The 60,948-nt window shown below is 41.3% G+C and overlaps 1 protein-coding gene and 1 long non-coding RNA gene across 3 annotated transcripts; one reads left to right on the forward strand and one right to left on the reverse strand.

Moving 5' to 3' along the window:
• Positions 1-26,531: 26,531 nt before the first annotated feature.
• LOC131323270 (omega-3 fatty acid desaturase, endoplasmic reticulum-like) lies at positions 26,532-50,335 on the forward strand. Its single transcript, XM_058354976.1, has 9 exons — positions 26,532-26,774; positions 26,876-27,173; positions 27,595-27,684; positions 27,789-27,855; positions 27,977-28,069; positions 28,146-28,331; positions 28,473-28,553; positions 49,715-49,852; positions 49,949-50,335. Exons 1-9 carry the CDS (start codon positions 26,765-26,767, stop codon positions 50,141-50,143), a joined length of 1,158 nt encoding a protein of 385 aa, XP_058210959.1. The 5' UTR covers positions 26,532-26,764; the 3' UTR covers positions 50,144-50,335.
• Positions 39,004-41,506, reverse strand: LOC131323271 (uncharacterized). Of its 2 annotated transcripts, XR_009199139.1 has the most exons (3): positions 41,362-41,506; positions 39,654-40,653; positions 39,004-39,534 (listed from the first exon to the last, which is right to left on the reverse strand). It is a non-coding gene; the product is annotated as an uncharacterized LOC131323271 (long non-coding RNA). The 2 variants fall into 2 exon arrangements; XR_009199138.1 differs by having other exon boundaries at positions 39,004-40,653.
• Positions 50,336-60,948: the final 10,613 nt, after the last annotated feature.

Below are 60,948 nucleotides of genomic sequence, written 5' to 3' on the forward strand. Positions count from 1 at the left end.
CTCATTTGACCATTTTTTAGCCAGTTAGGGCGGGGGAACAATTAATGGGGATAAAAGCTGTAACAAGTTGCATTTATATGACAAAATGTTTATGGATGACTTGATTGCAATGCTAAGCATAGATTGGGAACAAGCACTGAGCAAACTGGATAAATTGAAGTACGCTGCACTGCAGGGACGTGAGCAGATTCTGTATCAGCATGCACTGGCCGAGCCACTGCATGCTGATAAGACCTGCGCACGCCACCACACAACTGGCATACTCCACTTGTCTGATTCCTCGGCCTTTGTTCGCAATCCTCTGGGCTCTGGAAAGGGACCAGCGCACACCCAGGACAAACCACGCAGTTAATAAAGCAGAAATGAATATATTTACAGACAGATGAAATGGCTTCAAGCCACGAAAAACAGAAGAAATACCCCAAAACAGTGGGGGACAGGAAATAGGCCGAGATTAAGCTAAGATACAAGGGCCAGCTACTGGATCTTGGGATCAATTGCCGTACGCCAGTCAAAGACAGTCGTACGCCACTTTGAGCTTGATCCCGTACTTGGCTTTTGCATCGTCTGGGTTCTGGAACATGACCAGAAGGATCCCAGAGGCCTTTTGGACAGATAAAGAGAGAACACAAACAACAAAATCTAAGCAACTCTAAATGTACAGAAAGCAGTAAGCTGGTTGTTAGCATGCTAAGGTGATTGACTGCAATGTAAAGTAACAGAAATGACGATCCATAAACCCCACGCCAGTAGTGCACGTACTTCCATGACTGGCGTACGGCATGCTTATACTGGCGTGCGCCATGTCTCATCTCATGCGATCGTTGTATTTTACCAGTCTAAGGCCAGGACTAGTATTGATTACAAGCCTGTGCCTTACTGATCTCCCTTAGGAGTTGAAAACAGAAAGGGACATAAAGGTGGTATACCTTTTGTGTTGAAGTTTGGAGATGGTGTTTAGCTTAAAGGTTGAAGATGGAGGTCTATGTTGTGACTGGATTTCAGGAGGGTATGTGGAAGTGTGTTGCCTTCTTTTCTCTTTCAACGGAAGAAGAGAGAAGAAGAGCAATGTAACGCCCCTCAATTTTGGTCAGTAAAAATTTCGTTAAATATTTGAATTTTATTTGAATTACTTATTTTCTCTTTGAGTGGCTATATGATTCTTGTTAATTTCCGTTATAGTTAGATTTTGGTCAGTGGCTGACTCTCGACTAGAAACCCTACGTGACCAATTTAGTTAATTTCCAACCGATTACTTGGAGGAACCGAGCAACCGAATTACCTAGTTACTAGATGAACCTTTTGGACCTTTTGAAACTTTTGAACCTTTGCCTTTACCCATTGGTCCATAATGGTTAGGGTAATCTTTGTCCATTGGACAATAAGCTTTTCATTATTATATTCGATTAAAAGTACATGTAGTCTTTTCAAATTCTTATTTAAAATAAAAAGTACTTGTACTTCTTTTATCCATTGGTCTTTACCCGCTAGGAAAATTATTATCCATTGGGTAATAGCCCAAATCTTTCTACCAAGTACAAGGTTGCATTTTAATAATCAAGAATTGGATTCCCATGTACTTTTATGCATTAAACTTTTGGGGTACATTTAAACCCTAGATTTTCTTGTAGTTGTACTCTTTTATAAACTAATGGGAAGAATCCTAGCCTTTTTATTTAATTGGGGTACTTGGTACCACACCTATATTTAATATAGGGCTTTTGTCACATGCTTTAAAAGGACAACCTTGATTATCTTAACATAAAAGTTTCTTTTTAACCTTTGTCCATTGGACGATAAAAGTTAGGGGATTTATTGTCCATTAGGTAATAGAGTTATTCTTTCAACAAGTACATGGGTTCATTAAAATAATATTTTCTTAAACCCCATGTGATAAAGTACACATTATTTTATTATTAAAGTACTTAGTAGCCTTAATAGCCTTTAAGGCCTAATATTCTCCTAAGTACCTTTTTATTATTTTGTATTGGGATTTTGTACCCAATTGGATTAATTTATTGGGGAGTTGATCTTCCTAGAGTACATTAGTACACTAGTTTATTAGTTTACTCCAAACATGTGCCTTATTGAATTTCTTTAATAGGATTTTGATTTGGAAAATCTTGTACTTGGTACCTTGTATTTATTCTTTCTTGTTATTATGCATGCATATATATATATATATATATATATATATATATATATATATAAGTGTACTAGGGAGAGAGAGATTGCCGAGAGAGAGAGGATAGAGAGGCCGAGAGAGAGAGAGATGGGCCGAGAGAGAGAGATAGGAGAGAGAGAGGGAGAGATTTTGTTTGTACCTTCCTTGATCTTTCTCATCTTTTCAATCCTTGGTGATATCTTCCTTCCTAGCTAAGAAACTTCCTCCATTGTACTTCTATGCCTTGTTTAAAACCAAATCTTGTACCATTGTCTCCAAATCTTCCAACAAATCTCCCATAGTCCAATCCAAGGACTAATCTTAGCCATGCAAGCCTACCATTTAGCCAAACTTAGCCATGCAAGCCTAGGGTTAGGCTTTGATCTTTCAAAGATTGCATGCCATGTGTCAAAATTTGAGGTAGAGAGAGAGATGGGGGCCGGCCTTGAGAGGGAGGAGAGGGCCAAGGTTTTGCCTATAAATAGAGCCATTCCCATGCCATTTGAACTCACACCTTCACCTAACAACTTCTCTCTCTAGAAAAATCTTGTTCTTTCTTTGTTCTTTCTTTTGTTCTTCATGTTCTTGAGTTGTTCTTGAGTTCTTCAAGAAACGCATCCAAAGCCGCCACTAAACCGCCACTCGACCACCCTTCGATCCATAAAGTAGAGTAGTGTTAGTCAAGTAGAAGTTTCGAGAGAAACCTTTCTCTTTCGAAGCTACCGGAGACCACCGTAGGAAGTTACTCCGTCCGACCACCGACTAACTTTCCGTAGCCGACTACCGCCAAGAAGTAAGGTAGGATTCCTTGTCCCCTAACTCTATGTATATGTAGTTATCTTTATTTACTTACTCAAGTATAAAGTAGGTTATCTTTATTTACGTACTTATCGTTTGTTTAGAAGTATTGTATTTTGATCTTTAAGATGATTATGAGTATGCATATATGAATTGCTTGTATTACTTGTGGTGTGATAAAGCATAAGTGATTTCACTCCAAAGGCGTCCGTATATGTGGCGTTGTGCTTTGAATAAAGCATAAGTGATACACTCCAAAGGTGTCCGTACATGTGGCGTTATGCTATAAGTGATGATTTAGCGTGATAAAGTAGTATAGAATTGGATGATCTTGTTAGTATGTTTCATGCTTACCGCGGAGTTTTTGCATGTAACGAGACACGAGAATCGAGAAAGTAGAAATATGACACCTAGGGTGTGAGTAATGAAAGGAAATGTTTTTCGAGGAAGGAAATATTTTGAAACAACATAATGACCGATTTCGGGTGGCATTATGTGAGTTGTGTGTGTGCGTGTGTAAAAGACGTGTTTTGAAAAGGTTTTGAATTTTCGAAAACCGCAATGTGGCCGGACGTGGTAGCCCATTGTGTGGTGTGCGTTGAAAAACCCAATGGGAACCCAGAGGGGCGGAACCATTGTGGGATACTCGGGAACCCGGAGTGGCGGAACCGAGGGTTTTGAAATGTGTGTATTCCCATGGGAACCCGGAGCGGCGGAACCATGGTGAAGTATAGCTTGGTTATCCGCGGTACGGAACCAATGCAAATATTTTTGTGTGCCAATGGGAACCCGGCGCGGCGGAACCAGTGTGAGGATACTCGGGAACCCGGCGCAGCGGAACCGAGGTTGGGTGTGTAGCTTGGTTATCTGCGGTACGGAGCCAATGCAAATATTTTTGTGTGCCAATGGGAACCCGGCGCGACGGAACCATTGTGAGGATACTCGGGAACCCGGCGCGGCGGAACCGAGGTTGGGTGTGTAGCTTGGTTATCCGCGGTACGGAGCCAATGCAAATATTTTTGTGTGCCAATGGGAACCCGGCGCGGCAGAACCATTGTGAGGATACTCGGGAACCCGGCGCGGCGGAACCGAGGTTGGGTGTGTAGCTTGGTTATCCGCGGTACGGAGCCAATGCAATGATTTTGAAAGGTTGGGTGTGTAGCTTGGTTATCCGCGGTACAGAGCCAATGCAAATGATTTTTAAAAGGTTGGGTGTGTTAAACAAATGATTTTGAAAGGTTGTTTTGTAAATGAAAATGTTGACACGGTCTACGATGAGTCGCGTAGGAGAAACTCTGAAATCTTGGACACCAACGATAGATATATAGCGATTGTGGATGTGTCATTGATTAACTGTGTATATACTTATCATGTGGAAATTGATGTTGTATTATAGCTTTGTTTGTAAGTTATGGGTTAGCGGGTATGGGATTACTCTGCTGAGCTTTGTAGCTCACGGTGTTGCCTTTTTGGTGACCCTGACATATTATATCGGTGGTGACGCTGGTATAATGTGTCAGATTTTGTAGATAATCAGGGTAAGCAGATCACCTTGGAGGCTTTTGAAGCTGAGGAGCTGGCAAGAATGGATGAGCAGGAGGAGCTGTAGTTAGGAACCCTAGAACCCCCCCTCCATTTGTGTAAATATTAAACACTTGTGGGAGTTTTGTTGTAATAAGAGCCAGACTCTATTTTGAGGTTTTTAATGAAAATGTCCTTTTAACGTACCCAAAATTCGGGGCGTTACAAGCAAGGAGAGAGGAGAAGGGAGCTTCTTTTCCTCTTAATATGGCTAACCCCTTGCAAATGAATGCAAGGGGGGTATTTATAGAGGAGAGAGAGAGACTGAGATCAGTTGGGCTAAGGCCATGTTTGGTTGGTTGGAAGAGGAAGGGAGCCTCCCATGCATTAAATGCATAGGACTTGCCTTGATGGAGGGTGTAAGAGAGAGAGGGAACGGGCCTAGACGATATAATCATCAGGGGCTACTGTGGCCGACGTCAGGGTGGCACAAAAGTCTCGTCCATGTGGCTGAATAAAGTTGATTTGACTGGGATTGACTGGCGTGCGCCATATATGGACCGGCGTGCGCCAGTAAAAACTAGGTCAACTGTCGATGACCGACACGTGGCAGCTAACTGGCGTACGTCGCCAATGTACTGGCGTAAGCCAGTTGGGTTTTGCTAGGGCCATTTGGCTCTGGTTAGAAGGGCTCGAAATGGGTTTGAAAGAGGTTCGGGACACTCAAAGCTCAAACACACCATCGTCCTCATACTGTTCTCGACTATATTCATCATTGGGGAAATAAAAGATCGACAAATAATGTTATCTGGACAGTCCAGAATGGGGTGTCTACATATACCAGCTGTAGTAGTTGTAACAGAATATCTTTCTCTTGTATAAGTACTCGTGATGTAATCTTGAATGAATTGAGAGAGACAATACATTACTAAATCTCTTCAGGACCGACCCCGAGGTACCGACCGTCGAGCGGGCCAGGGTTGGTCCTAACGCTCGCGGAAGCACCGCACCGGATAGTGCCTGAGCGTACCCTAATTGATTTGAACATCTCTCATCAATTGGAGACTAAAATTTTGGTGTGATATGGGGCACACGAGTCCTCATAGATTTCACTTTGTTTGTGCCTTTATGATTTTTTTTTTTTTTTTAGTATTAGCATTTTACTTATTTTGGACACATACATGTTTAGTAGGGCTGTAAATGAATTGAGCCATTCGCGAACTATTCGAGACTCAGTTCAGTAAGAGCTCGTTCGAGTTCGATTCGTGTGCTAAACGAACTGAAACTGAACCTAAACTCTAGGCTCGTTTCGTAAATGAGCCGAATCTGAGCCTAACGGTATTCGGCTCGGTTAGGTTCGCGAATCTATACTTAAATTTAATTAATAATTAAATAGGGGTCTATTTGTAAATGTAAAAAATTTTAAGGTTGTATATATAATTCAATACTTATTTTTCTCCCAAATTCTATACGATCAATGAGAGAGTTTGGGTTCGCTTAAGTTTAATGAGCTGAGCCGAATCAAACATGAGTTTTGACGAGCTCAATTCGAGCTTAGATTCGGCTCGGCTCGATTCATTTGAGTTTAACGAGCCAAACTTGAGCCAAGATGTTCAAGTTCGAATCGAACCCGAGCCGAATCCGAGCCGAACTCGAGCTAGACTAATATCTTAACGAACCCAACCGAGCCGAACCCGAGCCTTGAAAAATTTTAATGAGCCGAACTCGAGCCAAGTTGTTTAGGCTCGAATCGAACTCGAGCCGAACCCGAGCCGAACTCATACCTTAACGAACCCGAGCCGAACTTAACAGGGTTCGGCTCGATTCGGTTCGTTTACAGCCCTAATGTTTAGTGACTTATGTAAAATATTTCATGAAATTAGTGCAAAAAAATTTTAACATACAAAATCGCTAGCTTGATTGGATGAGGAAACTTGACGGCATAATGGGAATTTGTGTGGCCCGTGATCCTCGATCCTCGTTCCTTCACTGGTGGTTCGGTGGTTATTGAGCCTTCTTCCCCTAGCCTGCATAGGAAGCGCACGACTAAGACCTGGCCGGGGATTGCCCGGCAAGGCCCTCCGGCGAGAGGATAAGTATATGTGTAGGAAGAGTAGGAAGAGTTTAGGGTTTTGAGTGAGTAATCGCGTGTATGAGTGCGTACCTCTTTAGGGTTGCCATCCTCCAATATTTATAGAGTCCCCTTAGCTTGCTCTCCAAGTACAGGCATGCGCCTCGCACGGGTTAGGCGACGTCACTGTGGCATCGCAGCATAGATCTGGTAACCGTTTTGGCATGAGCTGGCACACCTCATATGCATCTGTCGTTATCTTTTGGCATAACTGTTTTGATTGCATGGGAGCATGTGACCCAACGAGTGGCCGAACCCATCGTCATGCCGAGCCCGGTATTGTGCCAAATCCAACCGGCCGAACCGTGCCCGATGTACGTTGGCGGATCTTTACTGCTAATGGCAGCCGAGCCTGACCAACCTATGATGCCGAACCTAAACAACTCGTCCCCGAGCCTCGCTTAGTAAGTCGCCGAGTCTTCACCCAAGTAAGGTTTTGAAGGCAAGTCGCGAACGATTACATTCGGCCCACTACAATAGCCCCTCAATTTCTAACTTCGCCGAGTGCGTGATAGAAATTGAAGTGAAGCCACAGTCGACCTGACGTTTGCCGAAAGTGACTTTGTGAATTTTATGGCCGAGCTTCATCTATTTTCAGCGACCGTCATCGATTGAGCTTTAATGGAAAGGTGCCAGGTGTCGGTCTTCGATTGAGTATTGCAGACGAAAGGACGGCTGGCAGGCGTGGGTTTCTGTAGGACTACTCTACCACTGCCACGTGTCAAATTTTTGTTGGTAGTTAGTTCGGCGGTGCAATGATGGGCGGGAGATTTAAATCTCCAACCCTACCCCTATATAAGAGGCGATGAGGAGAGAGAGAGAGAGGTTACAGACCCCTTCTCTCTCTAAAACTCCATGGCCAAAGTTTCTCTTCGCCTCCCTTCGTCTTCCAACTTCGATCCTTAGCATTTTCGTCGCCAGATCTCGTAATAGATCCCAGGTTCGAGCTCGCTTTTCATCCCTCTTTCAGTTTGTGCAATCTTTCATGCCTTTCTTTTCTTTTTTCCTGGGTTTCTGGGGCTTTTTTGTTCGCAGTGAACAGTACCTGATTGGAGATGGACAGACTGTTCATCTCTATCTTCAACTCGTTCTTCCGAGCCCCAGGTTGATACTGGAGGCTCTGATTGGTTTGGCTGACGTTAAGGCTGGCCGAACCTCAGTATTGGTCTCTGCCGACGCTGGTATTGGCCGAGCTTAAACATTGATGTAAGCGGTTTCGATCGATGAAGGGGTTTTCCGAGCCCCTTCACTCTTAATGTTAGGGATACCCGAGCTTGAGTCCTTTGGGTGAGAGGGTGGGCCAGTAGCGTTACCAATCGTAGCGAGATCCTTGCCTTCTGGCCGACGACGAGGTTCCTCATTATTTTTTTCCTTGTTTTGTTAGGTCTGGCTCACCCAGTCATAGACGTCTCTTCCGACTCTGAGAGCTCTGGGGTCTTGATAATCCAAGAGTATTTGGAAAGATATAGACGCCGACGCCCGGCTTCCTCAATTGCTTCAAACATGTCTAACTCTGACGACTCCAACGCCGAGCGTGTTTATGAGTATGGGGGCGATGAGTTCCTTACCGACCCTGAAATTTCTTTCACGAAGTCGACACATTCCGATGCCGAGCCCCATCTTGGGCCCGAGGCCGAATCTAGGTTTCACTCCAGGGCCGAGGCCACCTCTTCGGCACGTTCTGGGCACAGTGAAGCCCCGTCCGAGGATAGAGAGGTCGCCGACCTCTACGAGAGGGGCCAGGTTTGTCCGTACCCACACTACTTCAGCGGGGAGCCAGGAGAATATCAAGATTTTTGCCGAGAATACAACATCCCTGACGACATCGTGGTCAGTCAAGTGGCAAGTAACTGTATTAAGGATAAATTAGAGGACCGGCCCGAACATATCACGGTTCCTCTCATGGCCATCTGCGAGGCAGGGCTTCGGTTCCCTCTCCACCCTTTTTTGAGGGAACTCCTGGCTCGGTTCAGCCTTGTTCCCCATTTCTTTGCAATTAATAGTTATAGGATCGTAATGTCCGTGATAGCACTGAAGGAGCTCCATGGTCTTGAGTTCTCCGTAGCCGACCTTTTCCACACGTATATTATGTCTAGGCATGGCCAAACCGAGTGTCGATACTTGTCGACTCGTAGGAATAAGGAGCCTCTAATTGATGGATTGCCCGATACTGATAAGTGAGCTAATTTCTACGTTGAGGTCAACGGGAACTTTGAGTTCGGGGACCAGTCCATGCGTAGGTACACCATGCCGAAGATGAGAGACTTCCGAGGTAGTTTTATGTATATATTTGCCGACGCCGAGCTTGGTTGTGTTGTTTTGTTATTTTATATATCCCTCGTTTCTTTTGCAGATCACCGAGCCATTACCAAGACTCAGCAGTCGTTGTCCGTTCCGCAACATACTGACGTCATTTTGTCTCAGGCTTGCAGAGATGCTCCCACATTATTAGGTTACGAACCGTCCTACAAAAGGAAGCTTAGAAAGAGAGAGCAGGCGGGGCCGAGCACACAGAGCAAGGGAGTGGGGCAAGCGAAAGATGTAAACAAGCCGAAGCCGAGAGGTAAACGAAAGCAGCCGAGGGTGAAGTTTCCATCATTTAGGAAGTCTGCAGACTTCTGGTTCCAAGAGAGCTCTAAAACAGACTCCCGTAGCCTAGGTAAAAACGCTCCTCTTCAAACCCTTGCTCTTGTGTCCGTAGAAGAAATGGGAAGAAGGAACGTCGTGCGAGTAAATATCAGAGATGGTGCCGCGGTTCGGCAAAAAGATGCTGATGTGGCCGTGCCCGCTGAGAAAAGACAAAAGATATCTCACGATCATCTCTCAACGGGGCAGCCGATGCTATATCAAAAGGGGAAGGACCTAACAGAGTCATCTACTGCCGGCGCATCAACGGACGTAGGGAAGTCGGCGGGCTCGGGTGGCCAAGCGGTGTTGCAAGAATTTACACCGTCGTTTGCAATGTCCGGGGGAAGGGTAGTCTCCATAAATGACAGCGTCAAGTTGGAGCCTGGGTTGGCCCCTACTGTTCTTCAAGGCTTGGCGTTGCCGAATAATATGAAGAAAGTCCCAGAGGAACTCCAACCGAGCCTGGTTCATGCTAGTGCATATCTTGTTCAGGTATTTTTCCGAGCCTGGTCTCTTTGCAAGCTTTTTACTTCTTTCTGACGTTTCCAAGCGTTTTGCTTTTTTACGCTGTGTAGGCTGGGCAAGCATTGCTCCGAGTGTCTAACAAGGCCGAGCTCGTCTCGGCGGAGAGAGCTCGTTATTACGACGATCTAAAAGTTGAACGCGAGAAGTCTAGAAGCTATAAGGGAAGTTTGAAGACGGCCATAATTCAAATTGCCGAGCTTGAGAGGGAGAGAGATGAGGCTTTGGAAAAGTCCAAGAAGGCCGAACGTGAGCTCGGTCAAGTACTGAGAAGAGAGAAGAGAAAGATGAAAGAGGTCGACGAGAAAGCGTATCAAGCCGGCTTTGACTGTGCTGGAGCTGAATGCATTAGGGATGCTCGAAAGATGGTCAATGAAGCGGTTGAGATGAAGGTGCCCATTTCTTAAAGGAAGGGATATAAAGAGGGCGTGGCCGCTGCAGCCAGTGCTCTTCAGCTTGAGTCTGATTCGAATCTGTACAAGTCAATTCTGGCACCTATTATCCCCGAGCTTGTGCTTCTGTATACCGAGGAAGAATGTGTGCCATTGACTCCGGAGGAGTTCCTCGAGAGTGATGATGATGTCGAGGATATCACTAGGGTAGATGCCGAGGGTGGTGATTGTTCTGGTGTTGCCAAATCGGTTGAAGTTGGAAAGAAGGTAGCTGAAGACGCCGAGCGTGAGCCAATGCGTATTGACATGGGTGCTGGGGCCGAGGCTGATGCTATTGCTGATGTTCCTTTGGAGAATGTTTCTCCATTTTAGAGTTGATGTCCTTTTGTATTAACTTTAACTTTTGATTTTTGTTGGACTGGGCGGCTCCGAGCTTGGAGTTTGCCGTACCAGATGTAGTAGTTTATGACTTTTCTGCAGCACTTGTCTTCTTTTGAATGAATGACTTTGAGTTCTGTGTTTGCAATGTATCATCTTTGTTTTGAATTTGTAGTTATCCATAGCCCCCACTTTGGTTTGGGTTCGGTTTAGTGGTAGGAATATTTGTTCAATTGTTGAAGTTGCTAGTTGTAGGTATTGCCGAGCCTGAACCAAAGTAGAGTAATAGAATAAAGAGAGTTTGCTGAGCGTATGTCGTTCTCGGCCAGTTGCTAGTTTAGTGGATGACACTAAGGTTAGTCGCCAAAGTTGTGGAGGGCACGCACCCGTGGTTTGGGGCTCGGTCAACTTGTCAGCCCTTAGCCTGTAAGTAAAGTGTTTAACGTTTGTGGGTGGTTTGCTCACCAAAGCGTGAGTGTAACCGGGCTGTAGCCGACCATAATGTCTTGCTAAGCCGAACCGGAGCCCAAATTCCAGCCATATTGTGTGTCTTTGGGCTCGGTGGACCTGATGTCCGTTTTGCTTCTTTTGGGCAGTAATAATGGCCGAAGCAGGGGCATAGGAGCCGTTTTGTGGGTGTGACCGAGGTCAACGTTTGTGGTTGGCCAATTGAGCCGTGGTTAAACAACAATTAAGCCGAGTTTAAATATAAAATAAGAAAGAGGTTTTTTGGAATTGCAAATGACCACTGCCATATAATTTCTTTGATTCCTCAAACATGAAGTACAAGTTGAAATGTAAAGACTTGGGCCGAAGCCAATAAAGAAAAATAGGATAGTCAGCGGCCGAACATGAGGCACACTGAAAGGGTTTTGTTACATGTATGCCTTCTTGAGGTTCTGTGCATTCCATGGGTTAGTTAGAACTTTCTCATTCATGTCCTCCAGCATGTAGGCACTTTCTCCAGCAATCTTGACGATACGAAAAGGTCCCTCCCAGTTGGGCTTGAATTTCGTTTTCTTGTTGGTTTGCACAACTTTTCGCCAAACCAAATCGTCTGGTTTGAACTTTTTGACTCGCACGCTGCAGTTGTATCCCTTGGCCACCTGCTGCTGGTATTCAGCAAGGTGCAGGCGAGCGTCGTCACGCTTTTCTTCAGCCAAAATCAGCTCTTGTGCCATAGCATTGTCATTTGTTTTGGGGTCAAATGTTTCTGTTCTGAGAGTTGGAAACTTGGACTCCAACGGGATGACAGCTTCTATGCCAAACGCCATTGAAAATGGTGTCTGGCCCGTTGAACGCCTTGGTGTAGACCGGTAGGCCCATAGGAAGCGTGGCAATTCTTCAGCCCATTTTCCTCTTTTGGAGTTCAGCCGACGCTTGATGCCGGCACAGACGGTCTTGTTCGTGGCCTCTGCCTGGCCGTTTCCTTGGGGATAGCTTGGTGTGGAGTTGAAGAAACGTATCCCAAACTCGGCACAAAGGTTGGTGAGGTCCTTGCCGACGAACTGAGTTCCGTTGTCAGATACAATGGCATATGGGACACCGAATCTGGTAACAATGTTTCGCCAGACGAATCTGTGAACGTCAGCTTCTGTGATTGTCACAAGAGGCTCGGCCTCTACCCATTTGGAGAAGTAGTCTGTGTAGGGAGGTATTCCCGACCACATACATTTAGTTGCCGAACACGTGATATTTGGGAGCACGTGGTAAGTACGATAGGACTTACCACCGGGGGGCAGTTCGGTGAACAGCGATATGGACCAATGATATGGGAAGTCATTGATCCATGCAGTCTGTTCGGCTAATTAAAGGCCAATGACAAGAGAAGTTAGTGGTGTAAACTAACTGTTCGGCAGATAGAGACATTCTGATTACGTAAGGACCAGTTACAAGTAAAGTGATTGGTCCAGACAGTCTGTTCGACAATGAGACAGCCAAATAAAGAAAGAAATCCAATCAAATGTTGGAGTAAAAAGAACACTCTGGAAGGATCCAGAAACAGTGGTATTCCGTTAAGGGATGAGATCCCAAGAATATAGGATCTGAGAAAAATACCCAACGAGTATGGGATGTTCGGCCAGTAATGGAAAAGAATCCTAAAATGACTCTTTTCTAATAAACTGATAAAGGAAACGAGAATCCTTGATGTACTGAGTTTCCTATACGAGTTGGGAATCCTATGGAAATAGAGATGCTTGGGCAACAAGCATACGAAAATCTATAAATAAGAGGTAAACCTAGAAGTAAAGGGTACGCAATACGCTGCATTCTTATTGTTTTCCTACTGATAATTAGGGTTTGATTGCTAGTATGTGATACTAACTTTGGCATCGGAGGGCCTTTGCCACGAGAGGCAAAGGTGCGCTCACCCCTGTCTATTTTGCAGATTAGGGTTCCGACGACGGATTAGGGTTCCGGTGAAGAGGCACGAATAAGCCGTTGCAATCCAAGGTGATCCGAAACATCAATTGTTTTCATCCCCCTACAGTCTGTTGCGGTGATCAAGAACTTGAATCCTCCTGGAGTTGTTGATAGTTTTCCGACAATGTCAAGCCCCCATTGTGCAAAGGGCCAAGGGCTGGTAATAGGGGAAAGGTTCTGGGCGGGCTGCTTTGGTATGGGAGAAAAAAGTTGGCATGGTCGGCATTTGCGAACAACTTCTTCGCAGTCTTTCTTCATGTTCTTCCAGAAGTAGCCTTGGCTCATGGCACGTTGACAAAGGGAGCGGCCGCCGGAGTGGCAGCCGCAGCTGCCTAAATGAAGTTGTTTCAAAATTTTAGGCACTTGGGTGGGGTGGATAACGAGGAGATACGGTCCGGAGATGGATTTCCTGTATAGTTGGCCACTTTCAGAAATCCAGTAGTAAGCGGCCTTGTTTCTCACACGGTAAGCTTCCTTCTTGTTTGTGGGTTGGGCGTCGTGCTTTAGGAATGCAACGATCTCATCCATCCCGCTGGGACCGAGCTCGACATTGAGTACCTCTGGAGTTGGCTCAAAAGACGGGCGGTCAATGCTACCGAAGTTGATGGTTCTGAATTCTGAGGCTGTGGATACTGAGGCAAGGCCTGCAAGTGCGTCCGCGTGTGCGTTGTACTCGCGGTTGATCTGTTTGATGCCGAAATTTCGAAACTGATAGATGAGCTTAGCTGTCGTGGCTTGGTATTTCAACATTCGAAGGTCCCGAGCTTCATTGTCACCGAGTACTTGGTTGACGATGAGTTGGGAGTCGCAGTAGACAACGAGGTTGGTGACTTTCATCGCGATGGCTGAACGTAAGCCAGCAAGGAGGGCTTCATATTCAGCTTCGTTGTTGGTGGCTGGGAAGTCGATGGTGATGGAGCTTTCATGAAGTGTTCCACAAGGTGAGACCAAGACTACTCTCGCTCCTGCTCCGTTGCTGTTGTAAGCCCCGTCGACATTAAGTCGCCAAGTCTCGCCTTGAAAAAGGTGCCATGGAATGGTCTCGGAGCTATGTTCAGCAACGTCTGGTGGGGTTGGAGCATTGAGTGCCGCTGTGTCTGCTGGAGTGAGTTCTGCTATGAAGTCGGCCAATACCTGGCCCTTAATTGCCATTCGTGGCTCAAAGCTAATGTCGAAGTTGGCAAGTTCAATGGCCCATTTCGAGACTCGGTTGGAGAGATCTGCTTTCCGAATGAGAGCTTTAAGGGGGTGTTCTGTTAAGATGACGATAGGGTGTGATTGGAAGTAGGGTAGGAGTTTCCTAGCCGCTGAAACAAGAGCAACGGCTAACTTTTCAAGCGGTAGGTAACGAGTTTGAGCTGGGAGGAGTGTCTTGCTTGTGAAAGAGATGGGCTTGTCATCGACGCCTTCCCGCCATACAAGTGCAGAACTAGTTGCGTGGGCGGACACGGCGAGATAGAGATATAGAGTTTCGAACTCTTTAGGTTTTACCAGCAGCGGGGCTGAATTTAAGTAGTCTTTGAGTTCGGCCAAAGCAGAGTCACAATCCGGGGTCCATTCAAAGCTTCGTCGACTTTTTCCCTTCAAGGCATGGAAGAATGCGTGGCACTTGTCTGAGGATTTGCTAATGAATCGGTTTAGAGCTGCTGCCATCCCAGTGAGCCTTTGCACTTCCTTGATTGTCCTTGGTGGGCGCAAATCTTTAACAGCCTTGATTTGGTTAGGGTCGGCCTCAATACCTCTTTGTGTGACCAGGTGTCAGAGGAACTTCCGAGCGCTCACCCCGAACGCGCATTTTTCGGGATTCAGCCGTAGCTTGTGTAGCTTGAGGATTTCAAAAACTTCGGCCAAATCTCGTAGGTGGTTGGATTCCTTCTTGCTTTTGATGACCAGGTCATCAATGTAAGCCTCCACGGTGTGGCCGATTTGTTCTTCTAACATCTTGAATATTGCTCTGTTGAACGTTGCCCCTGAATTCTTGAGTCCAAAGGGCATGACGCGGTAGCAAAAGATGCCATATGGCGTGATGAAAGCAGTTTTCTCCATGTCGTCGGGGTCCATGGCAATTTGGTGGTAGCCACGGTAGGCGTCCAGAAAGCTTAGCCGAGCATGGCCTGCCGTTGCGTCCACAAGTTGATCAATCTTCAGCAGTGGGAACCAATCCTTTGGACAAGCGTCGTTGAGATTGGTATAATCCACGCAAACTCGCCATTTGCCGTTTTTCTTTTTAACGACCACAGTGTTGGATAGCCATGTCAGGTATTATACTTCTTGGATTGCATTGGCCTTTAGCAGACGCTTGACCTCTTCGATGACGGCGTCGACGTGTTCGGCTGCAGAACGCCGTGCCTTCTGTATGACAGGTTTGGCGTCTTTCTTGATGTTGAGGGAGTGACTGATGAAATTGGGATCGACACCCGGCATTTCGTTGGGGGTCCAGGCAAAGACTTCTATATTTTTCTTGAGGTATTGGAACATTTCTTCGCGGTCAGCCTCGCTGATGGAAGAGTTGATGAGGAAGAATCGGGAGCCATCCTCGTTGATTGGCATTTGGACGAGGTCCTCCTCTGCTTTGTCTTCGACTTTCTGGCCGACGTCGTCGATTACGGCCATGTCGGGGACTTCAACCCATTGTACTTGTTTGGCTTTGGCGGAGTTGTGGACGGCAGAGACGTAGCATTTCTTGGATGCTACTTGGTCACCTCGCAAATCTTCTTGTCTTCCTGTGGCGCCGATGAAGCGGATGACCTGGTGGTAGGTAGAAGCAATGGCTTGCATTCCGTGGAGCCAGGTTCGGCCAAGGATGGCGTTGTATGGGCTCGGTACGTTGACGACGATGAATTCGACGGTCAGAGTTTTTGAGCCGACGACGACTGGGAGGAAGATTCGGCCAAGCGGCCAGACAGGTGCACCGTTGAAGCCGATGAGGGGTACTTCGGTGGGTTGTAGGGCTGACTCAGGTAGATCCAACTTTTTGAAAAGGTCGTAATACATGACCTCTGCTGAACTTCCTTGATCGATGAGGACGCGCTTTACGTCGTGGACGCTGATTTGGATGGTGACGACGAGGGCGTCTGAATGTGGAGTTTGAACATGTTCAAGGTCACGCTCGGTAAAGCTTATCGTCCATTTAGGTACGTCCTGTGGTCGTTGACGCTTGGATCCGTAACCAACTGAGAGTATCTGTTTGGATGTTGAGGCGTGGTCGATGTCGGCTTTGAGGGCGGTTTCGGATGCCTTTGAAACAGGACCGTGGATGACGTGTATCAGTGGGCGCTGTTCGTTGGGGTTGGGATTTGTCTGTCGAGCGGGCGTTTTTGATCGGTCAATGTATTGATCGAGATGGCCTTGAGCCACCAAATGTTCCAACAAAGCCTTGTAGGGAGCACATGCCATTGTGTAGTGGCCGAGCTCATTGTGATACGATCACTTCTTTCTTGGGTTCTGATCCGGTTGGCCGTTGTCCGTGCCGAGCTTGCCTTGCGGCCACTCGAACCATGGTTGCCTCATGATTTCCTTTAGGAAGGACCAGATGGGTTCCTTGAAGTGGGTGGTTTCGGCCACGTAGTCGTGCTCTTTTGGCTGGCATTTCTTCCCTTCTTTGATGTTGTGTTCCTGCTTCTTTGGCTGGAATTGTTGAGTTACGACTGGTGTCTGCAGCTGAGGAGCCGTCGTCGGCAGGCAGGTTGTTAAACTGGGGATCCCCTGAGCGGCTCGGTCCGCGTAGAACTCCTCAAGGGCACAAAATCGTTCCACGACACACATCAACTCTCCCATGCCGTGCGGAGGTTGAATAGCCAGCTCGTCGAGTATTTTGCTGCTAGATTCTAACCCATTTTTGAAGGTGCGCGCGGCCCAATACTCGTCGATTCCGGGGATTTCATTGAAAAGTTGCCAATAACGCTCGGCGTAGTGTCTGAGTGTTTCGTTTGGCAGCTTCCTCATCTGGGACAATGACTCAGGCTCTTTGGCTGTCCTGTTACTGGTGATGAAGCGAGTGTTGAAAGCACATTCAAGGTCGGCCAGGTTCCGTATGGATCCAGCGGGCAATTTGTTGAACCACTGGAGTCCAAGGGAGCCGAGGCTGGATGGGAACGCTTTGCATTTGATTTCGTCCCTCGTGGTGCATAGCTCAATGGTTTGACGGAAGTGGATAAGGTGGGTGTAGGCTTCACATGTAGTAGGATCAAACTTCGTAAACTTTGGCAGGTGGAAGTTGGGTTCGGCCATCGTGTTGATTATGTGGTGTGAAAAGGGAGAAACGCTGAGATCCTTCAGCTGCCGCTCAAAACCAGGGTGTGGCGGCCTGCCGTGCTCATCCGTCTTTGTTCTCTTGGACTCTCTATCTGGAGACTTTTCGCGGTTTCGATGCCGGAGTTTGTCTCGTAAATCTGCTGTCACCCGGCGATGTTCGTCAACCGTTCCTCCTCTGTCCTTACGGGATTTGGTCTCGTTGTTTGGCTCGTCAATGCGCACGCCCTTTCCGTTCCGTCGAGCCTGGTTGCTGTTGTCGAACTTTTCTGCAGGGATTTCCCCGAGTCGTTCAGATACATGGCGTCTGGTCTCCACGGAATCTCGGCTACGATGGGAAATCGTTGTGCGAGAGAATTCTGCGCGGCCAGTAGAGTATGTGCTTGTAAACGACTCGGTATCCCTAGTGTTGGTTCGATCGTGGTGTTCTTTTGAGCGGTGTGTTCTAGATGCGGTGGGTTGCTTGTAAAGGATTATTTCTCTAGCGTTGCCCGGTGCCGGGGTGAAGCCTAGGCAATCTTTTACTGATCCGCGTTGGCCTCCCTCGTTCTGACGCCCTTGTGGTGGTGGTGGTGGTGGTGGAGGTGGTGTTCACCTTCTCCTACCCCGTCCTCCACCAGATCTGGAGGCGGCGGGGGTGGTGTCTTGCTGCATACGCTGTTTCATTTGGGCCACCTCCACCCTTAGCGCAGCCAACTCGTTATCGCGTTCATCGTCGTGACGCTGTAGCAAACGGATATAGGCCGCCGTTACGTCGTCCGCGACTGGTGAGAGCCGGATCCTGGGGCGAGGGCGAGGGACATGGACATGTGCCTCTTATGGGGTGTTGTGGGGATGACATTTTCGCTAGCGTTTTTGGTCCCTGAGATGGCTACATCCGTCTGATCTCCGCCCATGGTGAGCGGTTTGGTCGTTGTTTCACGGAGGAGTGAGGGGATTTGGAGGTTGTGAGAGCCGTTTGAATCAGAAGCGATTCACGTCGGGTTCACCAATTGTGTGGCCCGTGATCCTCGATCCTCGTTCCTTCGCTGGTGGTTCGGTGGTTATTGAGCCTTCTTCCCCTAGCCTGCACAGGAAGCGCACGATTAAGACCTGGCCGGGGATTGCCCGGCAAAGCCCTCCGACGAGAGGATAAGTATATGTGTAGGAAGAGTAGGAAGGGTTTAGGGTTTTGAGTGGGTAATCGCGTGTATGAGTGCGTACCTCTTTAGGGTTGCCATCCTCTAATATTTATAGAGTCCCCTTAGCTTGCTCTTCAAGTATAGGCATGCGCCTTGCACGGGTTAGGCGACATCACTGTGGCATCACAGCATAGATCTGGTAACCGTTTTGGCATGAGCTGGCACACCCCATATGCATCTGTCGTTATCTTTTGGCATAACCGTTTTGATCGCATGGGAGCATGTGACCCAACGAGTGGCCGAACCCATCGTCATGCCGAGCCCGGTATTGTGCCGCATCCAACCTGTCGAACCGTGCCCGATGTACGTTGGCGGATCTTTACTGCTAATGGCAGCCGAGCCTGACCAACCTATGATGCCGAACCTAAACAACTCGTCCCCAAGCCTCGCTTAGTAAGTCGCCGAGTCTTCACCCAAGTAAGGTTTCGAAGGCAGGTCGCGGACGATTACATTCGGCCCGCTACAGAATTATATCCAACTCTAATTCAGAAAATGGCCCGTACTTTTATAAGATAGGCTACAAAGTGTAATTTTAAATTCAACTTTTGACATACTTATATTAACATATGCGTAAAACCTAGTTTAGAATTTTGCTTACGCACATTCTGCCTAAAATTTATACTATCGAAGATTCAATAAATTTGTACTAGAATATATATACATATATATATATATATATATATATATATATATATCAAAAATCGTTCATAAACAGAATATAGAGTAGTACGTTGTTTGAAGATAGAGAAGATGATTTGATTGTCAATTAAAAACTAATCAAAATATCATTAATCAATAATTTCCTCACATAATTTTAGTACCTTTTAAGCTTGCGTGCCATTTTTAAACCCCAAGAACATGTACTTCTGGAAATAGTTTCTTTTATTTTTTACTCCATCCAAAAAATCTAATTCTTAGCACTACAATAATAGATATGCGTCACACTAAGGAGATTTACAAAGATCACGGTTTTCAGTGAAAGTGTGATAAAAAGTGGTGCTTAAATTTTTTTATCTCAGTTTAAGTCCAAAGCTGAGATAAAAAGTGGACTTTAGCGCGAAATAAAAGACCTCACTCTTGCAGTGAGATAAAAGAAAAACAACCTCACCCTTGTGGCGTGATAAAAGATTTTAGTGCGAAAAAAATTGAGATAAAAGATCTCGCTTTTGTGGCGAGATAAAAGAGAAAAGACCTCACCCTTGTGGCGTGATAAAAAAGAGAAATGACCTCACCCTTGTGGCGTGATAAAAGATTTTAGGACGGAAAAGAATGAGATAAAAAAATCTCATTTTTGTGGTGAGATAAAAGAGAAATGACCTCACCCTTATACCGTGATAAAAAAAACTTTAGCGCGAAAAAAAGTGAAATAAATGATCTCACTCTTGCAGTGAGATAAAAAGCCTACCTATTTAAGTGCGCGGTCTAAATTTTCACATGGGCGGGCTGGTACCCATTTAGGCAGACTTTAAAAAGTTATGTGAGAAAAACGATGTCATTTAAGAACTTCGAATTTTTTCTTTTCTTTTTTACAAAAGGTAAGAAGATAAGCCCTAATTACACTCATCCCAAAAAATTTTATGTTTCATCTTCTTCTTCACACCCAAAGAGAGAGAGAAAGAGAGAGAAAGAAGACAATTTCCGCAATTGGGTTCCACCAGTGCACAGTTGTTTCTTCGATGACGGGCGAACAGTTCCACTAGTGTCCGATTTTCCCCTAGGCAAGCCGTAATCTTTATGATTTATTTTATAGTGAAATTTAGTTATTTCGGATGTCTTCTAAGTATACGTTTGACACATTAGGTAAACTTTTTTTTTCTCCCCAAAAAATCTTTTGGTGACCAACAACTAATTTTGATTGGCAAAAGATCTGTTATCATATTTTTATATATTTTAATATCATGTTAATTGCATTTCAAAAAATTCAGCAAATTTTAAGGGGAAAAGAAAGTTTTCACACTTTAGGAAGTAAGTATAAATATTTTTGTTTTCCTAATGTAACAGAAGTTCTTAGCTAGCTAGCTTAGTGGTAAGAGCTTGGGAAATCAATTAAGGGTGCGTGGGTTCGAAACTTGACAATGACAAGAAAAGATGGTCTAGTAGATACAAAGAAAAAATCACGCCTAATGGTTTTCCATCTCAGTTTATGGTGGTGTGATCATTTTGAACTTTCAATCACGATTATAAACCGTGATCTAAAGAATCACACCCAGAAAAGAGAAATGATCATGCCTAAGAGAAATCAATCACGGCTTATAACCGTGATAAAAGAGAAACGATCACGCCTTTTGGCCGTGATTGTTTCTCTCTTTCAATCACAGTTTCTCTCGTACAATCACAGTTTATAACAGTGATAAAAGAGAGTGACTTACAATCACACCCAGATCTATCACGGTAGCATGAGCGTGATGGAAAACTTACAATCACGGCCAATTGCTGTGATCTTTATGGTTTATTGTAGTAGTGGCTTTTGAACTGTGAGAAAAAAAATTGAATTACCATGAATACATTATTAATTAGCATTTGCTACGTGCCGTGCATAGCACATGTTGTTGCTAGTTTGAAAATATCCACGAAGAACATTTAACAAAACATTCATTGGAAAAGCTGGCTGAAAGCGACGAATAAGGTACTCTACTTATTTGTTAGAGGGTTGATCACTCGGAGAACCTATAGTAGAAATGTCATATTTGTTCTATACGGACTATATATTACTAGGAGATTTCAGTTCCTAGTAATATATAGTATATTGTAACGCATAGCAATTTCGAAAAAAGAGCTCTTCATGCGTCAAGTGACGGTAATTTATTGACGAATCCATTAAAAAATAACGTCTAAATATGATATGGGCGTGGGGTATGTCCCCAAACCAATCCTACTCTATTGAGTGATCGCACCCCAATCCGTACTTGATCATCTTAATTATTTCAACCTCTAATCTCGCTTCAACACAAAAATCCTAGCCACTGCCATTGACGAGATCATTTCAAACTTCTACATTCATTTTGATGCAAAGATATTATAAACTTTCACAGGTGAGGCACATCTCTCTCTCTATGTTACTCCACCTTCTTTACTTGATATGACAATCTATACTATATAGTATATAGTGTGGGTGTTTGTCAAAAAAATTATTTTGACAGAATTTTAGATTTTAGATTCTAAAAATCAGTTTAGAATGTTTATCAACATTTCTACAAAATTAACTTTTAGAATCTAAAAGCTTATGGGAACTTAAAAAATAAAAGAAATTCTCAAAATTTCAAAGCTAGATTTTGGTAGCTTTTGGGATTCTGCACCACAAGTTTTTAAAAAGGGTGGCGATAATGCCACTAGCCTTTGTTTTAAGGCCACGACATTTTGATGCAGTTTGACAATTCTACCCTGATCTCTTTCACTGTATCTCGCTCCTCAACTACTCGCTGCAAAGTCAATACATTTTGATGCAGTCTCTCTCTCGACCACACCATGCAAACCCAGTTCTCTCAATCTTTTGCTTCCTCTGCTCCATGTTCTTTCTTATTTCCTTTCACTCTAATTCTTCTTCCATTTGGGTGCAATCCCCAGAGAGGGGCCAAAGGGGCGAAACGACTTCGAACTCAAGTTGCATCCACCAGATTTTGATTTCCACCGACACGGCTAATCCTCCAATCGAGAGTTTTTCAATGTGAGTTCTTTCTCCTCTTCTGAATGTTTGTGAGAGTTTTTTCGTTTCCAAATCCTGGACTCTGAACCGATTAATTCATCCAATCATCGGTTGCACAGTTGTTATGGGACAAGAAAGAGTAGCGGACTCTTGCAATTGTCGAGGAAAGAGTTAGATCTGGCAATGGCCTATTGTTTTGGCCTCTGATGGTGGCTTAAATCAAAAGGATTTCCAATTGACGAGAGGTAGAAGAAAGGATTTGGTTGCCAAAGAAATGGAGAGAGAGAGAGTGTGTTTGTTTGTTTGCCAACTGAGGGGTAGAATTGTGAAATAATGTAAGATGTTGTGGCTCTAAAAAAAGTCCTTGTGGCATTATCGCTGCCCGTTAAAAAAGGCAAGAAGTTTTCATAATCTCACAGCTGCAACAAATATGTTTCTCAATTTCTACTAAAATTCAGAATCTAAAATCTGTAGTACAAATTGGGACACGTTCCTGTTCCTGCCATGACTTAAAATGGCTGCAGATTGCTGTATTTCCAAATTCCTTGACTGCTACTGCCTTTACTTAGTACATCAATTGGCCACCCCACTCGATCCAAAACTGGCAACAGCTCGAGGAGTTGTTTCACCAGCAATTCTATAGAATAAAGCCTGAGATCACCATGGCCGACCTCTCACGTCTCTATCAAAAATCGTTCATAAACAGAATATAGAGTAGTACGTTGTTTGAAGATAGAAAAAATGATTTGATTGTCAATTAAAAACTAATCAAAATATCATTAATCAATAATTTTCTCCCATAATTTTAGTACCTTTTAAGCTTGCGCGCCATTTTTAAACCCCAAGAACATGTACTTCTGGAAATAGTTTCTTTTATTTTTTACTCCATTCAAAAAATCTAATTCTTATCTTTTGAACAGTGAAAAAAAATTGAATTACCATGAATACATTATTTTGGTTAGCACAGAATTTCAAAAGAGACTAAAACTACAAAATCAAAGGAGAGATTTACGATAAAAAAAAGAATTCATATTAATTAGCATTTGCTACGTGCTGTGCATAGCACATGTTGCTAGTTTGAAAACCTATAGTAGAAGCGTCATATCTGTTCTATACGGAGTATATATTACTAGGAGATTTCGGTTCCTAGTAATATACAGTATGTCCCCAAACCAATTCTACTCTGTTGAGTGATCGCACCCAATCCGCACTTGATCATCTTAATTATTTCAACCTCTAATCTCGCTTCCGCATGAAAATCCTAGCCACTGCCATTGACGAGATCATTTCAAACTTCTACATTCATTTTGATGCAAAGATATTTATAAACTTTCACAGGTGAGGCAAACCAAGCTTTACAGTAAAAAAGTTATTTCGATTTGCTCCGTTTTCTTTCCATTTTTTTAACACCGGTTAGGAAATATCAAGCCCTTATCCCGCAAAGACAAATAACAAACCACTATACGGCCTCACCCTTTGGGTCGTACACAATCCTTCTAATAGAAGTCAGATCAAGGCACAAAGGCCTTAATACAAAGTTAGACTACAATTGGTACGCCCGCAACAAAACCGTACAACATACGCTCGCAGTTTCTTTCTTGCCTTAGTGTGTTTTTCACTTTGCGGGGAAACATAATGAAACCAAATGTGGTGAAGCAAATTAACCTGTCAAAACCATAAGAAATTCAGTCGCCGCAAACATGAATTTGAAAAAAGCTACGCTTTGAATTTTGAAGGCCACATCTTAGAACTGGGAAGTTTAAAAAGAATGACGTAGCAGAATTCACTAGAGAACAGTTAGCGTACAGCTCCAAACGATTAAGTGTTCTAGTCCCCGAACGAGTTTATTGCGCACAAGAAAAGAGGAGAAATCTCAGAATATTATTGATGAAAAGTTGACTGCTAAAAGAGATTACAATAACCCCTTTTTATAGGGAAACCCTAGCAATCCTACTAAAAATAGAAAGAAAATAAAAGGTTTCCCAACTGGAATCAACACAAACGGAATTACGTACTAAAAGTTATAATGAATATAAATCTTTCCTAAAATGGCAAAAATATCAAATTGTGAGTCTAAACGAATGAATTAGGCCAAAAACCACCATGCGTCACAACCTTATGTTGGTGCCAATTGACCACACCGTGATTTTGAGTCAGCCCGTCAAGTTTGGACCGGAGCCATGCTCATCAAACGGTTCAATTGGGCATAGAATTGGGCCGCAACCTATTCTGCATCAAAGAAGCTCTAAAAGTAACACCAATGGTGTTTTAGGAAAATAATTATTCCCCAAAATTAATAATGTGCACAAAAGTATTTATTTTACATTTAAACTCTAACACTCCCCTCAAGCTTCTTCTTTTTTTAATCGGCAAAAAAATTTTATTAGGGAACTTGATAAGATACACCAAGTAAGGGAAGAGGAAAAAAGAATCTAACCAAAAGTTGAATAAACAGCCAAAAGAGACAAAAAAAATCCCAAACACAAATATTACAGCTCAAAACTCTCAAAATGCCTAAAAAGTCCAAATTTTACAGTTTAACCCAACCCAAAAGAAAACCCCAAACCTAATCATAAACACACAAACAATAGCCGCCCACCGCCGCCCTTCACCGATCAGAACAGCACCAACCCACCATCGAACAGTCACCACCGTATACCACCAAACCACCAATTGGTCAACCGACCGGAGGAAACTTCCCAAAACCCAAACAAAAACAACTGCCGCAGATGCTACACCTTGTCGTTAGGCGATTACCGTGACCGTGACGGCCAACAACAGCCACAGCGGGAACCACGCCACTCAGGCTTTACACAAAAACCGTCACCTCAATGCACTTAGAAAATTATACTCCCTTTTAAATACGGAAAAAGTATTGCTGCAGATACTCTTGGACTATTCAAGCACTTTAAGTCCTATCTGATTTCAATTTCCTACCATTGGTTAAGCCTCAAATCTTCCTCACTCCAGTTTTTGTTCCACACAAATACTATCATGACCAGACTAAGGAATTAGAAATGCATGAGGTATATGTCTAAATTCAAGGTCTACGGCCAATTAAAAAACAATTTAATTTACTCCTTAATCACACCTGAATGCAGATTAATCAAATACTCCTATAAAGAAGGGATTTGTTTCCTCTTAAAATCAAGAATAACAAATTGCATACCAATATTATATATGCAAGCCTGCCAGTGTTTAGATCATCAAAACAAAAGAACAACTAAAAATAATATCACTAATCAACGAATTTATAATAGAACCATGATGACCAATCAGAGCAAACAACGACTACATCACATGATGTACTGCAAAAGTGTAACGAAGTTTCATAGCAAAGGCAAGTTAAACTATGTGCATATATCAATTTTTTAGCACAACAGCACTAATCACAACGACCACCCAAATTAAAATTCTACTATAACGGAAAATCCTAAATATCGTTCCTTAGACTGTTAGAGAAAATATATGCAATATAAGGAATAACAATTCTAAATAATATTCATCGATAAAATTGACAAAATTAAATAAATAGAGAAAGGTATAGAATAGGCTATGGGGTGGTCGAGGCACGTGATAGCGCTCTCCTAAAGAACGATATACCCCTCCTACACTGGGTTGAATAGTACTCCTTTCCCAAGATACATTGACATTCAAGTTTCCTTCTGTGCAGTGAAGCAAACTTACAAACCATGTAGTTTTCGAACACTCAGAAATCAATATAAATTTATGTCACATTATAGTCGTAGAAATTTGTGATAATGAAGGCTGTAATATGAACAGTATGCTTCTGTGAGAGATATATAGGAGTAGAGGAAATTGGAAGAGCAACATATGGTCAGGAAAATAACATTCAAAGATAATGAGTGGAATAAGAACTCAGTGATTTTTCCCTACTTTTGCTGCGTAGGTATATGACAAATATATAGTAGGAATTATAATGTAACAATAGTTTGTTAGGGTTGAGAGAATATTTCTCTAATTCTTAGGAGAAAATTAAGAATCTGAGAAGACCAATCTAAGGGGTATACAACTCATTGCCCCACGTTATCAATCTTTTACTTGGAGAATACTTTCTATAGGAGCCTACCTAAAAACACAAATAGATGACAAATATCATCTCAATGACCAATTAAATAATTTATAAGTGTAAAATATTATATTAGTAACAACAATTGTCTGTACCGAAATTCTCTATATCTCTGTACCCCAAAGAACTGTCAGCTGTTGGATCACATACAATTCTTGAAAAATAAAAAATAAAAAATTAACACAATCTAATGACCCAAAATACACCGATATACTGGTACACCAAAAACTAGTTACAAAGGATCTTTCGTGATTTTCTCTTCCTTTTTTCAACGGCTAGAGTGTCCGGATCAACTTACGCGCACCTCAACTATTCCCATTAGGTTGTCATTGCCCAAGTTTCTCTTCCTGTGAGACAGAAATTACCCTAATCTATATAGAAATTTGGGACTCTCTATATAGACACCACAGACTTGTAGAGTACTGCTATTGAAGAAGCAGCAAAACCCAGGAGCCAGAGGGGGAAGCAAATTGGCTTCTACCTAGTCTGGACCTCATTTGCATGCTCCATACTGGCGTTAAAAACTCTAGCACAACAAAAGGGCTATACGTACATTTATATATACAGAGGTAGATATCAAGGCTGCAATAGGGGAATCTGAAGAATTTGCTGCGGAAGAGACTGCCTCGAGCAACTTTCAGATGGGTAAAGGTATATATGTTCACTATCCATAGAGTAGGTTGAATGCACAGAAATGACCATAGATGATGGTTTTTCCCGCGGTGCTAACGGCTTAATAACTATCTCTGTAGCTTCACCGAATGGCTTGTCTCTTAACGGGGTTGATCACGTTAAGACGGTCAGCAATGAAGGGGAATTTGACCCGAGGGCCCCTCCTCCGTTTAAGATAGCCGAGATTCGAGCTGCCATTCCCAAGCACTGTTGGGTGAAGGACCCATGGAAGTCTCTGAGTTATGTGATTTGGGATGTCCTTGTTGTTTTCGGACTTGCAGTTGTTGCAATTTACTTCAACAATTGGGCTGGTTGGCCACTTTACTGGGCTGCACAGGGGACCATGTTTTGGGCACTATTTGTGCTTGGTCATGATTGGTAACATAATGCTCACCTAGTTTTATTGTTCCAATTTCCCCTTTGCAAATCAATTTGTTAAAAATTGATTTCTAAATTTCTAAAATTTCTAAATCAAATCACTAAATCGATAGTTTTTTCATTTGCTACAACCGGGTGTCGGGCTAGCTTACTCTCACCTTAACTGATCCCGGAAAAGGGGTTTCTCTAACGGTGAGAGTTGAACCAACGAGCTTGGGGAATAAGTCTTTAACTCTTTGTCATGCTCCTACCCGACCAATCGCTTGGGGTTCCTGTTCAAAATGATGGTTTTAACAAGAACACCGCTAGAAAACGACCGCTGTTTTAGTTTTGGAAACAAATTTTTGAGAAGTGTTATAATTTGCAAAATTGATTTGACAAAAAACATGAAATTTTGTATTGAGTTTCCGGGTTTTTACAGCGGCCACGGAAGCTTTTCCGACAGTCCCTTGCTGAACTGTGTCGTTGGGCATCTCCTGCATTCTTCAATTCTCGTACCTTACCATGGATGGTGTGTTCTTGATTACCTTCCTACTTAATAATGCCTCTATTTGTACATCTCTCTTGCCTGATTTTAAGAAAGATGAATGTTATATGCTGTGAGAGATGTTACAGGAGAATTAGCCACAGAAGGCACCATCAGAACCATGGAAATGTTGAACATGATGAAGCATGGGCACCGGTAATCCTACAATTTCGCCTATGCCTAGCCTTTTGTTAACCGACTCCTATTTTCCTCCTTTCTGGTCATAAGATCGTTGATGATCATATTGTTATGGGTCTAACTATTCGTATGGTTCCAGATTACCGAGGGTAGATACAAGTCTTTGGATATTAAAGTCAAAATTCTCAGATTTAAAATGCCTTTCCCCTTGTTTGCACAACCCATATATTTGGTAAGAATCCTTTAATAAATTCATTCATGACACTAATCTTCTGAGAAAACTTAACTACCATTGGGTTGGATTACAGTGGACTGGGACTCCGGGGAAGAAACGTTCTCAATTCAATCCTTATAGTAGTTTATTCCATCCTGATGAGAGGATGTACGTGATCACTTCAACCATTTGTTGGGCCCTGATGGTTGGCCTGATTTACTACCTAACCAAGCTAATAGGGCTTGTTGAAATGCTCAAGATCTACGGTGTTCCACTCATGGTAAGTGTACCATTGTATTCTCAATAAGAGTTGCTCAAATTTCAGCAGATAGGAAAGAACTTACTGGTTCAAAACTAGTAGTTTAGCTCCACTTGGCTTGGACTTAATCAACTCCTCTGAATCGGGTTAATAACTCTGCAGGTTTTTGTTATGTGGTTCGACTTTGTTACTTACTTGCATCACCATGGCCATGAGCAGAAGCTTCCTTGGTACCGCGGCAAGGTACTAACAATGTTTTCTAGTGCCTCTTTTTAGGTTTGTGGGGAAATTATGTGCAAATGTTCTTGTTATCACTTATGATACCGTTGTTGCCTAGACTAGGGGTATCGTGTGTCGATTCATGAAATTTTTGGATTTATCTACATACCTCGGATATGCAAAATGACAAAACGTTCATAATATTACTTAGGCTCCGTTCCCGAAAGAAAAATAAGTACTTATTTTTTAAAAATGTAATTTCAAGCTCAAAAATCATGTACTTATGCAAATAATTTTTCTATCAATATGGATTTTGTTTAATAGATCTCATTGAGATCTTTTATACGATACAAAAAAAATTAAAAAATTATTTTTCATTTACATTATTTTTTAGTTGAAAAATATATGTGAAATAAGTACTTATTTTTTAAGAAAGTGTTCTGGAACAGGGCCTTAAGAGTGAAAGGCTACAATACACACCCCTTATGTAGGTGTGTATTGTGGACACGCTTGCCCCGGAAGATTTTTATTATGAAAAATTCAGGTGCGGCCCTTTTTCGGAAGTGCGCGGCGAAACGCCTCGATTCAGAGTCGCCACTCGGGTTTTAGCGGTGAAAACACCCAAGGAACCGAACTCGAAAACGTTTGCCACGTTTGTTTGATTTTGAAAAAGGCTTGTAGACTGGACCGTCGTCACCTTCGATATCTGAGGTTCGGGAGCCAGGTTACGAGAGGGGAAGGGTTTTATGGCATCCCTCTCACCCAATCCGGAGATCGGTCTCTACTCGGGCATTTTTATAAAACATTTGCATCCTTCTCTCATTTGATCATTTTTTTAGCCAGTTAGAGCGGGGGAACAGATAATGGGGATTAAAGCACTGTAACAAGTTGCATTTATGTGATAAAATGTTTATGAATGATTGCTTGTAATGATAAATATAGATTGAGAACAAGCACTGAGCAACCCGAGTAAGTTGAAGTACGCTGCCCTGGAGGGATGTGAGCAGGCTTCGCACCAGCATGCACTGGCCGAACCAGTGCATGCTGATACGACCTGCGCACGCCACAACACAAATGGCGTACTCCACTTATGTAGTTTCTCAGTCTTTGTTTGCAATCCTCTGGGCTCTGGAAAGGGACCAGCGCACACCCAGGACAAACCACGTAGTTAATAGAGCAAAATAGATATGTTTACAGAGAGGTGGGATGGCTTCAAGCCATGAAAGACAACAGAATGCCCCAAAAACAGTGCGCGGACAGAAAAGAGGCCAAAACTAAGCTAAGATGCAAGGGCCAGCCACTGGATCCTGGGCAACACTGCCGCACGCCAGTCATAGAAGACCGTACGCCAGTCCGTCCTTAATCCAGTGCTTGGCTTTGCATCATCTGGGCTCTGGAACACGACCAGAAGGATCCCAGATGGCCTTTTGAACAAACAAGGAGCAAGCAATAACTACTACAGCTAAGCAGCACTAAATATACAAAAAGTAGTAAACTGATTATTAGCATGCTTTGATGATTGACGGAAACGTAAGCTAACCTAAACGACGATCAATGATCCCCACGCCAGTAGCGCACATACTGCCATGACTGGCGTACGGCATAAGTTTACTGGCGTGCGCCATGTCTTATCTCACGCGACTGTTGTATTTCACAAGTTTAAGGCCAGGACTAGTATTACTTACTAGCCTGGACCTTACTGGTTCCCCTCAGGAAATGAAAACAGAAAGGAACACAAAGGTGGTATACCTTTGCTTGGGATGAAAGGATAGCTTGAGCTTTGATTTGGGGAGATAGAAGGTGGTAATGTGAGCATGTATCAGTGGAATGTGAGACTGAAAGACCCCTTTTTTACTTCCTCTTTCAATGGAGGAGTAGAGAGAGAGAAGAAAAAGAGCCTTGGGTTCTTTATGTGGTTAACCCCTTGCAAATGAATGCAAGGGGGGTATTTATAGACAAGAGAGGGCCTGAGGAAGGGGGCTGATCAGTTGGGTTAAGGGTTTGGTTAGGTTAGGAGAGGGCCTCCCATGCATTAAATGCATGGGACTTGGCTTGATGGAGGGTCTAGGAGAGAGAGGGAATGCCTCTGCCAAGAGTAATCATCAGGGAGACTATAGCCGACGTCAGGGTGGCACAAAAGTCTCGTCCATGTGGCTGGATAAAGTTGATTTGACTAGGATTGACTGGCGTGCGCCACATATGGACCAGTGTGCGCCAGTGAAAACTGAGTCAACGGCCGATGACCAATACGTGGCAGTCAACTGGCGTGCGCCAAGGGAATAATGGCGTAAGCCAGTTTGGGTTTTGCTGGGGCTGTTTGGCTCTGGTTTAAAGGGTTTGGAGCAGGTTTGAAAGAGGTTTGGGACGCTCGAAGCTCAAACACACCATTATCCTTAGGCTGTTTTCGACCGTATTCATCATTGGGGAATCAAAGACCGTAACTAAACTAATCTGGACAGTCCAGAATAGGGTGTCTACAGTAGCCCCCCTATGACGGCACTTGGAGTACCATTTGATCGGGTACAAGTAACGTCAAAGGTTTTCTAGACACCCTCTTCGAGGCTATCCAGAACACGGGAACTTTAAAGAACCTGTTTGATTCGAACTTGGATGGACGAATAGATCGCCGCTTTGTCGCCGTAACTAATCAGGCATAATCATGTGGACTCTCCTGGGGAATGATCCATTGTGCAAAAGCATCGACTCCGTTGGGGAAAGAGAAACATTGGACGGGTGGACCGTCGTTGACTTGAAATTGACCCTTGATGTGCACCAAAACGTCAACCTTGGATCCAATTGATAAAGTATGACCGAGCCTCGAAGAGAGACTGCCTACGTATCCCTTTCTAAGAATCAGGTCAAAACGTAATTCAGGCAAAGGTTCACTCGTGTGTTTTACCTCTCCTTTTATGCTCTATCTTTTGCCTAGTACCGCCCTTTCAGGTCTTCGATCTAGCGAGCTTTCGACTTTTGGCCAATTCATTTTTGCCTAGACCGCCTACATAGGTTTTCGGTCTAGCAGGCTGCTCTAACTTTTGCTTGGAATCGCCCACCCTAGTGGTTTTCGATCCAACGAGCATCTCTCAGGGATAATAACGCTTGAGTTGATCTAGGTTGACCAAAGTATTGAATTTGTTGCCATCGAGGTCGATGATCTTTGATTGTAGCCCCAGATAGAAGGGCTTTGATAGTGAAAGGGTCCTGACTGCTACAATTGGAAATGCCTCGCTCTAGACCTCTTTTACACCCTTTTAATGTGCGCGTGATGGAACACTGCTGTTACTATTTTGAACATGGTACGAGGCCTGGAGCCTTCTGAGCTTCTGCTTTCTGGCTTGGCATTCGGCGGCAGTGGATTTGATACTTCTTTATCCCATGATCAACGCCAAGCGTGTCTTTGTGAGACCATGCCAAGATATTGTTAAATTCTTTGAACAAGTCCGAACGGGCGCAATACTCTTATGGGGACAGCGCTGAACCAATTTGAACCATCCGGGGGTCTGCCCCATCTTTCAAGTTTATTTGAAATTACTTCTTCTTTTTAGAGGCTGAGCATGCCTTTCGTCTTCCCTTCCGGCGAGGGAATACATTTCCTTGGGGATGATCCCATCGAAATCTATCCCTTCGTCGTCGGGGTCGACACGGTTTATTCAAAAGCCAGCAAAGTACTTAAAAGCAGGATAATGTATATCATAAGAACCCTCGGGGTTGCCAAGTACAGCAAAAAGACTCAAATTGAGAATAAAAGTTACGACATGGAGGGCCAAGAGGCACAAACTCCGACTTAGAGCTAGACTTAGACGACTTGACAAACACTGTGTCAGACTCAGACTCGGAAGTGTCAATGCAAAATAGACGCGATTTGAAAATGCAACTTTTATAGTTGCCTTTGACTTCCTCGCAGAAAGGTGGGAGCTAGAGGACAACAGGCTCAAGCAACAGCACTTCGGCTTCTTCAGCTTCGCCGTCCAAACCCACTTGAGAGAACTCTTTGAACAACAGCCCCAAATTCTCATTATTGAAGGATCTCAGCCAGTCCGTTTTCTCCTTTGATTGATTAAATTTCCTCTTGAATTCCTCCTTAATAGGCTCCTCATCACTATCAACCCAGGTATCGGCGGTAAGGACCTCGACTGCACCTATGGTCATCAGGTTAGCCTCGGGTTCGGATGGGAGAGACAAAATTGGCTTGGTTTGATTTTCTGGGATAATGAAAAGGGTTGGGTTGAATATGGTGGAGCTAGGTTTGATTTGAGTGGAGCTTGAGTTGATTTGAGTAGAGTTGATGGATATCTAGCTAACACATGGGTTGGAATCGTGTTGGGGTATGAAGTTGGATATGACATTGGGCTTTGATGGGAGTGGAGCTTGAATGGTGCCATTATCAATGAGATTTTGAATTTCATGTCGAAGACGGAAGCAGGCATCGGTGGGATGGCCAGGCATTTGATGGAAAGCACAATAGGCATTTGGACAGTAGGATGCCGGGAATGTTCGAGGCGAAGGAGTTGGAAGGAGTGGCTTGAGGAAGCCAGCTTCGAGGAGCTTCTCATAAACCGAGGACAAAGGTGTGGAGAAGCGGGAGAAGGTCCTTGGTGGGTTCCGACGACCAGATTGAGGAACATGATGCACTCTCTTGCCTTTGGGATTGATTTCTTTGCCGCGCATATCCTCCTTTTCGGCGTTGGCTTTGAACAAGGATCCAACATTCTCCTTCGGGTGAGTCCTGGCTTCATGAAACTCAATCAGGTCTTTGAATGTCCTTCGAGCACTGCTTGGTTCCGACCGCAGGAGTGTGGCAGGCCTGAAGAGGTTCTTTGACTAGCCCCAGATCCGGCCTTGACATGACGGAGGCGAAAAGGCCAACCAGCCCCTGGACCATAGCCATTTGTTTGTCCATTTTCTGGTTCATTTCTTAAACAACCCTCTTTAGCTCAGCTAGCTCTGTTCGTGCTGCCATTTTGGATTGATGATTGAGGAGGGTAACATGGCTTTGGAAGTGACGGTGAAATAGCCCTGGTAGACGCTCCTAAGTAGGTTTGGCTCTTTCCTTCGGTGAAATGGCCTAGAGCTTTGGACAGCAAAGTAAATGAGAACTTAGTGGTGTTCCTGCAGCAAGCTTTTTGAAAGAATTTGAAGGAATGCAATGTGCACATCATTGTCGTTGGTGTCCTCCTAGACTCTAGAAACGAGTTTGTCTCATGACATTCGGATGCTGCCAGAATCCTCGGATTTCTTTTTTGACGATGTATCCTTGTTTGAATCGACTAACACTAAGAGATGTCAAAATAGTCTAAGTCTTTGACTACTCTGTTCTCAAAATTTCAACTTTAGAGGTTGGAACAACTCGGAGTAGATGACGTGATACTGGAACCGGGGCGGCGTAGGTGGCAACACTCCACTGAGCCAAGATGGTGTAAGTGTTTAGCACTTAATCTAGATGGTGTAAGTATCACGGCATTCTCTCCGTTGTTCATAGTTTTCTGTTTAAAACTTCGATTGGGCGTTAGACAAGGACTTAGAAAGTCTTGATTTCCCAAAACATTGTTGATTCAAAGACTTTGAAAATTTGATAACGTGCACCATCGAGATGCACGACTCGTCATCGGTCCAAGGCAACGTCGAATGGGCGCAAGACAGACTCGACAAAAGACAAACCTAAAAGCCGCCCTAGCATGCTCCTACGCAAACGGTCATGAATGTATGTACAGGCATGCGATAAGGAAAGCAGTAACACGTAGACAGGATATGAGGGTTAGATGCAAATAATCCTACCCTGCGGGTTCCTGTCCTAGGTTGAAAGGTTCTAGTGCTTTGTAAGCGCTGTAGAGGCCGGTTTTGGCTTAAGGGGTTCCTTTGACTAGAGCCGCGATATACCTCCCATTGCAACGCGTAGAGCAAAGCAACGGTCGAACGGTAGTACGACTCATCATCGTCCAAGGTTGTTGGGCGTTCGAGGACCCCGAGCTCCAATAAATTGTGCCAGTTACCTAAAACACCTCAACGGGGCTGACCAACCATCGATGCGAACAGAGAATGCCGAAGAATGATTTGATGAGAGAGAAATGCAACGTTTTGAAAACAAATGCCCTTTGAAGTTTGGCTCACTTTTGTTAATTAATACTTGGAGAAAATTACACAAGTGAACAATAGTAAAAAGCCCCAGTTCGAATTGGTCGGATGCTGAGATCCTGTTACGTTACCATTCCGTTCTTTAGCAGCGCGAAGCATACTGTTTTGACAGGCTTTTGAAAATTGTTCAATTATATATTAATCGCCAAATACCAATCAATGCAATGTGTTCCCCAACGGAGTCGCCACAGTGGGCACGCTTGCCCCCGGAAGATTTTTATTATGAAAAATTCGTGTGCGGCCCTTTTTCGGAAGTGCGCGGCAAAATGCCTCGATTCAGAGTCGCCACTCGGGTTTTAGCAGTGAAAACACCCAAGGAACCGAACTCGAAAACGTTTGCCACATTTGTTTGATTTTGAAAAAGGCTTGTAGACTGGACCGTCGTCACCTTCGATATCTGAGGTTCGGGAGCCAGGTTACGAGAGGGGAAGGATTTTATGGCATCCCTCTTGCCCAATCCGGAGATCGGTCTCTACTCGGGCATTTTTATAAAACATTTGCATCCTTCTCTCATTTGATCATTTTTTTAGCCAGTTAGGGCGGCGGAACAGATAATGGGGATTAAAGCACTGTAACAAGTTGCATTTATGTGATAAAATGTTTATGAATGATTGCTTGTAATGATAAATATAGATTGAGAACAAGCACTGAGCAACCCGAGTAAGTTAAAGTACGCTGCCCTGGAGGGATGTGAGCAGGCTTCGCACCAGCATGCACTGGCCAAACCAGTGCATGCTGATACGACCTGCGCACGCCACAACACAAATGGCGTACTCCACTTATGTAGTTTCTCAGTCTTTGATTGCAATTCTCTAGGCTCTGGAAAGGAACCAGCGCACACCCAGGACAAACCACGTAGTTAATAGAGCAGAATAGATATGTTTACAGACAGGTGGGATGGCTTGAAGCCATGAAAGACAACAGAATGCCCCAAAAATAGTGCGGGGACAGAAAAGAGGCCAAAACTAAGCTAAGATGAAAGGGCCAGCCACTGGATCCTGGGCAACACTGCCGCACGTCAGTCATAGAAGACCGTACGCCAGTCCGTCCTTAATCCAATGCTTGGCTTTGCATCATCTGGGCTCTGGAACACGACCAGAAGGATCCCAGATGGCCTTTTGAACAAACAAGGAGCAAGCAATAACTACTACAGCTAAGCAGCACTAAATATACAGAAAGCAATAAACTGATTATTAGCATGCTTTGATGATTGACAGAAACGTAAGCTAACCTAAATGACGATCAATGATCCCCACGCCAGTAGCGCACGTACTGCCATGACTGGCGTATGGCATAAGTGTACTGGCGTGCGCCATGTCTTATCTCACGCGACTGTTGTATTTCACTAGTTTAAGGCCAGGACTAGTATTACTTACTAGCCTGGACCTTACTGGTTCCCCTCAGGAAATGAAAACAGAAAGGAACACTAAGGTGGTATACCTTTGCTTGGGATGAAAGGATAGCTTGAGCTTTGATTTGGGGAGATAGAAGGTGGTAATGTGAGCATGTATCAGTGGAATGTGAGACTGAAAGACCCCTTTTTTACTTCCTCTTTCAATGGAGGAGTAGAGAAAGAGAGAAGAAAAAGCGCCTTGGGTTCTTTATGTGGTTAACCCCTTGCAAATGAATACAAGGGGGGTATTTATAAAGGAGAGAGGGCCTGAGGAAGGGGGCTGATCAGTTGGGTTAAGGGTTTGGTTAGGTTAGGAGAGGGCCTCCCATGCATTAAATGCATGGGACTTGGCTTGATGGAGGGTGTAGGAGAGAGAGGGAACGCCTCTGCCGAGAGTAATCATTAGGGAGACTGTAGCCGATGTCAGGGTGGCACAAAAGTCTCGTCCATGTGGCTGAATAAAGTTGATTTGACTGGGATTGACTGGCGTGCGCCACATATGGACCAGCGTGCGCCAGTGAAAACTGAGTCAACGGCCGATGACCAACACGTGGCAGTCAACTGGCATGCGCCAAGGGAATAATGGCGTAAGCCAATTTGGGTTTTGCTGGGGCTGTTTGGCTCTGGTTTGAAGGGTTTGGAGCGGGTTCGAAAGAGATTCGGGACGCTCGAAACTCAAACACACCATTATCCTCAGGCTGTTTTCGATCGTATTCATCATTGAGGAATCAAAGACCGTAAGTAAACTAATCTGGACAGTCCAGAATAGGGTGTCTACATGTATCATATGCACCCCCATTGTTTACCATTGGAGGTTTGAAAATTAATCTGGACCCTTTAAAATGTTACGATAGATTACAACAAATTAGCAATTACCTAAGAAAAGTGTAACCCTATTAATTGACCCCAAAAAAAAAAAAAAATTTCCCGGAAGCCTCTCTATTTCTTTCCTTTCGACAAAACAAAAAGATTTATTTTTATTTTTTAAAATTTGAAGTTAGAATTATTTTAAATACAAATAGTTTACTTCTTTTATTGGTTTCATTAATTACTAAAACACAAAAATATAATTGTCAAAATGTAATAAAAAGTCAAGCTGAGACATTTTTTTACTGAATTTTTGAAGTGTTTCAAATATGTAAGGCCAAATTTTTATTTTGGAATGTTTTTAAAATATTATACTATTGAATTTATTGCACAATAAATTTAATTGCGTAGTAAACGTTCACAGAATAGTTTAACTATCATTCCATAATTAGTTCTAAAATAAAAATATATATTTAAGTCAAAGGGTTAATTAGCCGAGTCGACCATCTGAATAAACAATGAGGAAACACTAATAAGGAAGCTAATGGGTGGGCAACTTGGTGATGGTGACCGTAAGTTATTCATTATGGATATCTGCATAATAAGGGAGAACGGTTTTTAAATCTTATCTCTTTATAAATCCTAATTATTGATTTGCTCCATAAATCCTACATTCCTCCATTTAAATGGCTATTTCGATTGCAAAGCTCCCACCATTGTCCAATCTATAACAAAATTGTCTATCTTTGGATCAATATTTGATTTTACAATGAATACCTTCCACCCACAAACAACCCCCCCCCCCCCCCCCCCCCCAAAATAAATAAATAATAATAACCAAACATTCCATATTCTCTCTGTGTGTGTATGCTATTTTGGAATTTTGAATGACCCTTTGGTGTTACATGAACAAGTTGATACTTTGTTCACAGTTACAATGTTGATTTGCATGTGTGCTAATTGTTTGATCCGCGTCTTCGGATATGAGCATGCACTAAAAGAACTATGTTTGAACCTAATTTAAAAAGAATTATTCCCGTATAAATCAGTTTCGTTGGCGGGGGTGGTCAATAATTTCGTAATTCATTTTAATTGTGCTCAAAATGCATTGCGCCGTGCCTTGCCTTCAGGCACGAGCAAACCCTAGTATTTATACACACACACAAATCTTCTTATAAAGGCGCCCTTATAAGGACGCCTCCTTTTCCCGATCGAATTTTGATGATCTGAGCCGCTCAATGTGTTCAAAACATGATTTTAAGGATACTCGCGAGAAATTGAAAAAAAAAAAAAAAAGACCGGGAAGGGCTCGATAGGATCAGTTTTTGATAAAACGTTATCAAAAATTGATCCGATCGAGCCCTTCCTAGTCTTTTTTTTTTTTTTGCCGATTTCTCATAGATACCTTTAAAATCAATTTCTGAACACATTGAGCGACTCAGATCATCAAAATTCGATCGAAAAATGAAAAAATGTGGATGCCCTTATAAGAAGGGGTCTCATATATATATATATATATATATATATATATATATATATATATATATTAGTGCTTGCCCGTGCCTACAGCACTACGCACCCCAATTGGAATTGTCCGTGCCTACGGCACTTGCTAACTAGTGGCTCAAACACTAAATCGATTCATTAGTACGCACCCCAATTGGAATTGTCCGTGCCTACGGCACTTGCTAACTAGTGGCTCAAACACTAAATCGATTCATTAGTGTGTGATCCTCTTCTTAATGGCACGAAAGAGAATTATCCGTGCTTACGGCACTCCCCTAACTATACATTTAAGCTAGCTACAAAGAACTATCAATTTGCTACAAAGAACACTTCGAAATTGACTTTCGAAAAAAAAAACACTTTGAAATTCAATAAGACTTCAAGTGTGATCACAAAAAGGCACGTGAATTAAAACTCTCCAATGTCAATTAAACTCAATAAGTATCCCCCTTCTCAACAAATGAGTATCCCTTTCTCCACAAAAGGAGTCAAACTACTACAAATTTATGAATATGCTTTTCGAATTTTGCAAGGGAAAGAGATGTTGCATTCAGAAATTCTTGCGGCTATATTATGTTGTTGTGAATCCTAGATGGAGAGAGTTTTTGATATCCAAATCAAGAAAAGCCAGAATAATTTCCACCAAATTAAGGAAAGCTTTTCAAATAAATCTCTTCATTAGTCTCTGAGTGATGAATGTCTTTAGCAAATGTGCTTTTGAATACATAAAGAGGGGAAATGCTCAGGTCGCCATATACTACATCAAGGCTTTGATAGGCCAAGAGTAAAATATTCTTCCAAGATTTCTTCTGAAATGCAATTCAGCAAGCAATTTATCAGTTTATCAAAGCTGCTTTAGTCAAGAAAGCACAGTCGAATTCCCAAGATGTGAATGTTGGCAGTGCAATATTGAGAACTAAAACCTGGTTTGGAATCATAATCATGCCAAATTGCAAGAAATTCATCAATGGGTACATTTGGTAGGCTCATAATTATTTGAAAATCCAAATTTCTTAACTTGTGGACAAACCTTGGAAGCGCTCCAACACTTTGAGTAGTTAGGATCCATGCTTCTTATGCTCCAATCTGCACACTGTTATCTTGTTTGTGGGGAAAAGCTAGATGCAGATCCTCATTGCATAAGAACAGAAAATGTTGATGTAGATACTGAGATACAAAAATTAAAAACAGACATGGAAAAGTACCTAATACATATAGTAACCAATTTTTCGTCCTAGATTCTGAGGAAAAGTACCTAACCCATTCCAATTGAGCCTGAGCACAACAATTAGACTCCATTTAAACGGACTTTTATCATTGTCATTCAAATGAAATAGTTTTTCCCGAAAACATGTTCATGCCTAACCTAATACTAAGAAGCTTACTCCACCTAGTAAGATGTCTACACATTAAGAATTATTAGGCTTTACAACTTCATAATACAAAGTAATCCACTCAAATAAGTTGTTAACAGATTTGACTTTTTAATCAAGTAATTAAGAATCAAGTCGTTAAGGATCAAACCCATTAGTTGCAAGTGAAATTTGACTTTTTCCAGGAGGGATGAAAAACATACTAACAAATAAAGCATGTAGACTAAATAGTAAAAGAACACTTGAAATTGAATGTACATTACAACTGGAATCACCGGATACCAATTTAGATGAACTCCAAAAAAAAAAAATACCATTGGCAGGTGGAGGAATTTTGTGTTTCTTATCCAACTTCAGCAGTTCTAATCCAACTTAACATTTTTTCATCAATGTTGTGTTTCTCTCTCTGCCACTAAGGGTCAGCAAAAACAATAAAGCCAAGGCCACAGGCACACCCTGTGCTCTGATCCATCATAATTACTGATACCAAAACTTCCCCGAAATCCCACCAATGAATAATTTTGCAAGATCAGATTGCATTTGCAGTACAAAAGCTAAGATCAGTTTTACTCAAATTAAAATAAAAAACAAACTTTTTCTAGCAAATAATTGCAAGACCCATAAAAATTCACCCTTTACACAATCCATCGTAACAATAAAAGGTCCAAACGACCAAATGCAAATAAAAACCAATTAAACAACAACAACCAAAGCCAGAATGCAACGATAGGGAAGTGCCTGGCATTGCTATTCCAATTTCCAAGATTACCATTCTTCACAATACTGCCAAAATCTTTTCAAAAGGCAACATTTCAAACGTTAAAAAAAAATGAGGCAAAAAGCCTTACCTTAACACGGAGTTCCTTCATTGGGTGGGGGTCAGTAAAGCTCGAATTGTGGTGACAATAGGTCCCTAGCAATATGAAATATAACTAAGATTTTGCTACTTAGTAGATCATTTTTCAGAATGGATGATCGAGATTTAGGTTGATACACTAAAAAATTGGACCAGCAGGATTCATTTCGCGAAAGAAAAGAAAATAAAAAGGCAACCGTTTTGGTTTTGAAATCAAAACATAATTCTCTGCCTACAAACAGCCCCCACTCAACACTAAAAAAGAAGAAAGCTCTCTGTTTTGCTCTCCAACTGAGAACCACTCCCACACTCGCACCCACTCAGTTCCCACAAACAATAGAGTTTCCTTCTTTCAAAACCCATTTTTCTTTTAGAGCATCTTTCCGAGTTAATGGGTTCCTAATCCATTTCTCTTTTAGAATCCCAGTTTCGTTGATTGCCTTTGGTAAGTCAGTGGTGGTATTTGGTGAGCTGAGCAAGAAACCTATTCCTAAATCAAAGACCATCATTCACCACATGGGTCTGTGTGGTATCGGAACCCCTTCTGGTTCTGGATCACTCGAAAGGCAGAATGGAAAGCACAAAAAAAAACAAAAAAGCATGTTGCAGGCATAAATTTCGAACTGAAGAAAACCCAATTGAAATAGAACCATAAAAGCACCCCAAAAAAAAACACCAACAGACAAAGTCCGGCGGTATGTGTATGTGGAGGAGAGAGGGGGGTTGATTTTGATCAAATAATAACAAGCCCAATTGGGCACTAACCTGAGATTGAGCAACAGCGGTGCTTAAAGGACAACGGTGTTTGATGGAGCTGGCGGTGGACGGCGGTAGGAGTAATGATCGTGGGCTGTGAACTGATGGTTAGGGTTTCAAATTTTGAACTGATGGCAATTTTGATCGTGGGAGTAATTTCACATTGATGGCAGTTTGTAATTAAATTAAGGGCGCTGCTATTCTCAGCCCTCTATTTACTCCCATAGCCCGTTAAAAATTTTCAATTATACTCGACAGTTAGTTACCGAAATTGAGATATATTTTCAGCATCCAATTACCGAAATATAATATTTTTTTCAACAGATGTTTACCGAAAATGCATGTTCGGCAGTTGTTTACCGAAAGTTGAACATATTTTCGACATGTAGTTACCGAAATATAATCTTGTTTTCAACAGCAATTTACTGAAATGTTATTTATGATTTTCAACAATCATTTACCGAAATTTAGTGGGCTACGGGAGTAAATAGAGGGCTGCGAATAGCGGCACCCTAAATTAAAGAGCCTGGACAGTTTAATAAAAGGGAAATCTCACCTCAACCTTTAGATCAATTCAATCTCAACCCTTATACTCAATTTGTCTTGTGTGGAGGCCCACACCATTGTGTTTTATTAAGGTATTAAGGATATATATATATATATATACATATACATACACAGTCCCCATCAGGTAAGGGCGCCCTTACCTTGTTAAGGTAAGGGCTTCCCTTTTTCTCCCTTTTCTCGATCGAAGTTCGATGATCCGAGCCGCTCAATGTGTTCAGAACGTGATTTTAAGGGTACGCGCGAGAAATCAGCAAAAAAAAATATTAGGAAGGGCTTCATTCGAACAGTTTTTATTTGAACCGTTCGATAAAAAACAAACAGAAACTGCTCGGATAAAGCCCTTTCCGGTCATTTTTTTTTGTCGATTTCTTGCGAGTACCCTTAAAATCACGTTCTAAACACATTGAGCGGCTCGGATCATCGAAATTCGATCGGAAAATGGGAGGTCCTTACCTTAACAAGGTAAGGGCGCCCTTACCTGATTGAATCTGTATATATACATACATATATATATATATATATACAGTCATTTTCAAATGAAGTAAAATAAGGACCTCCCCATTTCTCCAATTTTTCGATCGAATTTCGATGATCCGAGCCGCTCAATGCGTTCAGAACGTGATTTTAAGGTTACTCGTGGGAAATCAACAAAAAAATGACCGGAAAGGGCTTCATCCGAGCAGTTTTGTTTGAACCGTTCGATAAAAAATAAACAAAAACTGCTCGGATGAAGCCCTTCTCGATCATTTTTTTTTCTGATTTCTCGCAAGTACCCTTAAAATCATGTTCTGAACACATTGAGCGGCTCAGATCATCGAAATTCGATCGGAAAAGGGAGGTCCTTATTTTATTAAGTTAAGGTGATCCTTAGGAGAAGGGGACTATATATATCCAGTTCAAGTTAGGACCTCTTACGGTCAGGACCGTCAGCACTTCTCCTTTTTGATCAAATTTCGATGATTCGAGCCGCTCAATGTGATCAGAATATGATTTTAAGAGTACCTACGAGAAAATGGGAAAAAAAGTAACCAGGAAGGGCTTCATTCCAACAATTTTTTATTGAACGGTTCAATAAAAAAATTGCTCAATTCAAGCCCTTCCCGGCCCTTTTTTTTGCCAATTTCTCATGGGTATCTTTAAAATCACGTTCTGAACACATTGAGTGGCTCGAATCATCGAAATTCGATTGGAAAAGAGGAGGTGCTGAAGGTCCTGACCATAAGAAGTCCTGACTTGATCCTGTAAAATAAAGGGAAATTTAAATAGGGGTCCTATCCTACATTGATACTTAAGTCCTAATCTTTGTAGGTTTGAAAACTTATGTTTTCATTCTGAAATTTAAAAAATACTCATTTAGCCCTTAATAATTTTTTTATATTTTAATAGAGCTGCTACACATACCAAATTAAATAAGGGATATTGACTTTGTCCATGTTTGGACAAAGTCAATATCACTTACTTAATTTGGTCCCCGTAGCTGCAATCATGACAAAATCATCCGGAATTACGACAAAATCATCAGGGATGTAAAACTAATTTTTTAGTTAGTTTAAAGTCCTAAAATTCTTTACTAAATAGGTAAAGAAATTCGGAATGTAAAACTAACTTAAAAAGTTAGTTTAAGATCCTAAAATTCTTTACTATATAGGTGAAGAAATTCGATTTTTGTATTTGTCATGATTAAGGGTGTTTTAGGTATTATTTAAATTTCAGGATGTCGACTTAAGTATTCAAACCTAGTAGGATGGACACCTAAATAAGTCTATGAAACAGGATGGCTATTTAATTTCTTCTAAAATAAATAACATTAATTAGGATCTTGAACTATCATGTTTTTTCACCAATAAAACATACTGCGGAAAACGTAAACAGAATAGCATCGTACATGGATCCATTGCAGAGAAACTGTGAAGAGCGTAAGCTCGTGTGAGGGATAGTTTCTCTCTCAAGACTTTATAACTATTAATGACAGCTTAATTGATGGTAATAGCTGAACGAACTTCATGGTCTGAGAGAGGACCGACTCCTCTTCTTAAAACAAAAGTTTCATCTACCACCATTAATGAAAGAGCGTTAATGTGAAAGAGTCGGAAAGTTATTACGCGTTACCTTAAAAGCGAGAGGAGAAAGCTAATCCGGCCATTGCATTAACGAGGGTCATTAATTTCTTACATTCTCCCACTTGGCCCGCATTATAACTCAAGTTGCTTTATATGGAAACATTAGGCGCGCTATAAAATCGTATAAGCTCGTAACCCAGCTCGATCAACCGTAATACTATGACTGAACAAACCACCAATGTGAGTCATGGCGGTTCTACATCGATATTAACATAGTTCCTTCCATGTACTATGAACATTGACAACTTATTCAACATAGTCATAAACGGACAAGGAGCACCTTATAGGTCCAACAATAATATGTCTTTTGTCAAAGACAATTCCTGTTATTTGTCATTCACATAAATGTACGTATACATTATCAACGGAAAAATATCAGAAACACTTTTATTGAGATCTCTAAATGTCAAACAACATGAAAGCATAAAACACTCCAGGATCATAATAATTTCCATGGGTGACGTTCAAGACCTATACTATTGGCATGACCCCTAAATGTCTTTTTCGGTAACCCTTTCATTAGTGGATCTGCAATCATAAGTTGTGTGCTTATGTGTTGTATTGACACTCTTTGTTTTTGAGCTTTTTCCTTAACGACAATGTATTTCAATTCCATGTGTTTAGCACCATTAGAATACTTGTCGTTTTTTAGAAGAAAACAGCTGCAGAATTGTCATAGTAAATTTTCAATGGCTTGGCAATATGGTCAACAATCCCAAGTCCTGAAATAAAATTCTGCAACCACAAACTATGAACCGTGGCCTCAACGAATTCTGCTTCCATAGTGGATGAAGCTATGATAGTTCGTTTAGCACTTTTCCATGATATTGCACCTCCACAAAGAAGGAACAAATAGTCAAAAGTAGATTTTCTATTATCAATACATCCAACAAAATCTAAATCCGAGTAGCTAATCACCCCTAAATTATCAAATCTTCTAAATGTGAGCATGTAATCCTTAGTACCCTGCAAGTACCTCATCACTTTCTTTGCAGCTTTCCAATGCTCTACTATAGAATTGTGCTTGCGACCTCAATGTGTATTGTAATAAGAATACCCCAAGCGTAGGGCTAAGTCAGTTGAAAGCATAATATCCGGAAGTCCGGAGTCGAATCCACAGGGAGCCAATGGAGCTAGGCCAGAGGTTTGATTAACAAAGGGCTTTTAGCATTAGGACCGCCAACCTTTAGTTCGGCTTTGAGACGACCAACTTTTGAGTGAGGGAAATTCTCTCTACCTCCAAACTTTAATTGAAAACAAAGATTGACTAGAAATTAAAAGTGGCAAGGTCTGAGGGTTCATTCCGCCCATAACTTAGGACGTTCAATGCTTCTCTTTGATAACTCAAGTGAGAGTCATTATCATTTGATCTCACCCGGAAGATTTAACCATGAAAATCAAGTTTAATTCATACAATAGGGTTTGGAAATGGAAAGTAACTCATTTAGGCATTTTATCAAACACATAGAGTGCCATGGTTCTAAGTATTGGGTGTGCCAAGGAGACTTGTCTACACACAATCAAAGAAGTTAACAACCCTAAATTAAACCAAAGATTATAGTTCAACAAATTCTTTGAGGCATTTTGGCAAACACCTAGAGTGACATAGCTCCAAGCATTATATGTGGCAAGAGATCAAGTCATTGCCTACACATAATCAAAGAGGTTAACAACCCTAGGTTTTGTTACATAAAAATACACTTAATCCATTCACAAACCACATTAAGCACAAGAAATGAGAGAAACCATTAAACTACCTAAATCATGGGGTAAAAATCACTCCATGACCGAGCCTTAAACACTACTCACCTATAGTGGGTGTAAACACAAGGCAAAACGAAGAGAGATATGAAAACATGGGCAAAAACGAAAATAAAAGCTAGATTAATGTAAAGAACAAGAGTACTTACAACATTAATAAAGGAAATCTACCCCAAAACCTTAGCAACCCCCTCCTTTGAAGAGAGAAAGGGAGCTAGACAAGAGAGGAGGAGAGGGAGGTAGAGAGAGGAAGGAAAAATGAAGAATGCCCTAAAATCGGGTTAAGGGTGGTATATACCCCCTTTACAAAACAACTACAAAAATGCCACTGAAAGTTCGTGCAGGGCCTTGGGGATCGATTCCCATACATTGGGGGATCGATCCCTGTGCTTTCTGGATGCTGCAGGAGCTGGTAGGGTGGGGGGGATCGATCCCCATACACAGGGAGGTCGATCCCTATGCTGGCTAGATTTTGCAAGCACTTTTTCAATTTCGCGGGCTCGCTCTGGACACTCCCGAATTTGGATTTGGGTGTTTTTTAAACCGTTGGAAAACTTGTTGAGTTTACTTTCTAACCCAAGTGGTTTGGATCAAAAGTATTTTGTACATCAAAAGATATGACAATTTTACCCTCAGATGGTCGAAAAATGAATTGCTTTGGGTAAGATCCTCACATCTCCCTCACTTTCCTTGACCCTTGGACATAAATATACTAAAAAATGAGAGGCCCCATTTTCAAACTTTGCCTAGGGCCTCGGAAGTCTCAAGGCCGGGCCTGCATACCACCCTGTCTGATTGTGAGGGGTCACTGGTCAGGGCCTATGTTTGAGAGGTGTGAGCCTTTGTAATTTGTATCAATAGTAACACTATGCCTACCTCTAGGCACCCTCTAAATACCAAACCAAAGTACCAAACCAAACCGAGCCATGTTTCCCAATCAATTGGGTCGACGCCACCTCCAATACCATTAGTTAGATATCACTTTGTTGCCTTACGTAGAGAGCAATGGATAGTACTTAGTGCTCTACTTAAGTAGATATTAATATCTAATTGGTGATGGTGATTCTACTTAGTGCTCTCTACTTCGATATCAACAGTATGTTGCCTTTGGAACACAATCTATTACTTCGATATCAACAGTATGTTTCCTGAGTATGCTTCAAAGCTTCTTTTCATGAATTTTGGGACTCGGTCGCGAAGCACCATGTGGTCTTGGGTCCTTGGACACACTCGGGGCTATCCAGGGCCTTCAAATGCGTCTTATTCACACAATTTACCTGAAAACGCCAAAAATACACCTTTCGTGCAATATCATTCAAATCAAGCAAGTTATGCACTTATGTGTGACAAAAATGCGAGAGATAAGCCCTATTATTTACGATATTGAGGGCTTATCAAATTGCTTTGGTATCTATCTAGCATACCAACAGCAAAACTGATATCTAGTCTCGTGCAAGTCTGTGCGTACATTAAGCTTCCTACTGCAGATGCCTAGGGAATCCTTTCCATTTCTTTACATTCCAATTCATTCTGTGGGCATTGCATAAGACTAAATTTATCCCCTTTCTAAATAGGGGCATCAGTAGATGTACATTTCTCCATACCAAATCTCTCTAAAACTCTTTCAATATATGCTTTCTGAGATAACCCTAACAATCTACGTGATCTATCTCAGAATATTTCTATTCCTATCACGTCCTCACCCATATCTTTCATTTCAAAGTTTTCTAAGAGAAATTTCTTTGTTTCGTGCAACAAACCAAGATCACTGCTGGCAAGCAAAATATTGTCAACATTTTTCAGGGCCATCTATGCTGTTTTTCAAGGCCTTCTGAGCTATTTTTCTGGGAATATTCCTCCACTATAACAGCTACAAAGACGTTATCGCTACATGGAGCATAATTGAGCCATCTTTATAGAAAAAATAGTTAATGCATACATAAAAGTCAGAATATGCCCTGAAAAATATGAGTTTTTTAGTTTTTGACCGATTCAAAGGGCCACATGGCATCAATCAAGAGAGTTTCCATCATTATCAATGGTGGTAAATATTTTAAGCCTTTCAAATAAGTGGGACCAGTTTTTGAAGAGGTTGGAACGTGGCCCACTTTCAAGGCCCTCTGTGTTGTTTTTCAGGACCTTCTGAACTGTTTTTCAGGGGATTTGTTGTTATAAATAGGGGAAAGTAAGATAGGCCCAAGGCTCTCTACTCATCATTCAATATCCAGTCAATTATCTACAGCCTCCTAGTTTTTAACTTTTTAGTTTCCTAACTTAGTACTTTTTCTTTCATCAAAGGCTCCTAATTTCGATATTAGAGAGTTCTTACTTGTTTTTCTTTCCAATTCATATAATTATTGTCACTTTATTCACTGAAATACAAGTGGCTTTAGTTTGTTTCTTGTTTTATATTGTTATTCACTGAATTATTAGGTCCTTCACGAGCAAGGCACCTTCGAATCAACTTTCACAGCCCTTTGATGTTGTGACACAATCGTTTGCACGGAAGTTAGAAGTAGGGCACAATGATTCACTTCTCGTTTATACCACGACACGATCTTGGCACACCCTTTTCACAACAATTGTACAACATTCCTTGCTGATAGGTAACGTTGTTCCTTGAACGCATTTGGACGGAACATAATGGAGTACAAAAGTTACGAAACACACCAAAATGTTATGAATCCTATTGCTAAAAAGTTACTATATTTTATTATAAAAGTTATGAGGTGCACTAAAATGTTACTATTTTTAGGAAAAAAAGTTATGAATTTTGTTGATAATAAGTTACGATTTTTTAGTATAAAAGTTACGAGATGCACTAAAATGTTATGAATGACCTATTAAGTGACCAAGGTCATATATTATGAGGTGGCACAATATAGACCACGAAATAGGTGCATATGGTACACACCTTTAAGGGGACGGGAGTGTGTAGACTTTACCAACTTAAGATTCCTTTTTTATTTTTGAGTTGAATTACTATTTTAGAAGTTTGCCTTCACCATTTCATGATTCATGTGAGATTTTTAGGCACAAGTCTACAATTAACTTGAATACTAGGGGTGAGCATGGACCGGATTGGTCCGGTTTTATAGTAAACCAAGAACCAAACCACTACCTACGGATTAAGAATTTGGAGAACCAAACCAACCCATAAAATTCATATAACCAAAGCAATCCAAACCATTAAAAGGCGGTTTGATTTCGGTTTTGAACCACGGTTCGCTCGGAAATTGAGATATCATCCCCATAAACTATTTGAAGTACTTAAAATTGAATACTAAAACTTATATTAAACTAACTAGTTATATAAAAATCACCAAAACTCACTAACATCAACTAACTAAATAAGAGTAGAATATAAGTAATTAGTGAAGGAATAGAACCATGGAATAGAGTATTAGATTAGAAAATTCATAACAGAGCGAAAAGAGTGAGAAATCAATTGACTTAGTCGAACCTATGTTTAGTGTATTGAAATTGTAGGAATAGGTTATCGCATATAGAAGTTTAGGGAATCAATTTAGAAGTAAAATAATAGGGTGGTGGAATAGAGGATTAGATTAGAAAAATAATTTTGGGTGGTTTGGAACCAAAACCGTTAATGTAAATCCACAGACCAAACCATTTAACACAATTTCTACATTTTTAAAATCAGAACCAAACCACATCACTAAAAAACCAAACAAACTAGTCTGTTTGGATTGGTTTGGACTAGATTCACTGTTTGACGGTTATTTTGCTCACCCCTATTGAATACTAATAAACATTCTTCCTCGGTAAATGTCCAACTGAAGAATTTTCAACATGGGTGTCCTTCGAATATATATGTTTTGAAGGGTTCGGTGTAATATAGATTGGTGAATCAAATTGAGTATGCCATGTTCATGTCCTTTGTTTTCACTCAACAGGAATGGAGCTACTTAAGGGGAGGGCTTACGACAGTCGATCGTGATTACGGAATGTTCAACAGTATCCACCATGACATAGGAACTCATGTTGTTCACCATCTGTTTCCTCAGATTCCCCATTATCACCTTGTAGAAGCGGTAAGGATTTGATTTAATTTCACTAGAAATGTCTGATTATTAATTTGTTCCCTATTAAAAATGGTAAAGGTTTTTTTTTATGTTATCGCGATGCAGACGAAGGCAGCTAAGCCAGTGCTTGGAGAATACTACCGGGAGCCAAGAAAATCACCGGGGCCCATTCCGTTTCACTTGTACAGTTACATGGCAAGAAGCGTCCACGAGGACAACTATGTGAGTGACACCGGAGAAGTTGTGTACTATCAGAGTGATCCTCAATTATTTGGTTCGTATCAGAAAAAAATGGAATGACCCTTTAATAGAGAATAAGTGGTCCTTGCAAAATGGTTTGTATCATCTGGCCCTATTCTCTTTCATTGTTCCCTATGAAATGGACATTACTGTAGATTTATGTACTCTCTATTGGAGAACAAGTGTCTCACCAAAAAGATTGTATTTGTGGTCTTCTTGTGATATCTTGATGTTTATGATCGCTGATTTGTATGCTTGAGTACAAAAACAAAAAGGTTATTAGTGTTCGGCAAAAATGCTTGCGTCTATACCTCATATAGCTCATATCAGAGTTGATATTGCAACCTAGAGGGGGGTGAATAGGTTGGAACCCTGTATTTAATCCTTTTTGAAAAACTTCAACAATTTGGTTAGCACAACAAAATAAAAATCAAAGAGAGGAATTAGAGACAGGAGATTTTTATAGTGGTTCAGCGAATTGCTTAGTCCACTCTTCCATGGGGTTCTCTTGAACACTCACTAGTATCCACTATGCTCAATACTTACACCGATGTTGGTTTTCACAGAAGCCAACTCTTTTTTTACAATACTCAGAGAGCCCAAATCTCAACTTCTAGTACACGCAGACCAGAACCACAAAACTCTCAAACTACTGGTACACGCAGACCAGTTAACTCACCAATAAACCAAGACTCCAAACCTAACTAATACACAGTGGATATGGTTCTCTCTCTCTCACCAGGTAGGATAAGTGTAAGGATGAAATACGAGTGTGGCTCACAACCTCTCAAGAGTAAAGCAAGATTCAACAATGAAAGCTTTCTCCCTTTGTGAGGAGTCTGGCAAATAAAATCTACAGTGAGAAAAAACCAGACTAGGATTATTGTAACAAGATGCTCTTCGAATGCTTTGCAAGACTTGGTAACTAAAAGTTGGAGAGAGCTTCTCTTTATAGTGAACAAGTGAATCCCAGAAGATCTTGCAGATGTAGCCCAACGTTCAACTCATTGAATTTTGTTTCTCTTTGGTGGCTCCTGCGCATAAAGTCAATATATGCGCACGCAAAATCCAACGATATCATATAGCACAACGTACAGTCATAAATGCAAATCTACCTTTTTCAAATCTTTGAAAAACTGAGAATCCAACTAAATTAAAAGAGCAGGCAAAGACAAAAGCAAATATATGCAATTACTTCATATCTCCTTTCTTTTTTTTCCTTTCCTTTTTTCCGGATTTGTGAATTAAGAATGAGAAAGTTGCCTTGTCATTTTCTCAAATTGAAAGAGGCAAGATATGGATACAAGATAGAAAATACATTTTGCATAAAATGTTTGAAGAAAATCCAAAGAATATGGCGTGGACCCATGATACAATCTAGGAAACGAAACAGAGTAATGAAACAGAGAATACTCTGTTTTTGGAAAGCTTCCGCCAGGCTTCCTTTAGGCATGCCTAAAGGCCTTACTACAAGCCTTCCGCCCAAGCTTCCGCCAAGGCTACCGAGTCCTACTTGGACGGGGTTGTTACTGGCCGGCCTTTTTTGTCTCCATATATCCTGTTCAGCCCCGCCGGCGTCACACCCTTTCTGCCCAACCCCTGTTTCAACTAATGTACCCAAAATACCCCGCTCATATCGTCGCTCATCTTCACCCGCTCAAAGGCATAGCCGCCGCCCTAGTCATCAAGGCCCTCAAGGAGAACATCTCGCTCGTGTGCACGTTTATTGCTCGTCGAAGAGGAAGGGGGCGATGGCAGCGTCCTCTTTTGTCAACGACAATTCCTTCTCCGCCTTCAACGAGTGATTCCCCTCGTCCACGGCGGCCCAGAGCTGCCGCCTCCTCATCGCATGGGCCTCCGACAACAACCTCCTCAGATCTACATCACCTACACCAGGTGGGGGTACGCCGCGTTCGCCGCCGACCTGCTCGGTCACGGCCATCAACATTACCGCAATGACGGCGCCGTTTGAGGTCCAAGCCTTGTCGTCTCCGATAGCCACAAGCTCCACAATTGGAGCGAAGGTAGATAAATCGGCGTCGAGCAGTTCGAGCTCCACAGTTGGAGCGAGGATGCTGATTTCTTCAAAAAAAATTATGCTTGCGACGATGCGAAAGCTGGTTCAGCAATTTTACATCTAGTAATCATATATTGCATGTATACTGCTGCAATCAAACGCTTCTCCTTCTCCAGAAACTGCCCACCTCGAGATGCTCATCTGTATCTCTCGATAATAAAAAGGAGATGCATTGTCGAGCGGAAATTCACACCGTGTTTTTATTTTTTGAGTGGTGTGAATTCTTGAAAAGAGGCTGCAAGGATTTTTTGAGTGGGGTAAATTTTTGAAAAGAGGTATGAATTCTGTAAGGAGATGTGAATTTTGCACAAAGATGTGAATTCTAACCTTTTTTCCGGATCTGAATAAGTTTTGCTGTAATTTTAAAAGCCAATGGCACAACAAAGAGGGGTGTGAATTCTTTTCAAGATATCTTTTATGTACATATGTCAACATAGTGTGGGTGTGAATTCTTAAAAGTGATGTGAATTCTTGCAAAGCAGAGAGCACACTATTTGAGAATAATGAGTAATATTTGGCGTAGTTCCCAATGTTTAAAAAAAAAGTGAAAAAAGAAGTCCAATAGTTACATCGGAATGTGAATAATTTTTTATTTACATTGCCAAATCTAATTTTGAAGCATTCACATCTAAGAATTTGCACACCCAGCAATTCACACGAAAAAATTCACTCCAAGAATTCCTAAAAGGATGTGAATTTTAGGAGTGTGAATTCCACAAAGATGTGAATTTTACAAAGGGGTGAGAATTCTCGAAGGTGTGAATTCTCGATGGTGTGAATTCTCGGAGGTGTGAATTCTTGGGGTATGAAAGTGATTGGGGCAAAATAGTAAAAGCATCTTTAAAAGGGGTCTAGATGGGATAGCAATTTAAAAAAGGGTTTGCAAGGAACCCAATGTAAAATTTGGGACCGGCCAGGAATTTTCCCTATTTGGACTAGTTTGATCCGGATATAACTTGTTCAAATAATTAGGCCTTAGGCCCAATGCTCTTACAACCAGCACAATATCAAATTAAGTCCAACAACATAATAATTATGTCCAACAACACGGCCTAACAAATTGCAAACCTGAGCATATCAAAATCAAGTCTAGTACATAAAATTAAAGATTTTGCATACCATTGAAATCCATTTTAATAGGGTAGCATCAACAAAATACCTAACAAGAGCTAGCATTAGTATAGAAGTAAGCATTTTTGAAGAAAAAATAAGTTACAATTACTAATACTATACTACAGAATTATCGCAAAGTCGGGGGTCTCGGATCCACTACTAATTGGGCTGGAACAACACGAAGATGAACAACTCTAGAGTCTGGATAGCCATAAGCAATTGTGAACAAGATACGGGTTTTTGAGAGAACAATTCGGGTAGATAAAAGTGTTAGTAATATTGGCATTTTCTGGGTTGTATCAAACCATTTTGCTTTTATATAATTGGGATTGAAGGGTAGAGTATGCTAGGATTATGTCTAGAGTCTCTGCCCGGTGGTTCAAGAAAAGTTGACAAAGCTTGTGCAAAGTTCAAAGGGCTTGGAGCTTGTTTCGGAAAGGTATATCCATATGCATGCATTATACAACTAGTCTAAACGATTTTCCATGCATAATGAGTTTTTCTAATGCCTAAAGCTTTAAGAGAATTACCCTTGATTAAACATCTTAGGCTTTAAATCGATTATTGTTTTTGCCTTTAAGTAAATTCTTTGGTTAGCCTTGGTAAGGAGGAAAAACATGTCAAAATTGTCTTAGGCACGGAAAAGCCTTGCCTTCAATTTATGACCAGTGAGTAGGGCTTTCCTTAGAGCTACCTAGCTGGCGCAAGTAGCGCTTTGGTGCGGTTCCTTAGCGCTTCTCCTAGCGAAAATGCAAGAGATTGAATAACGCTTCCTTTGCACTCGAACACTTCTCTAGCGCTATGGAATAGATTGAATGGCGCTTCATTTGCGCCTCCTTGCGTGGGTAGCATTCCATGGCGCTTCCCCAGGGCTGGTAGCACCGCCCTAAAATGCACCAGATTACATCATTTTTGCCTATGTGTCACGTTTTGATTGGCCCATGATTAGGCTCGTGACACTATACTAGTATAATGCTCATGCTTCACACGTTTCTGCGCGCTCATTAATTTAATTGGTAGTCGGAAAGTTAATATATGTATGTTATTTTTGTTCATACCACCAACTATATACTTTTCGAGTACGTTCAACGGTTCAACTTCAACAATCATCACTCAAATATCATAAAATGACGAAACCGTGATATACTCGAATTTTTTGTAGTTATGCTTTGGACAATTAAAAATGATACCAAAATCAAATCTTTCCAAAAGGATAAAGGTGAAGAGAGAAGCTACTTTGATTAACCTTCATCTAGGGCTTGAATGGAGTGAAAACAACAACCACATTATATATGCCCACCAAAGCCAAATGAGTTGGAGATACCTGCACGAAATGGGCAAATTTGATTAGTGAATGTTGAAATATTATTTATTTGCTAAACAATATTGGAATATGAGAAATTTGGATAACAAAATGTTCAAATGTTTGATTAGTATATAGGTTGCTAAAGATATATTATCTTCCTTGCCAACAAAGCAAAAACATGTAACAAAGGCACTTAAAGGTCATTGCATGGTTTTTGTAACCAATAAACCGCATGTATGGATTGAGTATTATGCTTCTACAGTTTCATAATTTTTTAAAAGAGGGACTAGAATACGTACAAACATGGACTTCATGCTCTTTCTTCACGTTTGGAATAGTGTCGACTGTGACATCAGACTCCAAGTTTTGCAAAATTAGAGAACCATAAGGACATGAAGTGCATCATAAAATTGAATAACGTACTGAGAAAAATTTAGCATAATTAGAGGAAGGGGCTTTCAGTGCAGTACACATTGGTTAATGGTTGGATGCAGCCAGCTAGTGTTGATTGTTTTTATGGTTGCAATAGCTTCCAATCCTCCTGCAGCTCCAAGCGCATGTAAACATTCAACAATATTGATATGGCAATTTCATGCCAACAAATTTATGCAATACTAAAATGAACAACATATGAACTAAGAAAGAGATCAGGACCTTCTGAATAGCGATGGAGACGAATTTGCAGCCGAGAACAATGTGATTGAGCAAGATGAGAGAGAGAGAGAGAGAGAGAGAGAGAGAGAGGAGGAGGAGGAGGAGGAGGAGGAGGAAGGTTTTTATATAGATTCAATACCCTTAAATTACGGAAAAGCCTTCTTCTTTTTTGACCAAGCGAAGGAGAACCTAAAATACCCCTGAAAAGCCTTTTCTTCTTGACTAAGAAAAGGAGGACTAAAAATACCTAAAATACCCCCGAAAAGCATTTTCTTCTTAACTAAGCAAAGGAAAATAAAAAATACCGAAAATACCCCACCTATTAAATCTACTATTGCCAAACTACAAGGGTAATTTCGTATATTCATGAAATGGCTATGCCTTCCACTCTTCTCCCTTTTCCCCTTAAACTCAATACCAAGCTACATAAAATGCCTCAACCTCTAAAATCTATCATTGCCAAATTAAAAGGGCAAATTCATCTTTTTACAATGTACCTCATTTTCTTCTTGACAAAGCAACATTTGCCATAAATTAAGGGGAAAAAAAGTGAATGAAGCACTTCAAAAGTCAAAAGTAAGCCATAAACTTACGGTAAAAAAAGTGAAGAAAGTACTTCAAAAGTCAAAAGTAAGCCATAAATCAAGGGGAAAAACACAAAATAAGGTGCCCACTCAATTTTCCTAAACAGGATAAGTCCAAAATACCCTCAAAAGTCCAATACGATGCCTTTAAAAACTACAAGGGCAAATTCATCTTTTCGCAATGTGGCTATGCCAAACACAACTCACTCTTTTGCCCTCCAACAAAATGCCAAATTAAAATAATACCTCGTTCATCATAAATAAAGGAGAGCATTGGCAAATCGATCATTTCACCAAGTGGCTTGGCTTGCCATCCTACATTCTTTTATTACAAGTATATTGATTGATAACGTCAAATACCAAAACTACCCAAACACCAACACTTGCAAGGGCAAAACGAAAAGGAAAAGTTTGGAGGGCAATAATGTAATTTCACACAATGCCTTAGCTTACCATGCTAGGTTCTTTTACTACAAGTGTATTGATATACTCATTTTTCTCCCAATTAGGGTACACACTTGCATCAGCCCACTTTTTAGAGGGAGAAAACCCTTTCCTAAATTACTCTTGTTGTGTTTGGGGCGCGCATGGGTGTTGCGCCTATCTCCACTGTCCGTCTCGGTAATCAATGCTTCAGATTTGTCGAAGACAGTAATGCCCCGATTTTTGAAAATAAAATCGGAGGTTTTAAATATTGATTTCTAAAAATTTAATGAATTAAAATTCAAAATCCAAACCGGATAATACCCTAAAGTTTCGTCTATTACAAATTATCGTAGAAATACTGAAAATAGTCTTTGTGGTAATAAACTAAACAAAATAACAGAGCCATCTTCTAAGTTTGATACGGATCCCAAGCATATTCTGGCTCAGCTCCCACCTCTGGGTTCTCTTCAGCATTAAACTGTTCACCTTCAGGATTTGGTGTCTCTTCTTGATTATCTGCAAAATCTGGCACGGAAGCCAGGCAATCCGTACCTGAGTGAACAAGTTCACCCCGTAGTATAATCCAACCCAACTACCCTTCTTACTTTACAGTTAGCATGTAACAGAATAATAATAGTGCGAAAAAGTAATACAGAGTTTGTTCCACATAAATCAGTTTATTACTATCCATTAACTTGACGTGTAATCTAAGATCTCCTCCGCGGGATCTTTCCTCCCCAACCGCTAGCTATGCCCTGTCCCATGAGCTCACTTTCTTTTGTTGTCGCGGATTGCACTTCAGTTATGTACCTAGCGTGTATCCCTCTCATTACAACAAAAGAAAGCTTATCATGCCCGAATCATAACCAGGGTTCGCTTATCTTATATACCACTTCACAATCATCACTGGGCTTACTTTGCCAGTATCAATACATCATTCATCATTGGGCTTACTTTGCCAATCATCATTCATCAATCAACACTGGGCTTACTTTGCCAGTTTCAAACCATCACATCCAACTCATCACATCTCAAAATCCCGCTTGCAGGCATTCTAAAGAAAACAAAACTTTTCAATTCATCCATTACCTAGCATCGTCTAAGTGAACTCTATTCGCATACCAACCCATGTCTCTAGGGTCCAATCTAGCATTCAATTAAGCAGTGATGCAATATACAACAAATCAATAATAATTAAAACAATTACTAAACAAAGTAATCACGCAACTCATTATGGACGGGCCGTTGCCCTTAATCTTGTATGGTCACACTGTCAATAATAAAGTAAGATATTTAAAAGAAATTAAAAGGAAAATTTTCTGGGCTCTTATTAATTAATTCTAAGATAATAGATTAATTCAAAACTAATTAAATACATTAATTGGATAAAAATATTGAAATATTTATCATGACCTTAATAAGAGTCCTACAGGTCCTATGCAACCAGTTGAGTGTCAAAAGTTGGGTTCGGAAGGTCACGGGATTAATTTACATAAAGACGTTTAAATAAAGTGGCCGAAAGTGAAGTAAATAGATAATAAATAATTTATAAATTTAAAATATGCTACTGCTAACAAAATTTCATCTTCAGAATATAGAGAGTCTAAATAAAATTATTCGGGCATTTATAATAAGGTTATAAGGTCGTAAAGAATTTTTGATTGGAAACGCTATAGAAATAATAATAAATAGTAAATTAAATAAAAAAAATATGCAATTAACAAGATAACATCTTTGAGGTGTGAGGAATCAAGGAAAAATAGTTTGGGTGTTAAAAATATTATTTGAAAGGTCGCAAATGTTTTTCGTTTGTAAACTTTGATGGATAACGAACAAATAATTTAATAAATAGATAATTAAATAAAAAAATATGATCTTAACAAGTTATGATCTTTGAAGTGTGAAAAATCTAGAAAAAATAGTTCGGGGGTCGAAAACGATGTTTGGAAGGTCGAAAAGTCGTTTCGAACCAAAACAGTGAAAACCGCAAGGTTGGACCGGGTTGACCTTGCGGCTGGGACCTCTGCCGCGAACTCAGCGACTGGTTCTTGCGGTCCGCAGGTTGCGGCCGCAAGGTTCGGGTTAGATTCGATTTTTTTGGTTTTTGGTCACGGTTTTGATGCATGGGTTCGTTCGAGCTATTGGGTTACGCATAAAAACAATAAATATACTTAGAGGAGTGTTTGGAAGGGATTATAATACCTTGAATTGGATTGAATTGATTTAAAAACCGAAACTTGAACTTTTGGGGAAGATGACTTCGGTTTTGCCGATCGGGGGACCTTGGGCTCGAATTGAACGATGCTCGGGGGTGCTTGGGGTTGAGGGAAGTGATTGGAATGATCAATTCGGGTTTCGGGTGGCTTAGGAATGCAAACCCACTTTTCTCTCTCTTTCTTTCTCTCTCTAGAACTCCATTGATTGGAGCTCCATTTTCTCCGAATTCTCTCTCTCTTCTGGACTGGTGGAATATGGGGAGTGGCGTGGTGTGCCCTAGGGTCGGGGTTATAGGGTATATATAAGAGAATTCTTTTGATAAGGAGAATAAAATTGTGTTTCAATGGGATTCAAACTCTTGGCTTGAGATGGACGAAAATAAGGGCGGAGATACGATCAGGGAAAGGAAGTTGAGACAGAGTAGGAGAGGGAGAGATAGAAGGAATTATAATCATGCATGCATGCAATTAAAAAGGAATTAAAATAAGATAATTAGAATAGAATAATTGTGTTTGTAAAATAAATCCTATTAAGGCATTAATTAATTTTATTATCAGTAAAACTAATTAATTAATTTTTATTATCAATAAAATTAATTATATGATATTATTATTAAAAGAAAATATCGGGTTGTTACAAAGACTATTAACTTGGGTGCTAACGCCCAGCAAGATCCCGAGTTCGTGTATTCATGCATTAAAGATGATTTCAATTGCATGATCATATTTTTGTCAATCTATGAAAATACTCACATCAACAAGCTGCTCAAAGTCGTCAAAAAAATTACGCGGATGTCGGAAAAAGGGAGGTGGAATTTCACGAAGGAGATTGGGTATTTCTAAAGATTTCACCAATGAAAGGGGTATTGCGCTTTGGAAAGAAAAGGAAATTAAACCCCCGATACGTTGGTCCATTTGAGACCATAGAAAGGGTAGGGCCGGTAGCTTACCTTTTAGCCTTGACTCCCGAGCTCGCCAACATCCACAACGTTTTCCACGTGTCAATGCTAAAGTCCTATGTGTCAGACCCATCACACGTATTAGTCACGCTGCCAAAAGAATTGAAGCAGGACTTAACTTATGAAGAGCGGCCAGCTAGGATCCTGGATCATTCAGAAAAATAGCTAAGAAATAAAATAATTCCACTAGTTAAAGTCTGGTGGGATAACCAGTCCGGTGGAGAAACCATGTGGAAAAAATATGATGACATGAGAGCACGATACGTACCCGGAGCTTTTTGAATAAAGTATGATTGCACTATGTTTAACTCCTAAGTTTTACCAAGTTTGGAGGACCGGACTTCTTAAGGTGGGGAGAATGTAACGCCCTGACTTTTAAAAATACAAATAAGACAAATAAAAAAGATACAAATAAACTAATAAAGGGTTAAGATTTAGCGGGCCATTTACTGTTAGGATTTAGGTAAAAAAAAAATTATTTCCCGTGTATGTTTTTTTTAGAGATTTTTAGATATCATACCAACCTTGCTAACGATGCACCACGGCATTAGATTGTGGCATGAGTCGCCACAAAACGTAGCAGGGGTTTTAAGAGGAATAGTCCAGAGAAAGAATATTCTAGGTATCCCTAGATTTTATCCTAAGCATCAAAAGAATATTCTCGGCATCAAATCCTAGATTTTATTATTGTAAGAATATTCTCAGCATCAAACTCCTAGATTTTATTATTCTAGAAATATGCTTGGGCATAAAAGAATATTTTTAGAATTATTCCACATAAGGTTAATTAAGGAAGGAATATGCTTGAGTTATTCTCTTAACCCTTCTACTATAAATACCACACTTACATCAATACACACCTCACACAACACATGACACACACCACTAGCAAGTAAATAGAAGGAAAAAGAGAGGGAATGAGAGGAGGAGAGGGGGAAAAGAAATAGGGAAGAGAAAAAAAAGGAAGGGAATTGCAAGGAGGACCGGTACGATTCAAAAGATCTTATAGTTAATTTCAGAATCAAAGAGGTGAGTTATGACTTATCTCAGTTGCATGAATTTTTGTAACGATTATGTGTTTTTTTTTTTTTTTGTACGTCGGAAATTCGTAAGGATTATGTTTTGAACTTACCAAAGTATGGTTATTTAACATTTGAATTCTTTTGTAGCAAATATGCCATGGAATTATGATGTTTTGAACAGTTTACGGAAGAAAAAAAAGTATTATCTATATATCCGAATGATGTCTCTGGAATCTAGGGGACATTAAAGATACAAGTCAAAATGATGTTATAAGGGCAGAATGGAAGGGGGCATAGCCGAGTGTCCAATTGAATTGATCAATTCACGTTATGCGCGTTGGGGGTCGCTCCCTCATTACCGGCGGTAATCGTTGGATGGTATCATATTATTATATAGATGTTATGCACATAATTGTTTTGGTTACAGCTTAAGCCGTGAAAAGCTGAAATTATGATATTGGTTACAGTTGAAGCCATGAAAAACTGAAGTTATGGTTTTGGTTACAGT

This window comes from Rhododendron vialii, chromosome 4a (genome assembly GCF_030253575.1).
Source record: "Rhododendron vialii isolate Sample 1 chromosome 4a, ASM3025357v1".
NCBI classification, from domain to species: Eukaryota; Viridiplantae; Streptophyta; class Magnoliopsida; order Ericales; family Ericaceae; genus Rhododendron; species Rhododendron vialii.

What these genes read in the sequence shown, in the direction of transcription:
- LOC131323270 (XM_058354976.1), top strand. An exon ending in ATGATGAAGCATGGGCACCG is followed by an intron (nt 27,856 to 27,976) that starts GTAATCCTACAA and finishes GTATGGTTCCAG; the next exon opens with ATTACCGAGGGTAGATACAA. An exon ending in TTCCTTGGTACCGCGGCAAG is followed by an intron (nt 28,554 to 49,714) that starts GTACTAACAATG and finishes TTCACTCAACAG; the next exon opens with GAATGGAGCTACTTAAGGGG.